Genomic DNA, 72,089 nt, shown 5'->3' on the forward strand with positions numbered 1-72,089 from the left:
TGAGGCTGGGCGACACTGCAGGTCTCATGGGGGAGGGGAAGAAATATTGTATATATTGAATATGAATACAATCTTGTGAATTACAGGGCAGGTAAGTCTTCACTGACAAGCTGCCCATGAAGATTGTTAGTAATTGGCCGGCCTGGAAAAAGGGTTAAGTTATTTTTCGGGGGGGGGGGGGGGGGGAGGTTGTCAAATTGTTATTATTTAGAAGTGTTAAAGCTGTGGCCAACTATTTGTCCAAAATTGTGTTAGTGGGAATTTGTTCAAGTGGGGTTGTGATATGATATGTTATGATTGCTGATTAGATTATTAAAACCATTTATTGATAATTAGCACTAATTCAGCCAATTAGTTTATGCACATATCTGATAAAATGTGGGCAAACTTGAGCACCTAACTTTGGGTCACCTTTACAGAATTTCAGGGCATATGTCTTTTGGGGAAGGGGGAAAGGCCTGCTATGACATTGTCTTTCCTATGGTGGTGTACCAGATACTGCAACCCTGCTTTCCAGTGTTCCAAGCATTTCAAGTCTGTTTAGGAGGATGAAATAAGGCATTTCAGCAATAAGTTCACTCACATATTGCAAAGATAGCTTTGGAAATGTTATTCTTTATATCCAACAGGTGGATATATGAGGTAACATTTGGACAATCAGCCTGGTTCTCTATTCGCGAAAAGGTATCATAAACTCGCTACATCTTCTATTAATGTGACACTAATTACTCAGTTCACAATCCTGTGTTGTCAGTTGACTATCTCCATAGTGGTGGATGTCTCGTATCCAAAATAAAACTGGAAGTTTGTTCAGCCTTAGGGCTCCTTTTACTAAGGTGTGCTAGTGTTTATCCACATGTCGTGGGAGTGTCCACAAATACAAACTTTTTGGAACCAAAAATTCATGCCATTTCTCATTTTGAAATAACATAGGAGTTTTAAAAAATGAATCTCTGTTAGATCACTTATTTAGATCTCATTAAATAATATTGTACTGTCGTTCATTCTTATGTCAGCTACAACAGATTGTGCAAGACTTGATTTCAACATTATTTTAGTCTTTAGTTTAAGCGCCTCTCTTTAAAGGGAGGAGGGGGATTAGTATGGTTCAAAAGTATGAGATATTGAAATTTTGTGGTTTTGGTAAAATTTAATCTGTGCGTTATATGTTGAAACGGAGATATGTTAAGACATATAAATATCCGGGTTTTATCCCGATCCGCATATGTGTACAGTACTAATTTGTTGAGACAAAGCTACCGTAATTCGCCAATAATTGTGCTAATAATTTTATGTCATGGCGTTTCTTTCTTTAATTAGAAATTCAATAAAGAATTCTGAGATTTAAAAAAGAAAGGGAATAAAAAAGCACTCTTCGCTTTATGCATACTTGCCTAAAATTGCATATACTGTGTACCTTAATCTTGCCCTGGAGTCGAGGGGAGCGGTGGATTTCATGTCAGAGGAAATAAATCAGCCCTTATGAGAGAATCATGTGCAAGAAATTTACAGAGTGTACATAATGGCTGCTCTCTATTAGCCTGCATTCATCTTTGTTTTGTTTTAATAAGCATTAGCTACGTGCATATCTCTCCGTTGCATTGTCTTACAAATAAAGTTATGCGAAGCTGAATCAGCTAGGTGATAAAGCGTTTGGCCAATCAGCCGAGCCAACCTGCTCACTCAAGTTACTATAAAAGCAGTATTCTGATTGGTTGAAAGATTAAATGTGTAGACTTGTATTATTGGTTGTGTCTGCAAGCCGGGGATGGGAGGTGTTATAGCACACAGGCGGGGGAGAATTGTAGAAGGGAAGGGAGAGTAGCTGCAGGAAGAGCCACACGTTGGATTTGGGAACTAGTTGTTCAGGTAGTATGGTGAGCTAGGTCTTATTTCATTCTAGTCTGTGTCCCCCTGGCGACGTGGCTTTTGTTGCATAATTATGGCTGATGATAATAAGGCTTCTGATGATTTTCCTATAATGAAGAGAGGCATGCCAATAATTCCCGAAGCTCTATATAATTAGTTGGCTTTTTGCTCGCTTTTAGAAGTAGCTCAAGGTGACTTACATTCAGGTACTCAAGGTATTTTCCTGTCCCCCAAGGGCTTGCAATCTAATTTTGTACCTGAGGCAGTGGAAGGTTAAGTGACTTGTCCAAGATCACAAGGAGAAGATTAAGGGCCCCTTTTACAAAGCCACGGCAGTGAGTCCCAGTGCTGCAAATTCAATGCAGGCCATAGGAATTGAGGGGCCCCTTTTACAAAGCTGTGGTTGCGATTCCTGTGTGGTAAATGTGATACAGCCCCATTCAGTTCCTGTGGGCTGTGTCATACTTGTCGTGTGGAGACTTGCTACTGTGGCTTTGTGAAAAGGGCTCTGAATGTGCTGTCACATTTGTCACAGGAGTTGCTATTGTGGCTTTGTAAAAGGGGTCTTAAATAACTTGCATGACTTGTAGTGCTGATCTTAATTAGCTGTTGGGAAACTGAATTGGTCTCGTTCATTTTTTGTGCAATAACTGCGATCTAGATGGACGGTGTCTTCTCATTGGCAGAGAGCTTAGTACTATTTATTCCTGTTAGAAATGAGGGCGCATTTAGCAACAACTAAAGTAGTATTTGTACATTATTTTTTGGCATTTATTGGGAGATTAATTACACTCCACTAGTGGTAGCATGCATAAAAAGGCAGAATTTGCACCCGTGCATAGGGTGATTATCTCCCTCCCACATGTATTTTAACTGTAATCTGTCAAACATGGGTTTTCCTTAGAAAAGTGGATATTTAAATTTATAAATGAAATTAATTGCTGAGCCTTCCCTTCCCTCTATACCTCCCCTGCATCCAGCAGATCAGTGAGAGTGCAGCAGAGAAAGCTGGACCCTTTCAGTTCCCATATAATAATTGGACTGTGGCATGCTTAATGATAAGTTTAATATGTGGTATTCAGTGAGCCCCTATACTGTCTTCTAAAATGTCTCGCTGTATGCACACTGAGGATCTGGAGGATCTGCATTTCACTCAGAACCGCACTCTTCCTCCCTCCCCCCCACCACACACACACACACACACACACACACACGCCTGACCTTTGCTAAAATTAGAGGCTGACTGAATTTTGGTTTTGGCTGTGGCACTGAAATAGGCCCCAAATCATTTTTCTGCATGGTTTCGGTTTTGGCTGAAAATGTATTTTAAATTTTAGGCAATGTTTTTGGTTTCAGTAAAAATTGTTTCAGTGAAAGATGAAAACATGTGTTTTGCCCATTTGTCTCCCTCCTTTTATCCCTTTCTGTCCCACCTGTAAACCACCCTGGGCCTATTTTACAATCTGTGGTCCTCTGGGGTGTAGTTTGGGCAGCAGCAGTCCCTATTTGATCCTGTCCATTCCTCTGCTGTCGAACTGGATGCCATGATTAGGACATTGCTCCTGCCCAGACTACAGCACTAGACTGCCAGGGATTATAAGGTGGGGGAGGAGAGGAGGCCTACTCTTTGCATTCTTTTTTTGTACTGTGATTGCATATAGTGCTGTTACAATTTTGTATAATAGTTTTTTGGGTAACTTGTGCTCCAGATGCTTTTTAAACCAAATTTTAGCAGGAATTTGTCTGTAAATTTGGGATGATAAACTTCTTAGGAATTAGCCTTTCTGTGGAGTTATGTTGGCTGACACTCCAGCGGCTGATTTTGTGCCACACTCGTAAAAGCACTATGGCTTTTAAGTTTTCATTAGCTGTGGACCGTGTGTGTAAAGACTATTTTGCGTAGAGATAAAATAGTCTTTCATTATTTAAAATGTGGGTTTAGCAGAGGGATGCAGACTGCAAACTCATAATCCCCAGCATCCCTCATTGGTTCACAGTCAAGCACTACTACTGGTATTATCATTTCTTTAGCGCTACTACTGTGTTTCTCCGAAAATAAGCCCTACCCCAAAATAAACCCTAGTCCTGGGATTCACCGGCAACTCTTCAACCCGGGCCCCCCCACTGTGCAGCCAAACCCCTGCAGACCCTCCATCCTTCCCTCCCCGCTGACTGCGAGCGAGCCCTACCTTCAACTGAAGCAGCGTTGGGCCGGCAGCACTCTAAACATGCTGCTTGGCCTTGTCCGTTGGGGATTTCACTCTGCCGCATTACTGATGATATTAGCAATAACACGGCAGATTGAATTCCCCAATGGACAAGGCCAAAGCAGCCTGTTTAGAGTGCTGCCAGCCTGACGCTGCTTCGGTTGAAGGTAGGGCTCGCTCTCGGTCGATGGGGAAAGAAGGATGGAGGGTCAGCAGGGGTTCGGCTGTGCAGTAGGGGGGGGGGGCTCAAGGGTTCTGCTGCCCAAGAGATGGGAGGGTGGGAAGGATAGAATCTGGTCAAACTTCTGCTGCACAGGGGGATGGATGGAAGGGAGAGAGGGGAGGAAAGATGCTGCACATGTGGGGGGAGAGAAAGGAAAGAGGAAGAATTGGGGTGATTGAGAGGAAGGGAGAGATGATCATATGCATACCCCGAAAATAAGACCTAGTGCCTTTTTTGGGCCCCAAATGAATGACAATGTCTTATTTTCAGGGAAACACAGTAGACACACAAAGGAAAGGCGGGAGAGGGGAGATATGATAGTCATGTAAATCTATATAATAAAACCCTAGCTGTGCATGCGCACTCTTAACTGCGTGCTTCCATGATCTATAGGTCTATGGCCACAGGAGTGCGCATGCGCGAGTCCCCAGCCTTCTTCCCAGCACCTACCTACACTGCCAACAGGACTGGCCGCCAGCGCTGGACTCTCCACAATATTCGGCTCCTCTCACCAGCCGTACCAGCGTCAGAGAAGGCTTCCGACGCTCGCGGGAAGGGATGGGAAGCTCCGAAAAACCACTCCAGCCGCTACGTTCTTCGCGGTTCCAACTCCAGCAGCGTGTGCAGCGCTCTACACACACTGCTTTGGGGCCTTCTACTGCCCTGATTTGCTCTGCCGCATCTCTGATGATGTCATCAGGGACATGCCAGAGTAAATCAGGGCAGTAGAAGGCCCCGAAGCAGCGTGTGTAGAGTGCTGCACATGCTACTGGAATCGGCAGATTTGTCGGGACCGCGGGAAGGGAAGGGGGGGTAAGGGAAATGCTACTGCTGCACAGGGAAGTGGTGTGGGAAGAGGGAATGCTGCTGCTGTACAGGGAAGTAATGTAGGGAAGCTGTCTGTCTTTCTTCCCCCCCCCCACTTCCCTGTGCAGCAGCCACAACAGCATTCCCTCCCCCTCCGTGTCCCTGTGCAGCAGGGGGAAATGCTGCTGCACAGGGACATGGAGGGGGAGGGAATGCTGTTGTGGCTGCTGCACAGGGAAGTGGGGAGGGGGAAAGAAAGACAGACAGCTAGCACCCGTTAATGTAACGGGCTAAAATACTAGTACCTACATAATATAAATGTGCATGAGTCGAGCCTTTCATTTGAAAGGAAACTGCAATGAGAGGCCTAGGATGACATTAAGAGGTGATAGGCTCCGGAGTAATCTTTTACGGAAAGTGTGATTGATGCGTAGAAGTCTCCCGGAAGAGATGGTGGAAACAGACTGTGTCTGAATTCAACAGGGCCTGGGATAGGCACTTGGGATCTCTCAGAGAGAGAAAGAGATAATGGTTACTGTGGAAGGGCAGACTAGATGGGCCATTTGTCCTTTATCTGCCGTCATGTTTCTATGTTTCTAGTGGGCTTAAAATGTAAATATTTTTATATCTGGGGCAGTAGAGGGTTAAGTGATTTGCCCAAGTTCACAATGAGATGCAGGGGGAATCAAACAGTTTGCGAGGATCAAAGCATGCTACACTAACCATTAGGCTATTCCTCTATCAAACTTGAGTTTTTTACGTGCTTATACTGTATTATGCAGCTTATTATCCATAAAGGTTTTCACCAGAGTAACATTATGGCAGATTCAGCCTGAAATGTACTTTCTGCTTGATATTTGTACTAACGCTAAGTTGTGCAAGAAATTGTGTATAAAAAACATTTTCTTTGTGTTTTTCTAGGAGAAAATGTGTGATCCTTGGCAAGAATGCATGGACTTTGCAGTTAAAATAGCAAGAAAGGCTGGAGAGGTATACCTATAAAAATTATTTTGTCGGTGATTTGTCAGATATTTAAAATTTGCAGCTGGTGGGAAGAAACAAATCAATTTATCCAACTTCATTAAAATTTAACTGGTTAAATAAGGGCAGAAGGTTTGCTGATGGTGTGGCATCACTAGTCTGTACTGTCCAGTTAACCTTGACTGGTTAGGTTTGTCCACAATATTGTCAATATTTTCAGAATGCCACCCTTAATTGCATATTTTTTTTGTATATTACAGTAAATCAATTTTTTTAAATTAAAAAATCATTCACTTTTATCCACCCTGGCCAGGATCCACACCCAGCTTTGGGCATGAGAATTTACAGAAATTGGTCTAAATCCTGGCGCATAAGTTAGCCCAGATCCTCCAAATTCTGTAATATTTCACGCATCTTTATAACACCCCCTGAACCACACCCTCTTTTCAGTTGCGCACATATTTATAGAACAGTGCTTAGAAAGATGCACACAAATAATCAGAGCCAATTAGCTGCAATAATTGTTAGTGCCCAATTAGTTATCGGTTCATTACTCAGTTAAAAGGCATGCACAGTTGGACATGTGCCCAAATTTGCATGTGCAATTTTGGGTGAAAAAGGAGGGGGGGAGTAAATGGCAACTGCTATTTGGATGCCCAGTCTCCCAATCTTGTAAGGTCCTCTTGCAATTTTTCACAATTCTCTTGCAATTTTCCTGTCCAGTTGTGTGATCTGGGCTCTTTCCAATTATACCGAAAACATTTGAAAACTTGGTTTTTCTCAAAATTGTCAACTTCGCTTCCCTCTATATTATTCCTAACTAGTCTTTAAGCCTGTTACATCAACAGGTGCTAGAATAGATGTGTCTGTCTGTCTGTGTTTCTTTATCTCTCTCTCTCCTTGGCCGCTGTCTGTGTCCTTCTGTCTTCCTCCCCCCCCAGCAAAGCTGTCTGCCCCAAAGTATCCCCCTTTCCCTCTCCCTATCTCTCCATGGCCATTTCTGTCTCCCCCCAGCACACCCCTCCCCCCAAAGCAGCCCCCTTTCCCTCTCCCAAGAGGATCATTTCTTACCCTCCCTCCATCCTGGCATCTTCTGGCCTGCTCTTCTTCAAAGCTCCCTGTGATCGTGGTGGCCAGCTTTAGCGAACCTCGCAGGCCGCTCTCCAACTCGGTAGCACGTTCCTCTAACGCGATCCTGTGCGTCAGAGGGAACATGCTACTGAGGTTGGAGAGTGGCCTGCGAGGTTCTTTAAAGCCAGCCACCATCGTAGGCTGCTCTGAAGAGGAGGAGCAGCGGCGGCAGCGGTGAGCGAGGGCAGGAGGCGTGTTCCCTGCCGAGGACGCAGGCAGGGAGAGAGCTTGCCTGCACTTCCAGTTGGTGAGTGAGGGCGGAAGGAGGGGAGTGGCCAAAATGTTCCCTGCCGCCGGGTTCTAAAATGGAACACGGCCACGGATCACACACCACAGCGGCAGGGATCATGCTGTTTTAACAGCGCATGTGTCGGTAAGCTTTTATTATATAGGATTCCTATTGTATTTATTTATTTTAATTTCTGTAAACCGTGCTGAGCTCTATTTTTATAGAGAAGATGCAATATATAATAATAATAATAACAGCTTATATACCGCAATACCGTGAAGTTCTATGCGATTTACAAAGATTAAGCAAAGGTACAAATTGATTGACTTTAAGAGGGGAGGAAGAAAGAGGGTTAATAGGACAGGAAATCCATTTTTGAGGAGAGAGTGATCAATAGAACAAGTTAATCGCTATAGAGGGGAGCGAGAAGAGAGGATCAGTTGTCTAGATACTTTAGGAACAGGTGTGTTTTCAGACGTTTCCTAAATTCCTCATAAGTAGTGGGCGAAAGCAATTGTTCTAGGTCTTTACCCTATGATGCTGCTTGGTGCGAGAGAAGATGTTCATGGTGTTTTTTCAGTTTACAACCTCTCACTGGGGGGGAAACGAAGTTGGAATGTGAGCTTCTCTTGTGTCTGTTGGCTGAGAAGACGAAAAGGTCAGTTATATATTTAGGGGCAAGTCCGTGTAGTGCTTTGAAGCAGAAGCAGGCAAATTTAAACTTTACGCGCGCCTCCATTGGCAGCCAATGCAGCTGCCGGTAGTAGGGTGTCACGTGGTCAAACTTCCTCAGCCCAAAGATCAGTTTGACCGCTGCATTTTGCATCAATTGTAAACGCTGCATGTTCTTTTGGGAAATTGCTAAATAGGTGATGTTACAGTAGTCAAGTAGACTCAGTACGAATGCCGCTGTATCGAAATAAGCTTTAATGGATCTGAGTTTCCAGAGAGTGAAAAATCCCTTTCTGATCAAGGAGTCCACCTGGTCTCTCATGGTTAGGCACTGATCCAAAGTTACACCTAGTATCTTTATGGTAGGTTGGATAGGGTAATTAAGATTATTGATACATGGTGGTGATTTGGTGTCAAGGGATGTGGCGAAGCAACGAAGAAAGTTGTCTTTTCTGAATTAAGTTTGAGCCTAAAGGTTGTCATCCAGTGTTCCATCACGTTTATGGCTTCTGAAGCTTTAGGAATAGTTTCAGAGATAGAATTAATGAATGGGATGATGATCGTAAAATCAGCTGCATAACTAACTAGTTTTATCCCTAACTGGGTTAGCTGCATGCCTAGTGAGGACATGTAGACGTTGAAGAGCAATGGAGATAGCGGAGACCCTTGTGGCACACCGGATGGATTGCTCCAGGTATCTGAAAGTTCATAATTAAAATGTACTTGATAAGTGCGGGACATAAGGAAGCCACGGAACCAATTCAGCACCTCGTCCCTGATACCAGTGGCATTTAGGCATTGCAGCAGTTTCCCGTGGTCTACTAGATCAAAGGCAGAACTCATATTGAATTGCATAACCAGGGCATTAAGGCCCTTACTAAACAGTAGGCGCAGATTGTCTAAAATAGCCGCAATTACTGTCTCAGTACTGAATAACAGTCTAAAACCGGATTGAGTTTCATGTAGGAGAGAGAACTGATCCAGATAATCCCATCAGTTGGGTGTGTACCAATATATAAGCCTAAGGTTTAGTTTAGTTTAGTCTAATCATTAGGCCATTCTTTCCTCCATTGCCTACGTGCCTGCTGTAAATGGAGATGTCTAAATATACAGGTCTATGGCAAGTATAAGTAGGAATTCTTAAATGCACACTAATATTTGCCACTCAGATGTTCCCCAATGTTCAATAAAGGCACTCCATGTTTCTGGGGCACTTAAATGGATGTTCCCTGATGAGGTAAGTAGCAATTCTACATTTCTGTAATAAAGGCTTCCTGGTCTCTTAAAAGATTTTAACAGGAATAGGGGTTCAAATGATTACATATAATTGGAAAAATCATGATAGGATTAATTTCAATTTTTGGCGGGCAACTGTGTGTACAACGTATAAATATGAAAGGATGATGGCAGAACATATAGGTACTAGCAAGTCCTTTAATGAGGTATGGGGTCCATTGACTAATTTTATTACGTTATAATTAAAATTATGATTCTCCTTTTTTCTCATTAGATTCCTTTACACATGGTGGGAGAGTGGGGGGTGGAATATTTATTTGGAAGAGTAAAATTAATTTTTTTATTATATTGATAGTATAATATATAATATTATTGTTTATAATTAGGATAAGAAGGGGATAAAAAATTGTTTAATGTAATATTTGTGATGATAACAAAGTATTTTCATACAGTTTTTCTGATTCTTCATTATAAAGTTTGAAATGTTAATAAAGATTTACAAAAAAAAAAAAAGTCTGGGGACAAAGAAAGGAAAATGACCCGCTGAAGCCCTCCAGTGAGGTCTCTGTCCTGTTTATAATTTCCTTTATTTCCCCCCCACCCTCCCCCACACACAAAAGTAACACAAAGTAACACAAAGTAACACAAAGTAACTCCACGTAAAGTTATGTAAAGTTATGTACGTAAAGTTATGTAAAGTTATGTACGAAAAGTTAAGTAAAGTTAGGCTTGCAAAGTTTGTAAAGTTATACAAATAATTGTATTGTCATCGCCTGGAAATGTCCAGCCATCTTCTAATGTAATCCGCTTAGAACCGCAAGGCACAAGCGGAATAGAAATCACTAATGTAATGTAATGTAATGAAAATTATTTTCTTTGCATTGCTTTTATAAGTTTCTTGCTTTAATTTTGCTGTATAATCTGCTTACCATCAAGTTCTAGGCAGAGAGCAGTTAAAATATAAACCACAATGTAAGAATACAGCAGTCAAACAGTATACTGTAGGTGATTATGGGGCTCATAATAATAAAAAAAAAAGTCTAAAAAGTGGCCTAAATAGGTACTTGGACGATCAAAAAGCCTGATTGTCTAAGTACCCATAACACCAGCCATTCGAGGCTTAGAACCCGTCCGTCCAGCCGATAAATTTTACAGTACGGGGAGGGCGATTGGGGGGGTCTAGGGTTCGGCGGGGAGGGGGGTCTCGCGGGTTGGTGGGTGGAGGGGCCGATCGGGGGTTCATGGAGGGCGATCGTGGGAGGGGTGTGTGTCAAGGGCAGGAGGGCCTGGGATCCCTCCTGCTCGTATCTTACTGGGAGTGGAGGATAGGGAGGTCACCTTGGCAGGAGGGGTTGGGCTCCCTCCTGCCCGGATCGAGTGTGTGGAGGGGTCGCCTTGGCAGGAGGAGTTGAGTTTCCTCCTGGCCTGATCGGATCGGCCGGGGTTTGGCCAAGCCAGGAGGGCTTGAACTCCCTCCTGGCCTGATCGCTGTCGGGCACCAGGGAGTCGCTGGGCCAGGAGGGCTTAGGCTCCCTCCTGGCCCGATTGCTGTTGGGCACCAGGGGGTTGCCGGGCCAAGAGGGCTTGGGCTCCCTCCTGGCCCAATTGTTGCTGGTGTGGGGGGGATTCTGTAACTGGTGTTCTTTTTGACAGACACCGGTTACAGAATCCAGCTTTTAGGCGAAGGACTGGCCCCTCCTTCGCCTAAAAGCCCTTGTTTTGGATGTTTGGGACTTAGGCTTTTTTTAGATTGATTATATGGTGTAAGTTTAGACGTAGTGGTGGTCTGGGCGTTTAAACATCTGAACGTAGAGGCAGGCCATTATAAAAAAAACCCCTCTTTTTGGATGTTTTTTTTGATAATGGACATTTTCCCTGCTTCTACTGTCAACGTTTATGGCCTTAAGCCAAAAGGGGGCTTAGACGTTTTTTTTTATTATGCCCCTCCACATGCATATGTAGACTTCAGAAACAAGAGCTGCCAACCGTTAAGAGAAATGCACTGACTGCACCATTTTAGATTAGTTTACTAAAAAGCCGTAATGTGAGTCAAGTCAGGGTTACAGGGAGTCTCAAATATTGCAAATTAGTTATTTGCTTATTAGGTATTGTCTTTGACTTACCCACTATTAATACAACTATTAAGTAAATTATGTTCATTTATGAAAATCATTTTTTTTAACTAAACATTGAAAAGGGAGATAATCTTACGTCAGTCTGATTTTTAAAGGAAGAGTTCCATGTTGAGGGATCTCATTTGTTTTCATGTCTGAAAAGCAAACTGTGTGGCTTAGTTAAGATGCTAGGGGATCCAAAATGGTATTTATCTGAGCGGACGAGTTCAGCTGTGCTTCAGACTCATCTGAGTAAAATATTTCTGCCTCAAATTTTTTTGCCGTTTTTTGACCTTGAAATGGCTCCTAAGAGGAAAGGCAAGGTTCGAAGCTATCCCTCGGAGCCTCCATCCAACATAAGAATTGCCATACTGGGATAAACCAAAAAGTCCATCAAGCCTAGTATCCTGTTTCCAACAGTGGCCAACCTATATCACAAGTACCTGGCAAGATCCCAATTAGTAAAACAGATCTTAAGCTGCTTATCTTAGGAATAAGCAGTGGATTTTCCCAAGCCATCTTAATAATGGCCAATGGACTTCTTCTCTTTTAGGAAATTATACAATCCTTTTTAAAACCCCACTAAGCTAACTTATTTCATCATATTCTCTGGCAATGAATTCCAGAGTTTAATTACATATTGTGTGAAGAAATATTTTCTCTGGTTTGTTTTAAATCTACTACTTAGTAGGCGCAGAAATTATCTAAGGAAATACTTTTTTACAGAAAGGGGGTAGATGCATGGAACAGTCTTCCAGTAGAGGTGGTGGAGACAGAAACTGTGTCTGATTTCAAGAAAGCCTGGGATAGGCACCAGTGAGATCTTAGAGAGAAGAAGAGATAATGGTTATTGCAGATGGGCAGACTGGTAGGGCCATTTGGCCTTTATGTTTCTATGATTCATCACATGCCCCCTAGTCCTAGTATTTTTGGAAAGAGTGAACTAGTGATTTGCATCTACCCTTTCCACTCCACTCAGTATTTTATAGACCTCTATCGTATCATTCCTGAGCTCTCTCTTCTCCAAGCTTAAGAGCTCTAGCTACTTTAGCCTCTACTCATAGGGAAGTCATCCCAAACCTTTGATCATTTTTGTCACCTTTCTCTGTACCTTTCTAATTCTGTTATCTTTTTTTGAGATACAGCAACCAGAACTGCATACAGCATTCAAGTTGTGGCGGTACCATAGAGCGATACAAGGGCATTATAACATTTTCATCTTTGTTTTCCATTCCTTTCCTGATAATTCTATTTGCTTTCTTAGCCACCACTGCATATTAAGCTGAGGGTTTCAACGTATCCTGAACAATGACACCTAGATCCTTTTCATGGGCAGTGACTCCTAACCTAGAACCCAGCATCACGTAGTTATAGTTCGGGATCCTCTTTCCCTCATTCATCACTTTGTACTTGCTCACATTAAATGTCATCTGCCATTTTCATACCCAATCTTCCAGTCTCACAAGGCCCTCTTTCAATTTTTCACAATCCTCTTGAAATTTAACAATTTTGTGTGATCAGCAAATTTAATTATGTCACTAATTATTCCCATCTCTAGATCATTGATAAATGTTAAAAAGCAGCGGTCCCAGCACAGACCCCTGGGGAACCCCACTGTTTACCCCCAATTATATTCTCTTCTAGTTATTGATTTTAAGAAAAATTCAAAATCAAGAGGACTGTAGTCCTCACTGTTTAAAAAAACTCACTCAATGCAATTAAGAAATTTTGTTAAAGGAAGAAAAAGCCTCATATCCCCATATGCTGAGGTACAAAACTCAAGAAGCATACTAGAAAGGGAAAATCACCTCATCGGCTAAAAACCTCCACCCTAACCTGAGCTGCTTGTTAGAGAATGACACGGGGAAAAAAATCTGTCCCCGTCACTGCACCGTCCCCGGCCCACCGTCCCCTTCACCGCCCCGTCACCGCCGCCCCATCACCGCCATCCCATTCAGCGCCCCGTCACCATCCCCGCAGCATCCATACAAACCTCAGTACTGCAATATTTAGCTTATTCCTTCCTTATAAATTAGGGTTTTGGATGCTGAACTGGAGAAAGAGATGTTCAGCTGGCAGGGCTTTGTTTATAAATTTTTATCAACACAACTAATATACTACTTTATCCTGAAGCAAAAAAAAGAAAAAGAAATATAATTTTTTTTTCTATCTTTGTCTGGTTTCCGCTTTCCTCATCTTATCATTCAATTCCTTCCATCCACTGTCTCTCTTCTCTCTGCGTCTTCCATTTGCTCTGTTACTGTGCCTCTCCCTTTCTCTCCCCTTCCAAATTGATCTGGCACCCTTCTTCCCTCTGCTCCCCCCATAGTCTGGCATCTCTGTCTTCTTCCCTGCCAGCATCTTCTCCCCACTCTCTCTTCCCCATTTCCCTTCAGCGTCCTTCTCCCCACTCTTTCTTCCCCATTTCCCTTCAGCGTCCGTCTCCCCACTCTCTCTTCCCCATTTCTCTTTAGCGTCTTTTCCTCTCCATCCCACATTTCCTCCTCTCTGCCCCTTACCTTCGTGGCACTTTCACCCCCCTGAGGAGTAGTGGCTCGTGGCCAGTAGGGGGTGATGTCTATGGGACGGTAATGGAATGGACGTCAGGACATGATAGTGCAGTATTTTATGGAATTTTTCTATAAAAGAGTCTGTTTTTCGTATGATTCTGGGTAACTCTAGTTAGATACAAGCATATGTGTTAGTTAAGGCCACACCCAATAGAAGCGTACGGAAAATTGGTGAATAAAAATCTGAATATGGATGTAACCAAGGCCATAAAAACACACTACAGATTAATATTAAGGAAAAGCATAATAATATTCTTTTTATGTACTTTGCTATTAAGCTAGATCATAGAGGAAGTCAGGATATACATGGACTCCATTTTGTTCTCTGTCTTTCTGTATCTTCTGCTTGGCTGTACTCCATTTTGTGTTAAGCCTATATCCCTAGTCTTTGTTTAGTTTTCCCTCTTCTAGCTTAGTGGTTCTAATTGATACCAGATGTGCCTTAGGCTGGTTCGGAAGAGCATATTAGATTACGTATCCCAAACTGAGATATAACATGTATTAAATATGAATGGCATATAGTGAATGAAATTGTGAATGTATGGAAGGGCCCCTGAATGTGTGGATGTGTATTGAACAAAATAATTGGTTTTTAAAAAAACATATTATATATATTTGCAACCTAAAGAAATTTAAAGGAAGCCTGAGCACAACATCTGGAAATAATTAGAATCAGAGATCTGTAGCAGTCTCTAGCATAGAAAGGAGGGAAACAGCCCCTCCTTTTCCTCTAAGGCTGACCAGCTTTCAGCACTGTTTTTAGGTGTAACATGAAACTGTTAGTTGTTCAAAGCAGGAGGAAGGAGTACCCCTCCTCCAGGATAAGGCTGAGAACATTTCAACAGCTTGCCTGATATTAAACAGGCTGTCTGAAATAAGTTTTGAGAAGGACAAAAAGAATATTGGATATGTAATAAAATGTTAATATATATTCAGAAATGAATGTAAACAAAACAAATATGATTTCTGAAACTTTTAAACATGTAGAGGAATTTTCTTTGTCTAACTTTGAAGACCACCTCTGTTAGTTTTGATTGGCCCAAATGGCCAATGATGTCATACTGGACTTAAAGTATATAATGGGGAGCTTTGAAGTATCGAGTTGAGCTCGTTATCAGAAGGCCAGCATTTTGGCAACTATAACGACCTCCCGCTAACGCACCTAATCTTTTGAGTTTCATGATGGAAAAATAAAAGCAATAAAAGTACTTTGGTAACCATGCGTTATGTGTTCATTTTCCATATTTTTGTTATTTTTCACACCTTGAGTGGAAGCTAGCAGATTAATTGGCAACTGCAGCTCTATGAGTGCGCTGGTGTCCAATACCCATGCTCACCCCCCCTCCCCTCCAGACAACAGGCCCGGTGCGACAAACCTCCCCTTAACAGTTAAAGGAAAGATTTATAAACTATAAAGAGTTTTACTTTATGCAAAATTGTCATTAACTATTTTTTCTGCGGCCCTCCAAGTACCCTATTTTTTCTGCAGCCCTCACATTTAAAAGTTTAATATCTTTCCTTTTTCAAAACTGACATATTTCAATCACTATATTGAAAATAAAATCATTTTCCCTACCTTTGTTGTCTGGTGACTTTATTTTTCTGTGCATTTAACTATGTTTCCAGGGTCTTCTTGTCCTTTGACTGGTTTTCTCTCCATCTTCACTTTCTGCCTTGCATCCATCTTTGGCATTAACTGCTTTCTTTTCAAAATCTACGTTTCCATGTCTTACCTTCCCTTTTGTCTCTCTCTTCTTCTGCCTATTTCCATGGTCTGACATCTTTCTTTCCTTTCTCTCCCTCCTTTCTTCCTTCCTTTCCCCTGGTCCCTTCCCCAACTTTTTATTTCTTTCACCCTTTCCCCATCTCCCTTCTTTCTTTCTGTCTCCCTGTCCCCCCTTTCTTTCTTTACTTCTCCCTGCCCTCCCCCAAGCCACTACCATCGTGAAACAGGCCTGCGCCCGAGGTCTTACTTCTCCCTGCCTTCCCCCAAGCCACTACCAACGAGGGAACAGGCCACCACCGCCGCAATTGGGGAACAGGCCAGCGCCCGAGGTCTTACTTCTCCCTGCCCTCCCCCAAGCCACTACCATTGGGGAACAGGCCACCACCACCGCAATCGGGGAACAGGCCAGCGCCCGAGGTCTTAACTCTCCCTGTTTATCTTCCCCAGCGCGGGGCTGACCAATACTCGCCATCTGACATCAATTCTAACGTCGGGGAGGGACTTCTGTGCCAGCCAGGCAGCGATTGGCTGGCCCGGAACGTACTCCCCGACGTTAGAATTGACCTCGGGCGCTGGCCTGTTCCCCGATTGCGATGGCTTGGGGGAGGGCAGTTGGAAGGGAAGTAGATTGGAGACCCCTGCTTTAGTTGAGGACAGATTGCGGGCCGCAAAATAGTCCCTGGGGGGGCCGCATGCGGCCCATGGGCCACGTGTTTGAGACCGCTGTTCTATAAGGTTACATTATTTGTATTTAAAGTCTTAAGACTAGCTTGTGCATGCTTGTTAGCTAAAATCAACGTGTGTCTTTTTTAGATTTCTTCTGGTTAGTGATCACAATCACATAATACGAGTCTTAAGTTAGTTTCACTTTTGGACAGCATGGCCATTCAGTCGTAGGTTTGCTTTATAATATATTACTTGATGGGAGGGGAGGGAAAGTCCAATTTCAGCTGGAATGCTGTAGTTAAATGTTCTCTGCTGCTTGCCAGTTGCTGTTTAAACATTGCTGATAACTTCTTTTCCAGGTAGTCTGTGATGCGCTGAAGATTGAAGCCCGTATTATGGTGAAGAGTTCTCCAGCAGACCTGGTGACAGAAACTGATCAAAAAGTAGAAGCCATGATTATTTCTTCAATAAGAGAGAAATTTCCTTCACATAGGTATTGTGTAATTCATGTTTGTACATCCATCACAGGAGATAAATCATCTTTCGGCCATTTGGAAGATACAGTATGACAAACTTCCAGTGTTCATGGATAGCTGACCCTTAAAACAAGTTCTAGCTATTGTGACTTCTTTATATTTCATCCTCCTTTAAAAAAAAAAAAATAACACTTTAAAATGACCTCATATTTCACCAGCCCAACTGTTAAATTTGTTTAGGAAGCTATGTCTTATAAGTCTTTGAGCATCATATGGAGACAGAATAAATAAGTGAAGTTTGACATGTGGGTTAGAGATTTATGAAAATATACATGATTGGTGACGGGCTCACAAAGTCTATTGGGGGAAAAAAGGCAACAAAATAGGGAATCTGGGAATGCATACAGAACAGACACTATGAAGGTAGTTCTATAAGAAGCCACCTAAAATTAGGTGTCATGTGCACTTAAGTGGTGGTATTCTAGCGAACATATAAGTGTGTAGTTGTGCACTATTCTGTTAGTACACACATCTTAACACATATGTTGCAGGTGGACATCCACATGGGTGGAGCAAAAGTAAGTTAACACTTATACATGTGGAGGGGCATAATCAAAACATATGTTTAAGTCCAATTGGGATGTATAGTGATAGAGGCCCAAAATCGGCAGTGGGAAAATGCCCATTCTCAAAAAATACATCTACAATAATTTTTTTTATTTTTTTTTTTAAATCGTCTATCTGGATGTCCAGGCTATTCTGTATTGCCTGGTAGACTGGTATAGTTCTTACAAATGAGTATTATACCTCACTTTGACCAGCATGTGGAGACTGAGACAAAAACTTGCTGTAGTATATTAGCTGAGGCTCCCTCTACCATTCCAGTCTCCAGCAGGTTGAGGTAGGAAAAAATCTGGCTTCCTTTGTAAGGTCTGTTAGAATTTGTTTTAGGACTCCTGGTTTCCTTTTTAGTGCTGGACGGAGCTTGGATGCTGGATCTGTCCGACCTCAGGTGTGTTAAACCCAGCGGGTTTCATGCTGGGTCCCTCCCCACCCCCTTTCTCCACTTCCCTGTTCTGACAAGGAAAAAAAACAATCCTGAGGCTGTGCCGGTCTAAAGGGCTCTTTCCCTTTAAAAGTACTGTATTTTACTGTTGGGTTTTTTTTTCTGTTAATCGGCACTTTTATTCTAGCTAGGTCGCGTCTAGAGCAATGAGCACTTTTGCAAGGGGAAAAGTGCTCATTGTAATCCACGCTGCGAGGCATTCCACGCTGTGGTTCTGGTTCCCTCTAAGGAGTGGGGCACAAATTGGTACTCTATTTACTTTGTGGCACCAAAGAAAGAAGGGTCCTTTCGGCCCATCTTAGATTTGAATGGGGTCAACAGTGCTCTCCACATTCCGTCCTTCTGCATGGCAACTCTGCGGTCTCATTCTGGCAGTTCAACTAGGGGAGTATCTGACTTCTCTCAATCTGACGGAGGCCTACTTGCACATTCCAATTCAGGCTACCCATCATCGTTTCCTGCGTTTTGCGATTTTGGGGCAACATTGTCAGTTCTGTGCTTTCAAGGAGGGCATTCTGGTTCATCCCTATCTGGACGATTGGTTGTTTCGAGCAAAGTCGTTCCAGGAGAGCACCCAGGTCACGGTTCGGTTGGTAAACTTTCTGCAGTCGCTGGGATGGGTTGTCAACCTTTCTAAGAGTCGGTTGTTCCCCTCTCAGCACCTGGAGTATCTTGGAGTTCTGTTCGACACCTCCTTGGAGAAGGTCTTCCTCCCAAAGGCTTGGGTAAGCAAATTGCAATCTCAGATTTGCCTGTTTATGGCATCCTGGTGCCCTCGGGTGCAGGATTTCCTCCAAGTCTTGGGGTCAATTGTGGCTTCCCTAGATGTAGTGAGGTGGGCTCGAGCCCATATGCGTCCTATTCAGTATGCTCTTCTTTGGAGGTGGTCACTTCAGGGGCACTGCCTGGGTCATCCTGTTCCTCTGAGGGGCTTGGCTCGCTGCAGACCTCCCATCTAGTGCTGGGGTGAATCTGGATCAGCCGCAGTGGACGGTGCTGCTCACAGATGCCGGTCTCCTCGGTTGGGGAGCACAGTGTCTAGGTCACTCAGCTCAGGGCACCTGGTCCACAGAGGAGGTGTCCTGGTTGATCTATGTTCTAGAGACCAGAGCCATTCATCTAGCGCTATTAGCCTTCTGGTCTTTTCTGATGGGCAAGTCAGTCCGGGGTCTTTTCAGACAATGCCACGGCAGTGGCCTATGTCAATCGTCAGGGGGCAGAAAGAGCACTCGGGTAGAGCTGGAGGCGGCTCTGATTATTATCTGGGCAGAGTATCATCAGGACATCTCGGCCTCCCACATTGCAGGTGTGGAGAATGTGTAGGCGGACTTTCTGAGTCGTTATGCCCTAGATCCTGGAGAGAGGTGTCTTAGCCATGCAGCTTTTCAGCTGATAGTGCAGTCTTGGGGGTCAGCCCCTCATGGTCCTGATGGCCACAAGCGTCAATGCCAAAACACTCTTGCTTCTTCAGTCCTCGCAGAGACGCTCGAGCTGAGGGGCTGGATGTTCTGGTTCAACCATGGTCAACGGAGGGTCTGTTGTATGTGTTCCCTCCGTGGCCATTAGTGGGCAGAGTTCTTCTCTGCATTGTTCGATATCTAGGTCTAATGATTCTGGTGGCTCCTGATTGGCCGAGGCGTCCGTGGTACGTGGACCTGAAGAGGCATCTGGTGGCGGATCCTCTCCCTCTGCCTCTCTTGACTGACCTGTCTCAGGGCCCCATTCCAATGTTCGATCCAGATCCCTTTTGTCTTATGGCTTGGCTCTTGAAAGAGACCACCTAGGTAAGAAGGCTATTCAGATAGTGATCTCAAACCTCTTGAGATCTCTGAGACTTTCCACTTTTCGGGCTTATGTGCGGGTTTGGTGTATATTTGAGGAGTGGTGTGCTGTGCACGGAGTGGTCTCTTTCACACTTCCCTGCCTAACATTCTTGCAGGATGGCCAGGACAGGGGCCTGGCTTGGTCTTCTCTCCGAGTTCATTTTGTGGCCTTATCAGCCTTTCGTGGGTTGTTACGAGGTCAGCATTTGACTGCCATTTCTGATGTTGTTCTTCGCTTTGTGCGGACGGCCAAGTTGTTCAAGCCTCCCGTACGATCGTCTGTTCCATCTTCGGATCTTAATCTGGTCTTGTCTGTGCTGGTGCGCCCTCCTCTTAAGCCTTTTAGTGCCTTTTGGTGCCTGTACATTGAAGGACCTTACTCTTATAGTGGCGTTCCTGAAGTTCTCTAGGGAGCTGTTTCTGTTGTGGCTTGTTCCTTCCTTTCTTCCAAAGGTAGTTTCTTCTTTTCATGTAGTCAGTGTTGGGTAGTCGGGAGGGATCTTCTGAGCAGAAACAGTTGCGCCAGTTGGATGTCAGTTGGGTCCTTTGCGTTTATGTGCAGCGGACCCAGGAGATCAGGAAATCGGATCAGCTTTGTCCTTTTGGCGGGTCCTCGTAAGGGTGATGATGGCGCTTCCAAGGCTATCATTGCGCGCTGGATCGAGGAGACTATTGCTTTCGCTTATCTTCTTCAGAAAAAGCCTGTTCCTGAATTTCTCAAGGCTCATTCCACTCAGGGTCAAGCAGCTTCTTGGGCTGAGTCTTCTTTAGTGCCTTCAGTGGATATTTGCAAGGCTGCATTTTGGTCTTCTCTGCATTCCTTTGTCAGACACTACTGTGTGGATGTTCAAGCACATCGGAACGCGGTGTTCAGTGAGCATAGTCTGGTGTTGGCCCTTTGGGTTTCCCACCCTTAATGGGTACTGCTTTGGTGCGTCCCATTTATAAGAACTATACTGTTCTTCCAAACTATACATAAGGAGAAATTAGGTTCTTACCTGCTAATTTTCTTTGTTAGCCTGTAGACCGGTATAGTTCTCCACCTTGTCTGTCTTTGTGCAGCGACTGCATGCCGATTTTAGATTTTTCTGTGGGATCTAGTATTTTTCTAGGGCTGGGGAGATATAAGAACAGCGGCTATGGCTCAGCTGGCTTAGCTGGTGAGCTGTGGAGACACTAACTGCAGGATTCCAGTTTTTATACGTGTTCCAAAAGTTGTTACCATGTGTTTGTTGTTTTTAACCTCCTGTTCAGAGTGTTTTTACTGTTCTCAGTTAGTATTTTCCTGGGTTCTGTTGGCTAAAAAAAATAGATTTGATATCGGCACTTGAATGACCTGTCTTTTAGGTCGTCCAAGTGCCGATTTGGGTGGTTTTTAGACGTGTAAGTTTAGATTGAGCCCCATAGTATTCTAAAAGTTATGGGCATATCTTCTTAATCTAGGTGCAACCATTTAAAGCAGCTCTATGACTGGCAAAAGTGATTGCGCATAAACATATACCCTCGGATTCTACAAAGGTCGTCCATATTTGGGTGCAATCCTTAGTTGCTTGTGTAACTAAATTAGTTAATGGACAATTAACCCAATAATTGGCTGCTATCAATTTATTGGTGTTAATTGGTACAAATCTGGAGTTGCATACACAGCTGCCTATATACAAGATAAAGCATCATACCTAAATTCTGTTATGTTTAAACCAGAAGGGGGCATGGCTATGGCAGGGTCATGTGCATTCCCAGCAGTTAAAAATCACTTAGAAAGCAATTGTTCTAGACTTGTTTCAGATAGGACTAACTGCATCTAATGTCCATCTGATTCTATATAATTGCTGCTTTATTTAAAAGAAGGTTGGCACAGAGCAATTATAAGTTATTTTACTGGATATCAAAATTAGACATCTGGCATGCAAGTTATAAAAATAGTTTAAAATTCTTCTAATGATTATTCACAAATATATTTCTAAAATACTAAAGTACCGTATTTTCACGCATATAACGCGCGCGTTATACATGATTTTACAAACCGTGCATAACCTTGCGCGTTATATGCGTGAGCGCGCTATATAAAATTTTTTTACATAGTTCCCACCCCGCCCGACGCCCGATTCATCATCCGGAAGGACCGCTCGCACCCCCACAGCCTCCCCCATGGAGAAGCTGTCTACCTTGTTTCCGGATGCCAGTGAGCCCAGCTGCTTCCTCTGCCGGCGGTCCTGCCCCTTCTCTGAGCCCTGCTGCGCTGCTTCCTCTTCCGGCGGTCCCGCCCTTTCTCTGACGTCCGAGAAAGGGCGGGACCGCCGGAAGAGGAAGCAGCGTAGCGCAGGGCTCAGAGAAGGGGCGGGACCGCCGGTAGAGGAAGCAGCTGGGCTCACTGGCATCCGGAAACAAGGTAGACAGCTTCTCCATGGGGGAGAGGGGGGAGGCTGTGGGGGTGCGAGCGGTTCTTCAGGTGGGAGTGCGAGCGGTCCATCGGGGTGGGGGTGCGAGCGGTCCTTCCGGATGATGAATCGGGTGTCGAGGGAGGGCATCAGGCTTTCAGGATGGGGACAGGACTTCAAGGGGGGACAGGCAGACCTTCAAAGGGGGACAGGACTTCAAGGGGGGGGCAGCCAGAGGAGAGTCGGGGCAGTGACGGAAAGTCGGGGCAGGTGAAAGGAGAGTCGGGGCAGCCAGAGGAGAGTCGGGGCAGCATGCGCGGTATACCCGTGAGCTTGGTATATAAAAATTTCTTTACATAAATGTGTGTTTCTCACGTGCTATACCCGTGTGCGCGTTTTACACGGGTGCGCGTTATCTACGTGAAAATACGGTAAATACTGTACAAGAAATATGTACAAAGCCTAACGTTATATGACAGAAAAAAATTATTGATAAGAACTATAAAACAGCCACTTTCTCTAGCTAAATTTAATACTTTTTCCAGAATTAATCAACCCTTAGCAAATAAAATGCCAGTGACTAACTAATCCTAGAACTGAAGGAGATTTCACATCCTCACCCTTTTTCCAGTTGTACAAGCAGCGTTACAAAGGTAAAAATCTTCTGACTTCAGACTTGATTGTGAGCCAATACTGAGACTAGATCGAGTCAATTCCAGGTTATTTCAGTGCACACAGCAGGTATCAGTCTGGTAACAGTCCAAAAGATACTCAGATGCAGAGTTCTTCCTTCCTTTGGCTTAGCACATAGATCAGTCCTTTAACATAACTGATAAATAGTCCTTTTTCTAGAGATGTGCTTCATCCCCCAACTCCTTTTTCTCACTTTTTGATTTTTCTTCACTTCATCCCTCAAATGCTCAGGTGACCACCTGACCAATCAGAATTTATCCCAATCAGGGACGGGTCCCAAGGAGAGTGAATAGGTTTCTTCATGTACCTTTTTCCAAGGTTAATACAGCATGTCCAGCCAAGATGATAAAGAAGCAGGAAAGATGTCATTATCATGCTTATAACTTGCTTCTACATACCTTTTCAAGCTTAACTGTGTAGCACAGCAAAATCCAAAGTATCTGTTTCAAAAGAGCTGATTCATTAGAGTTCCTTATGGCTCAACAAAGACTGATTCTGTAAAATGGTGTCAGGTCTATCTAGGCCTTAAGCCTTTGCAAGGACAATGATGTAACACTACTACAATATGCAGTGTTATAGAATTTGGGAGGTGGAGGGGTGCACGCCCAACTTGTGTGTCAGGATTTAAATCTAGTTTCCAGCACCTTATTTTTAGTCATGACAATTGTCACTACACACTGTTCTGTAAAGGGCATTCATCCCAGAATGCCTTTTATAGGATAGCGCTGAGCACTTATTTTTCCCAGCACCTTAATTTGAGCACTATTTAATGAATCTGGCCCATAATGTGCATGTTCACACTGGTGTTCTATAGGCCCCATCATAACATTGCACTCCAGAGCTAAGAAACAGACAAGTTGACTTTTTGAGAATGAAGCTAGGCCTTTTGTTTTAACTACCACAAGCTGTAGTGTTTAGACTAGGTTTCAGTAAATCCTATTGATCAGCAATTTTGTACATAGGCCTCGAATAACTACTAAAAGGATTTTCCCCCTTTTGGAATTTGTGCAAAAAGGCTTAGTATATCAGACCCTTAGAGTTTGGGAGGGGAGAAAGCATAGTAAGTTCCGAAGTGCCCAGCTCTTCCAGACGATTGCTTTTTCTGTTTCCCCTCTTGCTACAGATTTCTATCCTGGTTATTTTCTCTTTTCAAAACCCAGAGATTTCTCTGAATTTTTCTCATCTTCCCTCTGTTCTGGTTCAGCACGCAACATTCATTGGTTTCTCTCTTCCACCCTACAGCTCCCTCTTAAACCCATTCTGTAATGTTTCTGCCCAGTGAAGTGCTGTTCTGAATCAGGCACACAGATGTCTCTAGTGTACTTTTGAAAGTAATCAATCATCTGTTTGTCTTTCAGCTTCATTGGTGAAGAATCTGTAGCAGCTGGGGACAAGAGTACCTTATCGGATAATCCCACCTGGATAATTGACCCAATCGATGGAACGACCAACTTTGTCCACCGGTCTGTACCTCAAAACTGTATTCTGAAAATGGCACCTTCATGTCCATTCAATGTCAGGTTCCAGAAGCACCGACAGGGAAATTATGTATTTACTTAAGAATTGCTATACTGGAACATATCGAAGGTCCATCAAGCCCAGTATCCTATTTCCAATAGTGGCCAACCTAGGTCACAGATACCTGGCAAGATCCGAAGGAGTAAAACAGATTTTATGTTGCTTGTCCTAGGAATAAGCAGTGAATTTTCCTAAGCCATCACAATAATGGCCTATGGACTTCTCTTTTAGGAAATTATCCAAATTTGTAGCATTTGAGAGATTTATATGTGTATACAGTATTTTAGTTTTTACTACTACATAGGCTAAGTTTGACTTAGAGCTCTGTTCCTTGCCTTTATTAGATGTTAGCCTTCACCTTGAGATTCTTAACATTAATCTTGGACATTTCTCTAGTGATGTGTCCTCAACCTTGTAGAGGGCTACTCTTATAAAACAGAAGCCACTTCTTGCAGAGACCACAAATGCCACTTTTAGTTAGTTTTTTATTGGCGTTTTAATGAATTCAGATCTTAACAGCAATTGTTCTCACCGAGGATGTGCCTATGCTTGCTTTATGAATAAGCGGTAAGTGGTACTTTAATTGGCGTTCTTATAGGTAAACAGAATGAACTTTCTTTTAAATAACTGGATATATATTTGCATTGAAAGTTTTGTACCCATTTTTGCTCAATGTTACAGGCTATTTTTATAAAATTGAGTGTTATTAATGGATCAGAGGCTATTTGAATAGAACAAGCAGAAGGGCTAAATATTTTAGAAGCTCTCGGGGATTAACCATTTGGAAGGGTTTTAGTGCAGATTGCTTCTTATAAACTGTAAGAGGTGAAGAGGATGCTGGTCATGATTCTTTGCTTTTGAGTAGTGTGGCATGGAATATAGGCCAGGTGTTTACTGATCATATTGATTGTAAACAGCTCTGGTTTCTTGCTGGATGTGGTGTGTGTGTTTTTCACTCAGTAATAAATGTGCATAGAGATTTGAGGCCCCCTCGTGCTCTCAGACTCTCTCGTACATCACTAAATAGTGTTTGTTAATCTGAGAAAGGAAAGCTGAATGGGCCATAAAGGCTGTTGGAATTCTTTAGAACACACAGAGCAACATATGGCTGGGAACCTCCACAGTTAGAGCAGCACTGGTCTACTGCATAATGTCGCATCTTTGCCTTGCTCTTTTGTGGAGGGGATCTATGTAAAATCACTAGAATGTGAAATTTAGCAGACAGTTTGCTGCTAAATTTGGACTATTCAATGGGCACCTGATTATTTAAGAAAAAATATGGGGATAGTCTCCCATTAGAGGTGGTGGAGACAACTATGTCTGAATTCAAGAAAGCGTAATATAAGCACATGGGATGCTGTGGATGGGCAGACTGAATGGGCCATTTGGCCTTTATCTGCCATCATGTTTGTCTTACATTAATACCATTTATTGGACATACATATCTATATGATTACATTCTTCTCTGGCTCTGAATCTAATATAAGAGCCACTGTACTAAGTAAAGCATAGGGAAATTTGTAAATTGGTCAGGTTCATTACCCAAGGGGGTACACAGTTAGGAACACTTGAATGAATTTTTGGGGTCCAGGTGTTATGTTCCAAATTTATAACAGTAGTTTGTATCGATTAATCTGAATTGAGCTTTGGTTTACAGGCCAGAAGAAAACAGGCTGTACAGAATATTCTGATCATGGCCTTTCACTTGAAATCTTTGCTACAACTGTCAAGATAGGGAAAACACATTTCTCTTTCTTTTAAAGGTTTCCGTTTGTGGCAGTTTCAATTGGATTTGCAGTAAACAAAGAGGTATGCTGCTTATAGTACACAATTGCTTAGTGTTGTACTGCATGTTGTCAGTTTTATAGCAAATTAAACAGCCAACACCCAGACACATCCATATATGTTGTGGGAGCATTTTCTCTGGGTCCAGACATAGCACAGTGTAGCATCTGGAAACTCCCCTTCTGGATTCCATATGCTAGGTGTTCAATCCCAACCCGCAGTCCAGGTGTTGCAGAAATCTACATCTTTTCTGAACACATGCTGCACTCCCCCTAGTGTTAGAATCGGTTTCAATTTCTGTAAGCAGTCCGAGCAGAAGTCTTTTGTTGTTGCTCTGCTCCTGTTTCGCTTAAACTTCATTTCTTGGTGGCTTCAGTGCCTTGGGACCCTTCCCTGGTGGTCCACTGTTGGAGAAAAGGATGCAGTCCTGCGGTGCTGGACTGCAGCTTCACAGAGAAACTCTAGTGGGTCTGTGAAGCCAGCCTGCTGTGTGCCACCTTCTGGAAGTACCTGGGATCCCTTCCTGTGGAATTTGCTGACCGATGACCCTGTCGTAGGTTTCTAGCATAGGCTGTGTGCATCTGTACAGAAACCTACCCGGGTTTCAAGGCGTAGGCTGCCTTTCCTGCCCCTAACTGCGTGGCAGAGGATCCGTGGGGGTGGAGGGTGTAGTCGGTATCTGGCCGGCTGACAGTCCAAAAATCTTTAATTCCAATGAATTGGAGCTGTTTAGTCAAGGCTTTGGTATTTAATAATTGTCTGTTAGAAGAATTAAATTCTATTAAAATTTATACATGTAAAGTTTTTATAGCTGCTCATTCATGAAGTGACATTGCATGCTGTGCGAGCTTTTTTTCTTAGCAGAATTATAATGTCGATTATAACAGCCATAATGATACATTTAACAAAAGACAACAAATAATAAACAGGTACCCCGCAATTGCATAAAGATCTACATCATCAGTCCATTTTGTCCTTTGTGTCTCTTGTCAGGAGTGCTCATTCTAAGGGCAATAAATGCCACTGAAAATTTTAATATGTGATTTTTTTTTTTTTTCCCTCCCCCCTCCTTACTCTCACTCAATACAGGGTATCTTGTCTTTCCCAGATGAGTACATCTCCTAGAACTCTGACCTGCTGAGCAGAGCTAAGGCAGCCTGTTTGAAAAATTATAGATGCAGAGGCCCTGCATTATTCAGTCAGACTAATTTTACAAGCTTCTGCTGGTTTCTTGGGGATACTGTAAATTGACTATACCTTCTGTTACAGATTGAATTTGGTGTGGTCTACAGTTGTGTAGAAGACAAGATGTACACTGGCAGGAGGGGAAAAGGCGCATTTTGCAATGGGCAGAAATTGCATGTGTCTGGGCAGAAAGGTGAGATCTAATGCAGAGTCTTGGGCATTTGGGAGATGTTTTTTTTTTAATGTAATCTATCTATCGGGGTTACATAAGTATATTTCTTTTTTGACAGATATTACAAAATCCCTTGTTCTAACAGAATTAGGATCTAACCGCACCCCTGAGGTGATCAAAATTGTTCTATCAAACATAGAAAGACTTCTCTGTATTCCTATTCATGGGTAAGTTGCAAATAACATCAAACACTTATTTCAAAAGGCCTTTAGAATGAATGACTAAGGAGCCATGTTAGGATTTATGAATTTTTGGAGGGGTGTGTGTTTTAAAGAAATAAAATTATACTGAAACACTAAGGTGAAATTAGTGCAGAACTTCCCAATCACACTGGGTTGGGGTTCTGAAACCCTTGTTTGGGGGTCATGACCTGGGCAGATGTTACATAGGATGTTATTAGTCCATGCTGGACAGGAGTTGTGCACGTTCTGTAGCCAAGCAAATTAGGGTCATAGCTACAGAAAGCGAGTGTTGGTTTAATGTAATTGTCCTTCAAGTGATATGTCAGAATATCAAATAAAATCAAACAAAAAAGAGCTCTATCAAATTAAACAGAGGAGAAGAGGATAAATGCATTAAAAAAAAAAGTGAAATGTAAAACTATTAAAAAAAAAATCTTACAGAATTATAAAATTTAGATAAATGTCACTCAGTATATGGTATAATTAAAACAGAAAAACTGCATTCACAGTATGAAACTGCTATTCAGCAAGCTGGCAAGGGAAACTGATCTGGATGTTCAGTGGAACTTTTCTGGAGAAACTTTCCAATGAATATACCCAGAAAAAGTATTCTGCTCTGGCTAGCTGTGATCAGTCCATAAAAGATGCTTAAAGTTGCACATGTGCCCAATTTGCATGTGTAATTTTGAGAAACAACTTTGGTGCCAATAATTGGGTGCTAATTGGCAACAATTTGGATTTATGCACCCATCTTGCTAAGCACTCTTTTATAAAGATGTGCATGAGAAGGAGGTGTGTCCATGCGAGGGACATGGGTAGGTAAGGGACATTCACTAAAGAAGTGCTCACTATTATAGAATTGGGGGGACTTGCACCTACTGTAATTTTAAGTGTGGGGGTTTACACCAGGATTCAATTGGTGTACATCTTTTCACCTAAAAATTGGACACGGATTCCAGTGTTGTGTGCTATTCTATAAATGGCGCCTAACTTCATTTATAGAATAGCGCTCAATGCTTTTTTTTTTCTGGTGCCTAAATTTGGGTACCATTTACAGATAAGGTTGGGTTTAGAGACATTCCTGAGACTGAATTTAGTCCATAACATTAGATTAGAGTCGCATACGTGTTGTTTTTCCATTACCATTAATTGTTATGTACACGTTGCAGGATTCGAGCCGTTGGTACAGCCGCTGTAAACATGTGTCTAGTAGCAACAGGAGGAGCAGATGCATATTTTGAGATGGGAATTCACTGCTGGGACATGGCGGCAGCTTCAGTCATTATCACCGAGGCGGGTGGTGTGGTGCTGGATGCATCAGGTATCTTTACTAGCAGTGACATTTATTTACACACAAAGGCATGACAGCATTCAGAGTGATGTAAGCAAAGCACCTTATCAGCTTTTATTGAATTATTTCAAACAAGTACAATCCATCTGTAGAACACTCGATATCAGTTTCAGTGGACAGTAAATGTTGGTAATAATGGATTTTGGTAATAAATGTTGGTTATAATGGATTTTTAGAATGGTGGCCACTGCCTTCCTCTACCCAGTCAGTTGATAAAGCACAAGCTCATAGTACTAAGATCTTGCCACTTTTACTCTCCACTTTAAAAACCAGTGGTTGGTGATTGGTATCAGATAAAATCCATACAGCCATCTGAGTATACATTCACCTGGCTTTTGAGACTACTTTTTGTGTAATCTTTATTTTTCTCCACAGTAGCCATCAACTTGTTCCTATTTATTCCTTAGGCAGCAACACCAACGGCCTCTTTAACAAAGCCGCACGGCAACAGACTCGAAGCCCTTTAAATCTCTATGGGCTTCGGGGCCTTTTAGCGCAGCGCAGCCACTAGCGCGGCTTTGTAAAAGAGGCCAACTAGAAACATCTACTAATCTGTTGCAAAGGAATGCAGTGTACCACAAACAGAGCAGCTTCATAACATCAGATATTTTACAGTTTTCTGAACCTCAGAATTTGTTGAAAGCAGCTGTGTACTCATGACTTAGGCTCTCTTATCAAGCCATGGTAGAGCGTTTTAGCACGGGCCAGCAAGGTAAATGCTCCAACACTCATAGGAATTGAATGAGCATCAGAGTATTTACCTCGCCGGTCTGTGCTAAAACGCTCTTCTGCAGCTTGATAAAAGGGGCCCTTAATGCATTAAGAAGAAATCAGAGCGACTGCCCTTGATTAAACTACTCATTAAACAGTTGGGTCCTCTTTTTCTTTACACTAGATATGCCTCCTGTTCACATCAAAAACAGATGTAGGTGCAGCCCCTTACTAGTGAACTCCTTGGCCTTTTTTTAAACCTAAACTTAAACCCACCTATTTTAGGAATAATGCTTTCTCTTGGACTGGAAGTCTCTTGATTTTGTGTTTAGGTAATTTTTTTATGACATCTTAGTGATGTTTCTGAACATGGTAAGAGAAAAGGAAGCTGCCTTCTGGCTGCACTCTGGATTGTCATTAAAATTAGAGGAATTATTTCTGATAGAAAAAAAAAATACTTGGAAAGAGGGCCTCCTTCTCCCACCACTTTTTAAAAATATTCTACTTTTAAAACAAAGGGAAAGTTTACTGACAATGGAATTATATGTAGGAGCTTAGGGTAGTGCTTATTATTTGTGTCTGACACCCCCCCCATCCCCTCCGCCACCAATGATTGAGGCCAAATAAAGAGCTCATCTTACAAGGTCACGCTAGTGATTCCCCTGCTGCAAATGTACCGAAGCTCATTCAATTTCTACGGACTTCAGTGCATTTGCCATCACTACCATGTCTTTGTAAAAGGGGCATTGATAAACCCCCACCAGTGGTGCAGTATAATTATGCATCTATGAAGAGGTCTCTTAGGATATGACCCCAAATGTAGGATTTTTGGTTGACCACATTTTGGGAAACTTTGGAGTAGACGATCTTATTTGGCTAAATCACCCTTCAAGCTGATGGCATCCTATGCCTCCATATTCAATGTCCCAGGGTCCCCCCCCCACCCCACCCCTGCCCCTTCATCTTAGCTCAGCTTTTGCTTTGGTATAACAATGTTGTGTTTTTGCAAAGGCTCACAGAACTTGATAATGTGCCATTTGAGTCTGAACTCTAGTGGCTGAAACTTCTCTGCTGTTCCATATTATAGCCAAAAATTATTGGTAAAGATGTCCAGAAGCACAGACCAAGAAAAGCCACCACCACAACAAAAAAAAACCTGTGCATTTTTCTTTAAGATCTAATCCCTAATTTCTGTCTTGACTTGAACCTGTGCGAAATTGCATGTGATGGCCATATGCAAACCAGAAATGTGCTTACCCATCTTCTGCATGAAGGTTTATAAAAAAACCCCAAACAAATGACTTATAAGATTGGCACTGATGGTGATCGCATAACTCCCGGTACATTAACACTCACCGCTTTGGTGGCAAACCATGGTTAACTAGCATGGTATAGCAAGTCCTTGTTCTCTACCCGAGCTGATGTAGCAAAGCTCACATTAAGATATACACGGGCCAGTGATACAGACAGATGTCATCACCTTATTTACTAGCGGGTGAATGTGGCGAGTTCCACGTGCAGTGGCTGCCCATGAATGAAGCTATACACATGTGCTAGTATATCAGGAGACCTCTGATGTTGCTGGCCTGTGCATGTGTCAGGGTCAAACTTGCGGCATCAACCCAGGCAGAGAACAAGTGCAGCTGCACAGAATTATTGAAGGGAGGAGGCGGTGGCACTTAGATGTCTTGGAGGATCCTGGGTTGGTAGTTGGTCACTGTGAGGGATAGAAAGATTCTGCAGAGGGAAGGCCCAGCCCTGGGAATTTTTTTAAAAATTAGGAAGGAGCCGGGGATTGTCAGGGACATTCGGGGGGAGGGGGGTGCTGTGGAGTTGATCTTAACTAGGGCTTATATTAGGAGCATCTTTTAAAAATCATGCTAGGGCTTATTTTTGGGAAAATACAATACTAGGTTTACACTTCTCCAAATTAGTTAAATCAGGAATTCTTTAACAGCTTAATGTACTTGTTCTGCCCTCATTTTATGAGGGCATTTTCTCAGTTCTTCTATAAATCAAGTAAATGAGTGTTAATCCTAAGATGTATAAGTAAAAGAGCTTAAGCCCGCCCTTCTTTAGCTTCTGTGAGAGAACAGTATCCATTTTGTAAGACCGCATGGCTGCATGAAAACCTGGGTCTAACATTGTCCTCTCAACAGGTTTCCTTCCTTTATTTCTGCTAGCCCAGGGGTAGGCAATTCCTGTCCTCGAGAGCCGGAGCCAGGTCAGGTTTTCAGGATATCCACAATGAATATGTATGAGATGGATTTGCATGCACTGCCTCCTTGAGATGCAAATCTATCTCATGCATATTTATTGTGGATATCCTGAAAACTTGACCTGGCTCCGGCTCTCGAGGACCAGAATTGCCTACCCCTGGGCTAGCCTAATACAGCTTAGGTTCAATATCAAAGTCTGGAGCTCAGTGTTGTTCCCCACAAGATGTGTGGACACAATCCTGCTTCCCCTTGGATAGGATGTGCTGGTACAGTGTGAAAAGATTCTGTATATAAAGTTGGACTGCCTTGAAGTCATAAAATGTGAGTGTTTTAATGTTCGTTATTGAAGAAAGTTGCTCAAAAAGAACAGAGTTACAGATGTAAGGGTTAATTGAAGGGGATCCTCAGAGAAGTACCAGCCCCATGATGAGTCCCTGCTTTTCAGTACAAAATCTGAGGAGGTTTCAGTGAAAATCTGTGGTAAAGACTGTTCAGTAAAGCTGTTACCAGCACAGTGAAAATCTGATCCCAGCATAGTACTGCAGGTAACAAAATGGATAAGTCTGATTGTACAAGGTCTCGTTTTCTTAACTACAGTGAAGCCATGGCTTTGAGCATAACTCAGGGGCCTAGAAACCCGTCAGTGACTCATAGATGTCTAGGGATTCTTTACTACCAATTTGTGGTAGCACTGCTCTTTCAGTACTGACTTTTGTTCACTGCTATTTAAAATGAACATCTGTTTTGCAAATGCTGAGGATGCAAAATTTCTCTATTTTATTGTAGGGGGGAAATTTGATCTGATGTCACGGAGAATTATAGCAGCTAGCAGCAGAGAACTTGGAGAACAAATAAGCAAAGAGCTTCAGATAATTCCTCTGGAAAGAGACTGATTTTGAAAGACCACCTTCTGTTAATTGTTAGCTGTCGATCTGGAACAATTTAATCATCTGTTACTGTAACACACATTAGCCTGGTAGAGTGTAATTTAATAATATCACCTGGTTTAATAGGCCATGTAGAAGCCTACTGATGCACTATTTTATAAAGACACAGAGGGGCCTATGGTTTTTTTAATAAAATACTAGCATAAGTGAGAGAAATCGCACCTGCCTTGTGGCCATGAACACTTAACACCTGCTGAAGAGCTAGTGTCAGTCTGTATCTAGATTATTTAAGTATGTGTGTAAATTTAACATATTTTGTAATCTACATGTATATGCAAGAGCTCTGCCTATGCTACTCTTGACCTCTACCCACATATGTGAAAATGACTACAAAATTAACTTTTAGAGAGGGTATCATTTATTTATAAGGATCTTTATAGAAGGTCAGGCAAAAGAGAAACCTGGGGAGCACAGAATTAAATCTGATTTTATACCCAGTTTTTTCACAGAAACCTAGACATAATGAAGGCAGATGAAGACCATATACCCAGCCTAGTCTGTCCATCCATTCCATCTACTATCCCTTAGAGATCCTATGTACTTGTCCCAAGCTCCCTTGTATTCAGAAGCAATCTTATTTCCTCCACTGGGAGACCATTCTGCATATTCGCCACTCTTTTTTTTTCTGTGAAGAAGTATTTCTTCAGGTTACTTCTGAATCTGTCCCCTTTACTCCGTCATCCTATACACCCTCATTCCAAAGCTTCCTTTTGTGCATTTATGCCACAGAGGTATTTAATGTGTCTCTCCTATCTCTTTTACCTGCTTTTCTTCCAAAGTATATATATTGAGATCTTTAAGTCTGTTCCTGGATGTTGACCATTTGTGTCATAATCTAAGAAAAGGGGCCAAGGCTTCGAATTTGAGTTATTCAGCTGGCCAAGTAATAAAAAAGATGCTGATTGAATGCAACAAACCACATCTTTTATCATTTCATTTGCCAGAGATATACAATTTCAATTAACAAAATTTTTAGTTATAAATAGAACCCAACTGGCATTGTTGCGTTTCTCAAGTAAACGTGTATTAAGATTCGGTACCTTTTCTTACATTGTGACATTTTAGTAGCTGCCCTCTGGACTGACTCCATCCTGTTTGTATCTTTCTGAAGGTGTGGTATCCAGAATTATACACAGTACTCTAAATGAGGTCTCGCTCAAGAGATTTTTTACATTTATCACCTCATTTTTCCAGCTGGCTGTTCTTCTGTATGCATCCAAAAGCATCCTTCTAGATCTTCCAGTCACCTTTTCTACCTGTCTAACCACCTTAAGTTCATTTCTAGCTGTTAATAGTGTGGTAGGGGGCCCCAAGATCTCAAGTAGCTGGCTCCCATTTGTGGGAAGGAGAAGAGATTGTTGTATCTGGGATATAATCACAGTTTAACTGTAAGTAGATGTACATATGACATCTTACGCTGTTAGAAACATAGAAAATGACGGCAGAAAAGGGCTATAGCCCACCAAGTCTGCCCATTGCAATTTGCCTCCCCCCAGAGTTCATTCCCTTAGAGATCCCACATGAGTATCCCATTTCTTCTTAAAATCAGTCACGCTGCTGGCCTCAATCACCTGCAGTGGGAGTCCATTCCAACGCTCCACCACTCTCTCGGTGAAAAAGTACTTCCTGGAGTCGCTATGAAATTTCCCTCCTCTGATTTTCAGCGGATGCCCTCTGGTTGTTGAGGGTCCCATGAGACAGAAGATATTATCTTCTGACTCGATACGTCCCGTGATGTATTTGTACGTTTCAATCATGTCTCCCCGTTCTCTTCTTTCTTCAAGTGAGTACAGCCACAATTTTTTTAGTCTTTCTTCGTACGTGAGATCCTTGAGCCCCAGGACCATCCTGGTCGCCATTCGCTGAACTGACTCGATCCTCAGTATGTCTTTACGGTAGTGTGGTCTCCAGAACTGAACACAGTACTCCAAGTGAGGCCTCACCATGGATCTGTACAACGGCATCATGACTTCAGGTCTCCTGCTGACAAATCCTCTACGGATACAACCTATCATCTGTCTTGCCCTGGAGGAAGCCTTCTCCACTTGATTGGCAGCCTTCATGTCCTCACTAATAATCACCCCTAGATCGCGTTCTGTCTTGGTCTCAACTAAGGTCTCACCATTCAGTACATAATTTTTGTGCGGATTTTTCTTTCCCAGGTGCATCACCTTGCATTTTTTAGCATTGAAACTTAGTTGCCAAGTAGTTGACCATCTTTCCAGCAGTCGTAGATCGTGTGTCATATTATCAGGTAATAAGCTTTTGCCTATTATGTTGCAAAGTTTGGCGTCGTCAGCGAATAGTGCTACCCTTCCTTTAAGTCCTTGTGTCATATCTCTTATGAATAAATTGAATAGAATTGGGCCCAGAACCGAGCCCTGCGGCACCCCACTGGCCACTCTTGACGCCTTGGATGGGGTACCATTCACCACCACCCTCTGAAGTCTACCGCTTAGCTAATCTTCAATCCATGCAGTTAGAGTGCTTCCTAATCCTATCGCTTTCAATTTGTTCAATAGCCTTCTGTGTGGGACGCTATCAAATGCTTTACTGAAGTCCAAATATACCACGTCCAGTGACTCTCCTGCATCCAGTTGTCTAGTAACCCAGTCGAAAAAGCTAATCAGATTAGATTGGCAGGATCTACCCTGGGTGAACCCGTGCTGGTGGGGGTCTCGTAAGTTTTCTTCGTCCAGGATTATGTCAAGGTTCCGTTTGATCAGTGTTTCCATGAGTTTACACACTATAGACGTGAGACTCACCGGTCTGTAGTTTGCCGTCTCTGTCCTGCAGCCCTTTTTGTGGAGTGGGATTACGTTGGCAGTTTTCCAGTCCAAGGGGACCCTTCCTGTGCTAAGGGAAAGATTGAAAAGCTCAGATAATGGTTCGGCCAGGACTCCACATAGCTCCCTGAGCACCCTGGGGTGCAGGTTGTCCGGTCCCATGGCTTTGTTTACTTTGAGTTTCGATAGTTCGTTGTAGACGTTACTGGGCGTAAACTCGAAATCTTGAAACGGGTCTTTCTGGGGATCTCCCGTCTGAAGCTGCGGACCAGCTCCCGGTGATTCGCAGGTGAAGACTGAACAGAAGTATTCGTTCAGTAGTTCTGCCTTGGCAGAATCTGATTCTGCAAAATTACCATCTGATTGCTTCAGCCGTTCTATACCATCTTTGTTTCTTTTCCTGTCACTAATATAGCTAAAGAAAGATTTATCCCCTTTCTTGATATTCCGTGCTAGTTTTTCCTCCATTCGGAGTTTGGCCTCTCTGACTTTCTTTTTAACGGCTTTAGCTCCGTGTAGATAGTCTTCTTTCGCCCCCTGGTTTCCTAAATGTTTGTAGGTGATGAATGCCTCTTTTTTCTTTTTAACTAGGTCTGAAATTTATTTAGTGAACCATTGGGGTCTTTTGGTTCTCCTGCATTTACTTACTGTTCTTATGTATCGGTTTGTTGCTTCATGTAGGATGGACTTCAGAGACAACCACATATCCTCTAAATTTTCAGATTTTGTTTGTTTATATAGCTCCTGATGGACAAAATCTCTCATGCGGTTGAAGTCTGTGCCTTTAAAGTTGAGAACCCTTGTTGCTGTGCTTGACTTAGAGAAGCCTTTCTTAAGGTTGAGCCATACCATATTATGGTCGCTGGAGGCCAGTGTATCGCCTACTGAGACGTCCGAGACGCTATCTCCGTTGGTGAGTACCAGGTCTAGAATCGCCTTGTCCCTGGTGGGTTCCAGTACCATTTGCTTGAGACGTGCGCCTTTTATGGAGGTTAATATTCTTTTACTGCTACCTGTAGTCGCTGAGAGTGTGTTCCAATCTGCGTCTGGCATGTTGAAGTCTCCTAGCATTACTGTGTCACCGCGTAGTGTGATGTTCTCTATGTCCTCGATTAATTCCATATCTTTGTTTTCCTGTTGTCTGGGTGGTCTGTATATCACACCAAGGTATAGGCATTTTTCATTCCCTCTGGCCAGGTTAACCCAAAGGGATTCCCCGGTGTATCTTACATCTGTAATTCTGGTAGTTTTGATGCTTTCCTTAGTGTACAGCGCTACACCCCCCTCCCAATTTACCTTCCCTGTCGCAACAAAGTAGGTTATAGCCTGGTATGACCATATCCCACCTATGCGAGTCCGTGAACCAGGTTTCGGATATGGCTATCACATCAAGATCGGCATTTGTTATTTCAGTCTCCAATTCTAAGATTTTATTGCCCAAGCTGTGTGCATTAACATACATAGCCCTCCATATCTGTGGGGAGATTCCCTTATGAGTTAGTGTGGCTCCTAAAATATTATTCATAACTCTCCCTGAATTACCGTGGATATCATTGGCACCTACCTTAGGCTCATTCGTGCGACTTGCCTCCTCAGGGTTGTTTCTTACTGCTCTGGGATATAAGTATGTACCCTCCCCCAACTTACCTAGTTTAAAGCCCTGTGGAGTAGGCGGGCCAGTCGATGTCCGAATATGCTCTTACCTCTTCTGGTCAGGTGGAGTCCGTCTGGTCCTTGTAGTCCCTGGAGCGTCTCGCCGTGGTCTAGGAATCCAAAGTTCATTTCTGCACACCATTCGTGTAGCCATTCATTAGTCCATTGGATGCGCTCTTCTCTAGCTCTGCCCTTGTTCCTCACTGGAAGAATTGATGAAAATACCACCTGCGCTCCCATCTGCCTCAATTTCTTTCCCATTGCTCCAAAGTCTCTGGGAATACTCTCCGCGTTACTCCTAGCAGTGTCGTTTGTGCCTACATGGATGAGAAACATGGGAAAATGATCATTAGGTTTAAGAAGTCTGTCAAGGCTGGCGGTAACATCCTGGATCTTTGCTCCAGGGAGACAGCAGACCTCTCTTGACTGTGGATTAGGCCTGCAGATTGGTCCCTCGGTGCCCCTCAGCATGGAGTCCCCAATGACCACCACTCTACGTTCCCTCCGGGGGGGCCGGACTGTGAGCCCTGGATTCGAAGCTGAGATCTGGGCCTCCTCCTGAACCCCCTCTGCTATTTCCTCGGTGGTTCCTTCTTGTAAGATCTGAAATCTGTTCCTGAGAGTGAGTTGTGGTGTTGATGTAGAACTATCCTGTTGGAGAGAAAAAGAAGAAGAACATGAGAATGAGGTGGGTTTTCTTCGCTTGCCTGTAGAGGAGGTTACCAGTTACTTTAGCTTTAAAACCTATCTTTTTCTAGATACTCCCTACCCTGGTAATTTATGCCCATGTAAAAAAAGCTTACAGTAAAAAAGAGAAGACTACTGGAAGCTTTTCTATAATCAGAAGTCTTATGCTATTAGAAGTTCAGCTGTAAGCAATCCCTCATAACTATAAATAACAAAAGGGCTTTTTATGTGTTGTGGCAATAGCTCCAATGAATGTTAATGAATCTTTCTTTGTGATCTAATTATGTAAACCAAATCGAGCTATTTTTAGGAGATGATTCAGCATATAAGTCTAAGAATTAGATTTTCAAAGCACTTGGATACACAAAGTACTATAGATTTCTGTAGTATTTTGTGTTAAGTTCTTGGAAAATAAGCCCTTCTATGGCCTATCTAGTCAGCTTTGTCATGCCTTCATTACCTTCAGAGATCCTGTGTTATCTCCATGCTTTCAGTCCTCACCTCTATCTCCATCGTGTGTTCTGTGTATTCACCACCCCTTCTAAAATGAAATATTTTCTTACATTACTCCTGAGTCTAACTCTTGTCACCTAATTATTTCACTCATGACTGTTTGCACTAGTAATTAAACCATCATTTCCCAAACTGCAGGACCCAGGAACTGCGTAAAGGAGGCCTACAAAGAAGCTTAAAACATTCAACTCTGCAACAGGGGTAAAGAATAGCATGTGTAGTGGGCCTACTTGATTCTGTTCTGTACTATAAAAGCTTGGTTAGTAAGGAGCAGGAAGTGAATTGCTTTCTGGTCAGTGTTAAACTTACTGGGTCCAGTGCAGAAATTTGGAAAGGGGCCTCAGCCCACTAGCAGTTTGCATTTCCTTCAGCTTCAGACAGGGTTGGAGCCACCTGTTGCATTGTGGGGCTAAGGGCCACTGCCTTCTTGGCACCTCTCTATTAGTGGTCCTGTGTCCAATGTTGATCTGGATGTGCTAGGTTACCGTAATTCATTTAAGCTGAAGCAGCAGCAGTCAGTGGAGCAGAACCCTGGACAGTTTTGAAGAAGGGCCTTTTCAGACCAGCAACTCCCATGGCAAAGATCACAGGCAGAGTCTCCACTTGCATATGACAAGTTAGGAGTAAATTATGCAACAAATTTGTATGGATTTTAATAAAACAAATATGTGAAATTATTACACACTGTAAAACCTAGTGGTCTTCTACCCTTATTGTGTTTGACTATTTTATTCTTTCATCCATTTTGGTTTTCTCTCCCTGCAACCTGTCTTTTTTCTCTCCTAAAGATTTTTCTCTCTTTCCTATCTCCTCTACTATTTCCACTCTTCATTCTCATGTATTTTGATACCTGCTCTAGCCTCTGAATCATCTATTTTCCATCTTTCATTCAGGCTTTCATACCTTTTGGCATTCTTCATTTGCCCTTTTTCACACCTCTTTCTTTACTTTTTTTTTTCAGTAGCATAATCATAAACAGTTTTTTTGGGGAAAGAAAAAAGTTAAGATGAAGAGGCACTAAGCCTCTGAGCTATACTAGTTCTATTCTTATTAATAAATAATGCCTTGGAGTTGGTATCAGATTGGGGGTGGGGCAACCAGGTCACTATGGCCCTAGACGTTGGACCCTAGAGCCCTTATTTTTTCCAACCCTGGCCACCTCTTCCACAGAACCAGCTATTCTTGTTATCTACTACTATTGCTTATCATTTCTATAAGGCTGCCAGACAGACACAGCACTACATTAAATATTCAAGAGACAGTTCCTAGCTCGTGAGATAAGTGGGGCAGAAACAGCCTGCTGGTTTCATCGGCTAATGAAGCCAAGAGGCAGACATTTGGAGTCCAATGCTAATTGGTTGTATGCAGAGGTGGGAGGAGAGGCTGCTGGTTTCTGCCATTGTTCTGCAGTGGCACATGAAGGGTAGAAATCTGAGGAAACCATATGTGCTGGGAGGTGAGAGGCTAATATGCACAGACAGGGAGAGGGACCCTGGGGTGATAGAGTCTGAGGATCTGAAAACATTGAAACTGTGTGATAAGGCGGTGACTGCAGCCAGAAGGATGCTAGGCTGTATAGAAAGAGGAGTAACCAGCAGAAGAAGGGGGAGGTGTTGATGCCCCTGAATAGGTCTTTGGTGAGACCATGCTTGGAGTATTGTGTTCAGGCTGTATCTGGCAAAAGATATAAAAAGACTTGAAGAGGTCCAGAGGAAGGTGACAAAAATGGTATGAGAAGACTGGAATTAAATATGTGTACGCTGGAGGAAAAGAAGGACAAGGGAGATATGATTAAAACATTTAAATACTTGAAATGTATTTAATATAGAACCAAATCTTTTCCAGAGAAGGGAACATGGTAAAACTAAAGGACATAAAGTTGCGAGGAGGAAGATGTCGGAGTAATGTTAGGAAATTCTTTTTTGCGGAGAGGGTGGCGGATGCCTGGAATGCCTGCCCGAGGGAAGGGGTTAGGAGAGGAAAATGATGACATCTACAAAGATGTTCTTTCAAATTGCGATTCCTACAGTAAGCCAAAATATATTTATTATTTTGAAAACTGGTGCGCCTGTACTGATCAGAATAATATATTTCCCTGTTGTGATGTTTTTTAATTATTTCCCTTTGATTTTTATCTATTGTTAACCGCTTTGATTTGACTTTTTTTTGTAAATATTGGCAGTATATCAAATAAAATAACAACTGAAAGATAGTCTCCCATTATCTCAATTTTTGAGGTATCGTCAGATTTACTATTTTGTTCAGGAATTTCATGAGAGTTGATGTTTTTAAGAAGGGCTTTATTGAGCGGGGGTTCCCTAATAAAGTGTTGAAACAAGCTAAGAAATTGACTTTTTTTTTAACCCATATGAACAACTGTTACAATATTGAACAAAGAAAATAGACACCTCAGTGATTCCATGTGCTCTGAGATTTTCTACATTATCTCCTCATTGGGAAAAGCATTAAGAACTATTGGCAGATACTACTTTCAAATGTATTTTGGCTTACAGCAGGAATCACAATTTGAAAGAACATCTTTGTAGATGTGATGTGTGGATTTGTTTTGATGTTAAGGACCTGGACACTTTAAATGTGGGTGTTGCACTGCATGTTCCAACATGGTGGAGAGACCAGCTGTTCAGGCTCCCAATAAAAGGACTATGATATTGAAGGTCCCATACTACGTGTGTTTGCACTCATGTGGTTTATCTATTGAGTTCCTCTTGCCAGCTTTGGTCATACCACCCACCCATTGAAGACCAGTATGTTTGAACATTGATATAATATTGAACATGGAAGGACAGTGAGTGGATCGGTTATGTGAGCATTGCAAAGAGGTGGGATATTGTTTCAATGATTTGAGATGTGCTCTTATCTATGTTATGTTTATGCAATGTTGGGGAAAATTGAAGCAAAGATTGCATCAAAAGGAACAACACTTAATATATTCTTTTAATTCAGTTTGGTTGGCGGGTTTAAATCAACATAGAGTAGAGCGCATTCTTTTGAGGGGTTGTTTTTTGTTTTTTTTTAGTTTTTTGAAGTCCAAGGAGCTCAGAAGTGATATTAGTAACCAAGGTGAATTTAAGTTCCAGTTTTGTCTGCTGTTGCAAGCCACAATGTAATTTTGTGTTCGAGCACAGCAAGATATCATTTTCCCCTGAAGCAGCCATAAGTTATGGCAAAACAAGGGTCCTTGAGAGTTTTGGATGCTTGTTAAGAGCATTTGAAATAAGTGAAGAGTTTCCAGCAGTCTCTACCATCTTGGGTAAGTGTCCTGCTTGTACGTATGGGCGGCTGTCTATTTTTTGCTTTGTGACCTTTAGAGACATGGTTGTGGAGTTTTGTTTTTGCCTGTGATAATATAGCAGCTTTGTACTATTTAATATAAAGTGCTGCTGATATTTTTGAGGCTTTTTTTCTTCATGTATATGTTGTGCTATAGTGTTACTAGTAATGGGCCATCCATGAGACACATTACTAATTTGGTTTTGTTATACATATATTTTTTTGTTGACTGCTCAACAGTTACAACGGGTCCTGAAGAACATTCAGAAGGTGTCACCCAATATTACTCATTGGGAAATGCAATTGAAAATTGTTCTTAGACTTTACATTCCACCGGAACGTGCAGCCCGGATGGGGATTACTGTGTCACATTCTTGCCCGAAATTCAATCAGGCTCACGCATCTTTGAGTCGCATATTTTGGGCCTGCCCCGCAATCCAACAGTTTTGGAGACATCTTGGCCTATATACCACATCGCTTTGGGGAAGGCGATGGCTTCCGCAACCGAGGGCGTTATTTGGATTTTATAATATAGCCTCGCCCAAACCCAGGGGAATGTCAGAATTTATCTCCAGAGCCCTTTTGATGGGAAAAAAAGCCATCCTCACCAACTGGCTCTCCCTTGATCCCCGTCATATGCACAATGGAGATCCCTAATGATAGTGCACACAACACTGGAGAGGCGCATGGTGGGAGACTTGACTCTTGGCCCAGGTCGCAAATTTTGTCAGGTGTGGGAGCACTTCTGGCAGGACCTCACACCACGTGCTCGCAGTAGACTTTTGAATCTTTAAGATTTTATTCCCACTCTCAGCTGTTGGACTGGCCATGGATTCTTGGGGAGGGGGGATGGGAGGGGAACTGATTATATTGTTGAAAATGTTATTTCCTGAATGGTACTACTGTTTGTACTGTACATATATTTTTTGCCGTATTCCTATGGGATTTGAGGCTTTTTTTCATGTGTTCTTGTTAGTATTGGTGTATAGCCATATATAAAAATTGCCACATGAGTACTTATTGCCACCTATTTTATAGGCAGTCAGGTTTTATGCAGTAATGTGCCTGCACTAACTGGTTAATAATAATTTTTATTCTTATATACCGCCAAAGCCATATAAGTTTGAGGCGGTTTACAGCAAGAGGCGCTGGACAATCAACTGGGATACCCCTCTGACACACCTCCTCCCCCCAATAGAAAAGTTTTGTAGTGCATGGATTAGTTCATAATAAAATAGCACCACAGGACGCCTGAGCATATCCTGCATTATGCCATGTAAAGCCGGGTTAATTGTGTGTTAGTAGAAAGGCCACCTACTCTTTATGCTCCTAATATTCTTTATTCATTTTTAAAACTTACAATAAGTGCAACAGCATATAACCTCAATATATATTTAAATACATCACTTAATATCCTATTAAAATTGAATTCAGATCCCATAACCCTCCTACCCCCATATTCAATGACTTATATCAAACATAAGACATATAATAACCCCCCTCTTCACATTATTTGCACTCATAAGAAAACCAAAATACCCCTCACCCTTCTCCCCCCACCTTGGATGTGCATATTTAAGGGGGGAAATTATATTCATTCATTACAATATTTTAATGGTCCCCAAATATCCTGAAATTTCCTAAAATTCCCCTGCTGCATGGCAATTACTCTTTCCATTTTAAATATATGACATAGGGAGTTCCACCAAAAGCTATAATTCAATCGATCCCAATTTTTCCAATTTCTCATGATCTGTTGTATGGCAACCCCTGTCACAATAAGTAGAAGCCTGTTATTCTTAGATGATATTTGGCTCTTAGCCCTCATTGACATGCCAAACAGCACAGTATCATACGATAATGCCACTGGATTTTCCAATATACAATTTATTTGACCTCATATTGATTTCCAAAAAGCAAGAATCAATGGATAATAGAATAATAAATGATCTAATGTCCCAGCTTCAAGATGACTTAGAGCTATTTCACTTTTGTAAACGAACAGGTCCAAAATGCTCTATGTAACAGAAAAAAAGAAGTTTGTCTCATAGATGCATCTCATCCTCCAAGACCAAATTCGTGGCCATTGAGACGCGGTAATTTGATGCTTAATCTCAATGCTCCAGATGTCCCGAAGACCAGTCTTTGGTTTCTTATTCATAAATCCAGATATTAATTTGTACCACTGAGCAGCCTGGTGTCCCAGAAAATCCACCTGAAAACACAAGAATGGCAAACTATACTGATTACTAAGATTTCCCCTCTCTTCCTCTTCCACACCAATGTGAGTAGATGTCTGTCTGTCTGGGGTTTTTTTTCTTTGTCCCATCCTATGTCCTTAGTGCCGCCTTCCATGTCCTTAGTGTCCCATTCTATGTCCTTAGTGTCCTCAGTGTCTCCTATGTCCTTAGTGCTCCCAGTGCCTCCTTCCCGTGTCCCCAGTGCCTCTGTGCTGTCCTTAGTGCCCCCAGTGCCTCCTTCCCGTGTCCTTAGTGCCTCTGTCCTGTGTCCTTAGTGCCCTCAGTGCCCCTTCCTATGTCCTTAGTGCCCCCAGTGGCTATTTCCAGTGCCCCCCTCAATGCCTTTTAGACTTTGTTCCACCCACACCCTCCCCCCGAAGCCAGCCTGCCTGCCTCCCATCCCCCTGTGCAGTAGAACCTTTCATTTCTACCCCCCCCCCCCTCCACGCCACTACCGGTGCCATGCAGCCGACCCCCCCATTGCGAGACAAACACAAACCTCCGGGCTGAAGCAGCTCCCCAGCACTCTAAACATTCTGCTTTGCGGCCTTCTACTGTCCTGATTTCCTCTGCTGTGTCTCTGATGATGTCATTAGGGACGCAGCAGAGAAAATCAAGATAGTAGAAGGCTGCGATGCAGAATGTTTAGAGTGTTGTGGAGCTGCTGCAGCCCGGAGGTTTGTGTTTGTCTCACAGTGGGAGGGTTGGATGGTAGGCTCAATGGGGGTTTGGGTGCGCCGGGGTGGGGGGGGACGACGAACTGGCTTAGAGTGAGTAAGGGGGGAGTTGCCGGCGTGTTGCCTGCCGCCGGTTTCTAAATTAGAATTCGGCCACCTTAGCTCGTGAAAGGCCATTAAGGCCCGTCTCCCATTTTCCTTGCCCCCGAGCGCCAATTCGTTGCACGTGACGGCCGCTGTCAGCACCTACCCGCTTCCCAACGACCTCGCGGTGCAATGCAGCCAGCCATAGTGACGTTTCTCTGGCAATGGAGGAGTAGCGGCGTGTTTCCTGCCTCCGTCAATGGGCCACCGCCACAGCTAAGCCACTCCTGCCTGCCACGGACATACGGAACATGCAGATAGGAGTGCACATGCGCCGCTTTGGGTTTTATTATATAGATATAGATATATATATTTTTTAAAAAGGTTTGTTTTTGCTGGGTCCTCTGTCCCCAGCAGCAGTCCACTCCCTCCCTCTCCGCGGTCCGTGCATCTCCCTCCCTCACCCTTTCCTTCACTGGCGACTTTTCTCTTAACAAGCAGCTGGAGCATTTCCTGAAGTTGTGTGCAGCTAGCTGCTTGAAACTTCTCTGCTCTGAAGCAACTTCCAGTTTCTGGTTGCGATAGAGGAGTAGTTTCAGCCAGTCAGCCGCACGCGGCTTCAGGAAATGCTCCGGCTGCTTGTTAAGAGAAAAATCGCCAGTGAAGGTGAAAGGGAAATGCTTGGACCGTGCAATCGTATTAAGTATTTTGCGCGTGTTCCCTCAATTAACTGTGAGGACAAGGTCATTCACCGCTCCATGGGGCGGTGAATGGCCTTGATCCCATACCCACGGTGACAGGTTTTTTTTTTCCCCCATTTCGGCGGGTTACCTGCAGATAACAGTCACCGTGTCATTCTCTACTTACTACTGTGGCTTTGCAAAGTTAAGAGCACAAATTCTTTGAATATTGGGCCCTCTCTTTTTATCCTTGTTTTTATTAATCTTTCTATTTATGTGTACATCCACTAGAGGGATTCATTCTCTTTGTTTAAATGAGCATGAAAGGATTTCTGTGACAGTTGGGTTATATTACTTAAGGCACAGCCATGCATTCCTTTGTGAGCCACCTTGGGAAAGGCGGGTTATAAATAAAACTAAAAACAAACACTAGCAACCAGCCTATACAACCATACACCACCACACGCCCTGCAATTGAGCCAGGGATACCTACTGGAAATACTCTCCTTCAGAGACATCAAATACAAAAGCATCAGGACAAGAATGTTCTCAGTGATGGCTCTAATGTGGTGGAACTCCCTTCCAAAGGAAAAGGGCACCAGAAAGTTCAAGAAAAGAATAAAGACCATCCTTTTCACAGACCACTTTAGCTAATAAAGAAACATTCAGGGAAGTAGCAACAAAGAGGACATAACGAGCTAATCCCCACTTGGCACATAGCATGCGAACATAGGAAACTACACAGAAAGTTGAGTATATGATAAATAAAACACAGAAATTGTGTGGCATCGTTATATATTTCCCTCAGCCTTCAATATGGTAGATCCCAAGATCCTGTTGAATTAAAATTGCAGAAAAGTGTTATAAGAGATATAGTTATAAAGTGGTTTCAATCACTGTTAACAGATCGCAGGTTTGTAGTGAAGAATGGTAAGAGCATGTCCTCAACATTTCTAGCAAAGAGGTGTGCTGCAGGGTTCATCATTCTCAGCTCTGCTGTTTAACGTGTACTGTATATTGCATCATTGGGAAAAGTTTTGAAGGAGCTGGAAGTTCAATATCGTATCTTTGCAGATGATATTTGCTTTTTTTATGCTGTTGAATCGGGGATTATGTGCGGAAAAAAATTGATGGACTGCATGGATAAAATGGATGGATGGATGAGTGCGTTGAAATTAAATATTCAGAAAACAGAAGTGATGTTTATAGGGAGTGAAAATTTATTGAGGGTAAAGGAAGTTGAATTACAAGATCCAAAATTGATTGTTACAACAGATATGAGACTACTTGGTGTTCATCTTGATAGCCATCTGTCAATGGAGAATCATATAATACATGTGATTAAAGAAGAGTTAGACCGATGATATCAATGCTAGACTTTCAAATTCTGGTCCAAAATCTTGTTATCACCAAGCTTGACTTATGTAATGCTCTATTTTTGGGCATTACAAGAGGGAGGTTGCATGCCCTGCAGGTAATACAAAATACAGCTTCTAGACTGAGTACCAGGACATCAAAATATGGCCACATTATTCTGGTGTTAAAAAAACTTACATTGGTAGCCAATTGAAGCTTGAATCGAGTACAAAGTTTTAATTATAATACACCATGTGCTTTATGGTGTGGTACTATGGTACTTGATTCAAAATTTTGAGAAGATATATCCCAAATTGAAATTTACGGTTGGATTCAACTATGAGATTAATTGAGGAAAAGAATCAGGAAGTACATTATAAAATAAACCCCCCAGTATAGTTGCTGTATCAGTGGTGGGCCCAAGACTTTGGAACTCACTAAGAGTATGTAAAGATGTTAAATCTTTCAAGAAATTGTTAAAGAGCTCCATATTTGTGAGATTCTTCCTTACTTGATTGTCTGGATAGTAGTAGCTAACAGAGCACTCCTATGTGATTTGAAGATAAGATGGTGGTTTTAATAAGTGCTTTATTTGATAACTAGTGGTTAAGAGCCCATTAAATGAATGGGGGCTAGAATAGATGTGTAGACTTAACAGGTAATAAAATGTACTGGAAACTTACCATGTGAGCTTTAATATCCTTTGTACGGTTGATATCCAGGCTTTAAATAGTGTTCTGAAATTTTAAGTTTTTATTTTTTTATTATTTATTATTTATGTATTTGTTATTTGTCTCTATTCTTGGCCGCTGTCTGTCTGTACTGTATGTCTTTCTTTTCTTAGAAACATAGAAAGTGACGGCAGAAAAGGGCCAAGGCCCATCGAGTCTGCCCACTCCAATGACCCACCCCCCTAGTTAATTGCTCTCTGATGACCTTTTCCCTCGAAGAGATCCGACATGAGCATCCCAAATGATCTTAAAAATTTGCACACTGCTGGCCTCAACCACCTGTACTGGGAGTCTATTCCAGCTGTCCACCACTCTTTCAGTGAAGAAGTACTTCCTGGTGTCGCCATGAAACTTCCCGCCCTTTATTTTCAGCGGGTGTCCTCTTGTGGCTGAGGGTCCCCTAAGAAGGAAAACATTATCTTCTACCTTGATGCGACCAGTGATATACTTAAACGTCTCAATCATGTCCCCTCTCTCTCTACGTTCCTCGAGAGAGTATAGCCGCAATTCGTTCAGCCTTTCTTTGTATGATAGATCTTTGAGCCCCGAGACTATCTTGGTGGCCATTCGCTGTACCGACTCGATTCTCAGCACATCTTTGCGGTAATGTGGCCTCCAGAATTGTACGCAGTACTCCAGATGAGGTCTCACCATGGTTCTGTACAAAGGCATTAGGACGTCGGGCTTCCGACTAACAAAACTTCTCCGGATACAACCCAGCATTTGCCTAGCCTTAGATGGAAGCCTTCTCCACTTTTTTTTTTTTAATTATTTATTTATTCAATTTTCAAAATACAAATCAAGATATACTTGTACAGAAAGCTTTAAGTCAAGAAAATAAAAACCACAACATTATAAAATTCGGGGATACCAATTAACTTAAATCAGCTCAAGTCCACAAAAGATCCAAAATGTAATTTATAAACGGAGAAAAGCAAAGAAATATTATTAAAGAAAACAATGCAAGTCAGCTGGTAAGGACATCTTAAATATTCTATACACCTCCATTCATTCCCTCTCTAGCCGAGAAAGAGAAAGGAAAGTTGGTCATTGGTAAGGCTCAAAGAAAACATATTTTGGGAATTATATTGTATAACGCATTTACATGGATATCGCAGGAAAAAAAGTTGCTCCAAGAGCTATAATTCCCGGTTTTGACATAAGAAACTCTTTTCTTCGCCGTTGTGTGTCCCTGGCTATATCTGGGAACATTTGTATTTTGAGTCCCATAATTCTTTTGCTTTATTTTTAAAGAAATAGTCTCAAAATCCAATTCTTATCCATTGTTAAAGCTAAAGTTGCCACTAATGTTGCAGGAGTAGCCATTTTCTTTTTCTGATAATTCCAGTAATGCCGATACATCTATTGGTCCATGGCCTATCTTCCTGTTGCTGAATTTGATTTTTCCTGGGAATGTAGTACACCTGTGTAAATGGAGGTAATGAACCCTCAGGAACTTCTAATATTTCCGTCAGGTATCGTTTTAACATCTCTCGCGGAGTAATTGTTGTAATTCGTGGAAATTGATCAGTCTGATATTGTTGACTCTTGAAAAATTTTCAAATGTTTCAATCTTCCTTCTTAAGTTTACATTGTCCTTAATTAAAGTCTCTTGAAAGCTGTTTGGAGGATTTTAATTCCATTTTTGATACTGTCCAAAGATGTATTTGAGTCAGCAATATCTTGTATTTATTAAGGAAATTTCTTTTCTTGGTCTTTCATTTTCCCCTCCACTTGCACATTGTTGGACATAATTTGGTTTTCGCCATATTTGCCACCAGGTCCCACAAGGCATCTAAGGTACGTCTTGGGGGCTTAACTATGGTAGGAATTTGTAAATGAGTATTCAAAAGTTTGTGCTCAACCATTCGACGCGTCTCCTCCACTTCCCTCTGCTTGATGTAGGGTCCAGTTTCAGTTGTTACAGCACTCCCAACCATATTCAGGCTCTCCTGCAGAACCTGTGTGCCTGAATCGGCTCCCTCAACACAGCTCCCGCGCAGCCTTCTAGGGAGAGCTCATCCCGACTTCGGTAAGCTCTCAACCCCTGGGGAGCTGGTTGCACGGGGGTGCAGAGGAGGGGGTCTTACGGCGGGGCTCAGAGTGGTCTCAAGACTTCGGTGAGACACCTCCGTTCCGTTCCACGGGGTGTCTCTAACTGCAGGCCCGACGTCATCATGTGCCCCTGGTAATCGCCGAAACAGCGCTTCTATGTTGCCGGAGGTAGGTGTTCCGGAGCGCTGGGAGGCCCCACCAGAGCTCTTTCCCCTTCTTTTCGGCATTTTGAGGGAAGGAAAAACTAAACAAAACAGCTCAAAAGAGCTCAGAATCTTTAACAGTAGCGTCTGTTCGGCGACCTGCTTCAGCGGCTTGCATCCGCGGCCATCTTGGATCGTATAAGGACGATTTTAACGATGTTCGGAAGCCTTCTCCACTTTGTCTCTCTCTCTCTCCTTGGCTACTGTCTTTATTTCTTTCTTTCTTTCTCTTTTTCTCTCTCCTTGCCCACTGGCTGGCTGTCTCTTTGTCCCCATATCTATCTGTCATTCTTTCTGTCTATCTCTCTCCCTGGCCCCTGTCTGTATGGTTTTCTTGCTTTCTGTCTCTCTTCCTGCCCGATGTCTTTATGTGTGTCGTTCTTTCATTCTCATGCGTTGCCTGACTATCTTTGTCTCTCTCTTTGGCCCCCTGCCTGCCTGTCTCTCTGTGGTGCCATGCCTTTCTTTCTTTGTGTCTCTGTCCATTGGCTACTTTTATCTCGCCCTCCCCCATAGCAAACCAAGATTGCTGCCTGCCCCCAGCACACCCCTTGCCCCAAAAGCATAGCAAATTTGCTTCTTATTCCCCTTTCCCTCTCCCCTCCACTTCCCCCCCCCCCCCAATTCCCTGTGCAGCAGCAGTTCCCTTACACCCTTCTCTGTTCAGCATAAGCAAGTTTCCCTCACCTTCCACTTTTCATATGCAGTATTTGTATTCATACCGAAGTATTTTTTGATTTGAAAGTAGTGGCGTTGGCTCCTCTCACGATCCGCGCTTGTGGTGGAAGATTTATCTGAGAGGCACTGCACACCAAACCACCACAGGTTCCACCGCATTGTCAAGCTCTGTTTTCAAACAGTTCTGGCAGGGTCAGAGTCAGGGAAAGTGCGGTACACAAATCGCCACAGGCTCCAGGTGGAATAAGTGTGAGAAAAGCGCCACATATGCCGCAAACCACCACAGCCTCCATGTACTGCGCATGACTGACACGGAAGCAGATCTCATGGATGCAGGGATCATGGATTTTCTACTGCACATGTGCGGTAAGGGTTTTATTATATTAGATGTATTAATAGATATGTAATGTTTGTTACTTTTGTGTATGTACTGACTGTTACCTGCTTAGTTGATAAGTGGTATAGAAATTTTTTAAATAACTAGTATATGCATAGAATGAATGTACCATGGTATAAATATGTTAGATGAATGTACGTATAGGGTAAATATAGTATTACTAAAATGCAATATTTAGGGTTAAGATAGTGTTAAGATAGTAAAGGATGTACCAAAACCAAAGAACAGCATATAAAGCTAATGTATGGATAATCATCATAGAAACACTCTAACTTGATATCACCCTTACTAAAACTCATATAGCGTAGCTCATGTATTGTAACATCATTATGAAAGCTCATGTACTGCTCAGCAGTACAGAAGCTTTCAATAAATATATGCAATGACAGGACATTAAAACAAGGGCTAAAAATATGTATCCACAGGATAAATTTTAATTGACCTCAGAATATAGTGTCAAATGCAGTATACTAATACTGTCTTTATTAGATAACTCCATCGATTCAACGTCCAAAATGTTTCTGCAAATGTCTTACTTTAAAAAATAATTGCTTATCTTAATCAAGATTTTAAAATCAAACTATCTTAATCAAAATTCAAAGACCAATGCCAGCATCAGACTCTTCATGCTGTCCAGTGCCCAACTCAAGTTTTCTCAATTCAGACTGCTTCAGTGACCGTCAATTCCAAAGGGGGAAAGGGATTGGGACTTGTATACCACCTTTTTGTAGTTATACAACCACACTCGAAAGCAGTTTACATACAGGTACTTCAATCATTTTCCTATCTGTCCCTATTGTAACCCAAGGTTATAATATAAATTAAATACCTGGTCCGTTTTCCAGTCCGGGTTGTTAGGCTGTGCCGGGTGCAGGTGATGACCTGCGGTTGGTCGCGTTTAGTCTGGGGAGTGTCAGGAATGGCTCTGGAGGCACATGGCTTGTGTTGTATCAGATATTCTGGAGTATTTATGCTAATGTTGTGCTGTAAAATATTAAACCTGCATTCAGCAGAGGTGCTCTTGGTAGTTTCCTAATGCAGTGCTATTTGAGTAAAGATATTCCAAGTTTCCAAGTTTATTATAAAATTTGATTTATCGCCTATTCAAAATTCTAAGCGATGTACAATTAAAAGTTACAGAGTTGAGGGAAACAGACATAACTAACAAAAACTCATATTACTAAACATATTAAAATTCCATAAATACATACAAGGTCAAACATAAGGAAAGTTAGAGAAGAAATACAATTTAGTTAAAAAAGAAACAATTAAGGTAAGAAACACATTGGGGAAAGGGAAAGACAACTCATTATAATATTATGGATGAATTAAAGGCATAGACAATTCATTTAATCCTTGAATGCATCTTTAAAAAGAAAACCCTTAAGTTTGCTCTTAAATTTTTCCAAAACCTTTTCTTCTCTTAAATAATGATTGGAATGTTACTATTCCTTCAAGATGACACATACGACAGGAAAGTGGGGATATAGTTCCTGCAGGTTTGATGTTGAAATGTTTTCACAGAACATTGTTTATGGGAATGCTTTTGGTTGAATTCAGTGATTTTGTTTTAAAGCTGAATACTGTAGGTGTTAAAGCAGATTCTAAACTGTAATTAGAATGTGTTGAGGGTCCATGCTGATGTAAGAATGCTTTGATTGCCTGCACAAGTTTGCAGGGACATGAACTGGCTTGAGACAGTTACAGACTGAGTTGGCTTTTGTCTATGTGTAAATGAGAGTAAGTGAGGTATATGAAATGAAACTTTTTAATAAAAATTGTGTGTATGACCAACAGATTTTGGAACAGATTTAAGGCAAATTGTTACGTGAGAAAGGTATGTGTGTTTTAACGTCTGCCTAAGAAAATGGGAAGAATGAAGTGAAGAAAACTCAGTTTGCTACAATAGTTAGTTTAAGGAAAAATAAATGAAATAGTTTAGATAGAATTCTAGTTATAGAAACTATTTTTTGTTTTTTTTTAAACTTAGTTACTGGAACAGTTCTTAGGTATCAGGTATCCTGAGCTGACAGGCAAACTTAAGATACTTACATATAAGGATGTGAGGGTATTTTTCCTCTTATTTTATTTGACTTAGGTGTAGGGAGAACAGCAAATGAAGGAAAGAGGCCTGAAGATTGAAGAATGAAGAACAAACGATAAGTAAAACTCACCAAAGACAGAAGTCTACTAAGAAAAAACTTTTGCCTACCTGAAGTTAGACTCTATGATTTTAAATGACATGACCTGAGGACTGTGAAATAGAAAGAATAGGTTTCTGTACTGTAAAGAAAAACACTGTTGTTCAGTCATCATATGTAATTGTGATAATATAGTGAATGCTGAAAACCACATTAGAGTCAGTGGCGTACCTAGGGGGGGGCGGGGGGGGGCGGGCCGCCCCGGGTACCAGCCCTAAGGGGGTGTTCCCGGCCTTGCCGTTCAGTCCCCCGCCACCCCCGAAGGACCGCTCGGCCCCCCTGGCCTCCCCGCACCACCTATGAACAGCCCGCAGCAGGATCGCGAAGTCAGCGTCAGCATCCCTGCGCTGCTTCCTACGACGCGATCCCGCCCCTCCTCTGACGTCAGAGGAGGGGCGGGACCGTGGCGCAGGAAGCAGCAGGGATCGCTGACGCTGACTTCGCGATCCTGCTGCGGCTGTTCATAGGTGGTGCGGGGAGGCCAGGGGGGCGAGCGGTCCTTCGGGGTGGCGGGGGACTGAACGGCAAGGCCGGGAACACCCCCTTAGGGCTGGTACCCGACGCTGACTTCGCGATCCTGCTGCGGCTGTTCATAGGTGGTGCGGGGAGGCCAGGGGGGCGAGCGGTCCTTCGGGGTGGGTCGGGGCATCAGGCCTTCAGGGTGGGGCGGGCGGGCAGGCAAGCAGGCTTTCAAGGGGGAGGGGGTGACAGGCAGGCAGGCAGGCAGGCCTTCAAGGGGGGACAGGCCTTCGGGGGGGGGGTGCAGACATTCAAGGGGTGCAGGCCTTCAAGGGGGGCAGGCAGGCCTTCAGGGGGGTGCAGACCTTCGGGGGGGGGGGGTGTAGGCCTTTGGGGGGTGCAGACCTTCAAGGGGGTGCAGGCCTTCAAGGGGGGAAAGGCAGGCAGGCCTTCAAGGGGGGGTGCAGGCCTTCAAGGGGGGGTGCAGGCCTTCAAGGGGGGTGCAGGCCTTCAAGGGGGGAAAGGCAGGCAGGCCTTCAAGGGGGGGGTGCAGGCCTTCAAGGGGGGGGTGCAGGCCTACAAGGGGGGGGGACAGGCCTACAAGGGGGGGGACAGGCCTTCAAGGGGGGGTGCAGGCCTTCAAGGGGGGTGCAGGCCTTCAAGGGGGAGACAGGCCTTCAAGGGGGGGAAAGGCAGGCAGGCAGGCCTTAAAGGGGGGACAGGCCTACAAGGGGGTGGGACAGGCCTTCAAGGGGGGGACAGGCCTTCGGGGGGGGGGTGCAGTCCTTCAGGGGTGGGGTTTAGGCCTTCAGAGGGGGACAGACCTTCGGGTGGGAGGTAAAGTCCTTCGGGGGGTGCAGGTCTTCAGGGGTGGGGTGTAGCCCTTCGGAGGGGGGACAGACCTTCGGGGGAGGGGGGTCCTGGTGTAAAAGTACACAGAGGGAGAGAGGGAAGGGGGGGTTCAAAGATACATGCATATGCCAGACTTTGGGGGTTAGAAATAATGGGTCTAAAAACAGAGGAGTGGGAGAGAGATGGTGCATAATGGGATTTAGGGAGGGAAGGAACAGAAAGGGAGAGAACTTGGAAACAGGGGATGGTGTGGAGGGGGGATAGAGATACGGGATAGGAGGGATAGTTGGGGAACAGAAAGGGAGAGATGGTGGATCCTGGGGTGGTGGGGAGTTGAGAAAAGGGTTCATCTTGTGGATGGAGACTAAAAAAAAGGAAAGATGCCAGATCTCCGGGAGAGGGAAGGGAAACGGAAAGGGGAGAACAGAGATGGCAGACGGATGGTTAGCACGGAGAAAGGAGACCCTGGCAAGCAGAGACAACAAGAGCCTGGGACCAACAAGATTTGAATATTGATCAGAGAACAAAATGTAGAAAAAATAATTTTATTTCTGTTTTGTGATTACAATATGTTAGATTTGAAAAAGTGTACATGAGACAGCTTGAAATGGGAACTTTTCTATTTTTCGTGAATGCAAGGCTGAGTTCAGTTAAAATATATGCTTATAAGAAAATATAATAATGTGTTTTATAAAGTTTATAAGCATTGCTTGCATACTCGGTGAGGTGTCCTAGTGTTGGTGGTTGGTGGTAGCATGTCAGTGTGTTGAGAGGAAGAGGTAGTCTGGGGAAATTCTGCATGAGGCAAAACTCTGGGCCCATTTCCACCCCCAGTTTAGTCCACTCCACTCAACTGGTTCACACACTGAGTGGGTCTTGGGTGTTATTTCTGGGTAGTTGTTTTAGAATCTCTTCCAGTGGTTTGTCAGTATCTCCTTCTGGTCCAAGGAAGGAAATCTTTGTCAAACTTAGCATTGACCTTCAGAATATGTTTGTAACAGCGCTGCTTTGTGTGGCAGTTAGGCTATGTAGTGATCGAAAGAAAAAAACAGACCTTTGCACATTTTTGCACTATATGGTGGGTGTATGAGGAGATTCATTTCCTGCACAGTTAAGTCCTTTTTTTCTACTGAATAATAGTATAGGTACAATGAAAAGTAAATAGCAAAAATGTTTGAGTAGATAATTAAGGAAATCTTTTTCATATTTGCTTGCTATGGACTGGGAAAAAAGACGTTCAAGCAAATGTCTCCAGAACTGCTTTAATGGAAAAATGTGATTTTTTTTTTTTTAAGTACTTTGTGAAATTTATTGTTGTTGTGAAATTTATTGTATACCTTTGTTAAACTTAAAAAGCGTGTGTCCATTAACAGTGAATCTAATCGAAAAAATCGATTCAACAGGGTGAATCGGATCGAATGAAATATTTTTCTACTGAATCGGGCAGCACCTATTGGCTACCATGAGAATGGGCTACTGGGCATGATGGACCATTGGTGTGTGACCCAGTTAGGCTATTCTTATGTTATGTTCTCATCTGTAGGGGCCTTGTTTTCACTTCTTATTTTAATGTATTTTTTTCCTGGGAACTTATCAGTGTTTTTTTATAATGGGAACAAAAATGGAAGAGAATTAATGTGTGTGGAATGGGGGGGGGGTAACTAATTTCTTCAGCTAAATAATTCAATCCACTTCAAACAGACATAGGAGAACTCACGCACATTCACACACCCTCAACCAAAAACGTCAAAGAAAAAAACAGTTCGACAACCTCCTAGCCATTCGAGCTGCAACACTTGACCCCCAACTCTACAACCTATTGACCTCGACCACAAACTACAAAACCTTAAAAAAAGAAATAAAAACCCTTCTATTAAAAAAACACATAAAACCAAACTAACATAATCAGAACTGTCCCAAGCATCACCTGCAACTACTCCATATGTACTTCTGATGTCATGACAATTCAGACATAATTTATGTTATGTTATGTTTGGAATAATGGTTACATAAATGAGGTTCAATAAAAGAAAATTTTCTGTGGGAGCATTTGTTGGAACTTCTGTTATCCTGATTTCTTCTATCTGTGGGCTTTCTTTAGCTAACCTACTTATCTGGGGCTTTTCCACTTCTGCAGCTGCCCTTTTCACGGTCCACTTTGCGCTTGCACTCTCTGGGGGGGGGGGGGTTGGGTCTGGGCTTGGTGGGGTAGGTGTGTCTGGTAGTTTTGTCTGGGTGGTGGCTGGGTGTTTCTTGGGTGCTTGTTGTGCGGATTGGTGTGTCTGGTGAGCGGTCTGGGTGTTGTTGCTTGTGGGGGTTTTTTTCATTATAAAATATGGCTGAGGGTCTAGTCCGGCTTATTATTCTTGTGGGTTCTGGGGTGGGATTTGTTTGCTTGCCCCAAGTTTTGGCCTTTTGTTGTGTATTGCTATGCCTCTCATTGGCAATTTTCTCTTGGGAGAGGCTTGTTCATGCTTGTTGTTGCTGTTACTCTCATTCTGTGTTCTTTTTGATAATGTTTAAGTTTCTGTACAGACCATGGTTGCTTGTCTGGACCTTTTGCCATTCTCAATAAAAATACTTTGGAAAAAAAAAAAAAAAAAAAAAGAAAATTTTCACTGCCTGTTTCTATTCTGACCATTTATTCCATTTCATGGTTATTGCAAAAAAAAAAAAAAAAAAAAATTTTACATGAGGGGGGGGGGGGGGTGTCAAAAAATGATGGGCCCCGGGTGCCACATACCCTAGGTACGCCACTGATTAGAGTATTAGAATACTGGATCCAGTTAGGCATATGTTATTAAATTATAATGATGTAAGCACTTTATAACTTATTAAAAGATTTTATTTGCTCTTAAACTTGTTTTTAACCATTTAAAGAAAAAACATTATTGAATAGGTGTCAATAACATTTGTTTTTGCACCTTGCATCTAGTCTGGCCTCCTCCTTATAATGTATTATAACCTTGTATATTTTATCTGATTTCAAACCATTTAGTCCTAGCCAGTTCTCTTAAAATCCAAATTAAGAGTGGCTCGTGTTCATTTTCTTTTGACTTTCCTCCTTTTCTGCTAGGTGTTGAGCTTGGGACCATGACTACAGTTAGGATCCTCAGCGCTTGGCTCAGAAAAGGAGGGGGGTTAGACTATCTAATGTACCTGGGACAATGGATAATTGACTTGCTCAGGGTCACAGGGAGCAGTATGGGGTTTGAACTGAGAACCTCAAGGTGCTGAGGCTGTAGCTCAAACCAAGGAAATCCTTTTCAGAATGATGGCGGCCGTATACTGGTGCACAAACATCAGCGCCATGTTTATCATTTAAATATGGACAGGCTCAACAAGAAACAGAAACATCAAACTAAGGGGGTCCTCTTAGTATGCTGCAGTAAACAGTGGTGCCTTAGTGACCCCTCATGTAGGATTTTTTTCAGCATTCTAATGTATTTTACCACGCAGTAGCAAAATGGCTGACTTTTCCATTTATTAGTCATGTGCTAATAATGTTACCATAGCGTATGGCCAATTAAAACAAATTTAAAAAAATTATACATGCGTGAATGGTAGGCATGTAACAGGATCAAGTGGTAATCCTGTGCTAATCCAGTGTTTCCCAACTTCAAGCCAAGTATCCTCCAAGTCAAACAAATATCAACCAGGTACATCCAACCACCAATCAGCAGAGATTTTAAGAACATAAGAATTGCTATACTGGGACAGACCAAAGGTCGATAAAGCCCAGTATCCTGTCACTAACAGTGGCCAACCCAGATCTCAAATAGTAAAACAGATTTTATGCTTCTTATCCTTTGAATAAGCAGTGTGGATTTCCCCAAGCCAACTAAATGACCTAAGAATTTCTCTTTTAGGAAATTATCCAAGCCTTTGGAGATTAAGAAATAATCCAGCTTCATGGATGAGGTGTGAGGAGCAGAGTAAAATATATAATCCAGCTCATCTGGGTGTAACAGTCTCCATATATCATGCAGACCAGGGGTCTCAAAGTCCCTCCTTGAGGGCCGCAATCCAGTCGGGTTTTCAGGATTTCCCCAATGAATATGCATGAGATCTATGTGCATGCACTGCTTTCAGTGCATATTCATTGGGGAAATCCTGAAAACCTGACTGGATTGCGGCCCTCAAGGAATGACTTTGAGATCCCTGATGCAGACCCAATGTAAAAATCATATCTAACAAAAGTTTGTGTCATAGGAGGCCTATACTGAACAGAGGATCTACAGTCTAGGACAGTGGTTCCCAACCCTGTCCTCGAGGACCACCAGGCCAGTTGGATTTTCAGAATAGCCCTAATGAATATGCATGAGAGAGATCTGCATATAATGGATTTGTCAGGCATGCAAATCTGCTCCATGCCTAGTCATATAGGGCTATCCTGAAACTCGGACGGGGCCTAGTGGTCCTCCAGGACAGGGTTGAGAACCCACTGGTCTAGGAGACTATAACACAGATCCAGTTCCCATCCACAAACATCTAGCGAAGATGGACGAGAGGCTAATGTATTAGCTCATGATAAAAAGGACATATCAGAAGTACTAGGGCTGTAAACATTTAGGAAAGAATAGTTTTAGCAGTGGAATCTTGATGGTGATAACTACCCAACAACCCTGCCAGGATCTGTAACCAGCACCCCCGCCCTCCCCTGTCAGGCTCTGCACCCAGCCCCATTCCTGCCAGGCACTGCAAACAGCCTACTTCCCTCCTTCCCAGGCTCTTCATCCTGTTCCCACTCCCTGCCCTGTCCATCCAACTTCCTCTGCTGCTGGAATCCAGGTAGTCCAGAGGTAGGTAGCGTGCAGGAGTTAAGCTTCAGCACTCCTGCCCTGCTGCTAACCCAGTCTGGTCACTGCAACGAGTTCCGGCTTCATGCCACTGAAATGGTACTGAGCAGGAGCGCACTTATGGGCGCTGGTTGCTTGGTGCTAAAGTTGGCTTCTGAATTGGCTTCCCGTGAATTATTGTGTGGAATTACTCACTCCTGCTGCCGTAGTTATCACCTCTGGACCAACCGAGGGGATTCCAGCGGCAGAGGAGGTATGTGAACAGTGTAGGGAAGAAGGGACAGGGTGATCAGTAGTCTGGTACGTTCTGGCGGAGGGGATGCCTTGACCCGAATATAGAACCTGGAACTGGAACCCCCATTTAATGTGGCCCCAAAATCCCAATTTATATTCGAGTATATACGTTAACACTCTTTTCAGCTACAATGACAAAATAACAGTCAGAATTTATGAAGTTGGTTGGACTGAGAACTTTTAAGCACTCCTGTAGCATAAGAAAGCATAGGCACTAAAAAAGGTCAGATGCGGAACATCAGACTCCTCCCAAGTCCATTCCATATAGATTCCCACTGCAGCTCCTTGTGACTCTGGGCAAGTCACACTTCCATTTTCCCAGGTGCTAAATAAGTACCACTATATAATATGTAAATCACTTTGATTGTAACCACAGAAAGACAGTATGTCAAATCATCTCCTTTCCCTTTCTTTTAATTCTAAGCTCCCCAGGATATAGGTATGCCTGCAACCTTCACAATACCCATGCCAGCAGAGGCCAGGTTAAACTCTGAGCCGCAAAGCATAATTAATCCAGAAAGTAGTAGGGTGTATTTCTTACTCCCCCTTACACAAACATATACCCATTCACACAAATAGGCACAGTGCCAGTATTGTTCCAACCACAGGAAAAGTCTCTTCCACAGATGATCTAATCTTTTAGTTTCCTTTGCTAATGTATGCAGTTCATGCTGCCAGAACTGATTACAGCAAGAGATTAACTCAAACTGACGGCTTCCAACTAAGATAAAGTTACCATGTAGCATGAAATGATTTTATAATTTTGCTTAAAGTTAAAATATGTAGCCTGATATAGTTAATGTTACTGAAATTATGAATTTTGAATTTGAATTATTGCCTGACCCAATAGATCATTTATTCTGAGGGACTTAAAGTAAAAATGATATGATTTTATAATTCTGCTTGGAGTTAAAGTATATTAATTTGATGAAGTTAAAAGTGAATTTCTGATGTGTTTTTTGAGCCAGTACAGCCATCTGTTCTGAAAGGTGTTAAATACCCCATTCAATAGAACACAAAAGGAAGGACTGAGCCATCTGCCTTCAGAAAGTGTTAAGTACCTGGCCAGGGTGGATAATAGGATGTAGGCCAGAAGACCAAAGTCATCTATGAACTACCCCAGTCTGAACAACAGAAGCTCATTTTATGTCTTAAATGCACCCATTCAATGGAATACAAAAGAAAGGACTGAGCCATTCGCCTTCAGAAAGTGTTAAGTACACCTATCAAAGACATGGTCTGGGTGGATACCAGAGCTAAACATTAGTGGAACATGATCAATAGAAGCCTCAACACCAAAGTCAACACCAAGTTCAAACAAGAGCTCTTCACACCAAATTCATTTCTGGGTTACTCCAATCAGCAAGAACAATAGAAGCGCTCATCATTCCATTTTAAACCAGTCAAACATAGATTCACACCTCATCCAGCAAGGACAGTAACAATACTCTGTATTGGGACACCATGTTAAGCCATTGTAATTCAATCATCATCCACCTAGGAACAGAAAATGGATTCTATTTTTAGAACAGGTCTCAACTCTATAAAAATGAAGCAAAATCCTTTCTCAGAAGGGAAGATGCTCACTCTCCCTCTGGAACCAGTCTGGATCAAGCTACAATTCTTCTCCCTGGATCACCATGCTTCTTTACTAGGCCTTGCAGACTCTGCTCCAGTTTAAAGACTATTCACATTGAGTAACTTTTTGAATCCAGATAAATTATTCTTTCTGCTTTAGCAACATTTGTCTTGTGCAATTTTATTGTCTTTACTCAAAAGGTCCCATCTGTAACAACTGCCTACCTGCTTGAATAAACTTTCAGCTTGCTTATAAATGCTTGTGGCATGCCTCCTCCAAAAATATACAATATATATTTTTTAAAAATTGGTAATATGCAGATTAGTGTGCGCAAACAGGAAAAATATTGCAAAATACTTCATGTTTCTGTGGTAATCTGCACACTCTAATTGCATGTTATGAGTTTAACACTCTCTAATAAGAGGGTCCTTTATTGAAAAAATGTTTTATAAGAAAGAATAGATGACGATAGGAATGACATTTTTAATCCTTAAAAATAAAGACAAATGAGCAATTTCAGAAAATTGCTGGCCTCTAATTTGTTTGCCTACAACATTCAAACTGTGTGTTTACTGGAGTTTTAACTGAATCAATTCACAATAACTAGTAAACAAACTCTGTCTTGTCAATTCAGCAAAAGAGAAATTGCAAAAAAAAAAAAAATTGAGAGGAACATAGCACCAGCTATTTACTGATAAAGGATCACTTTTGATAGAATGTAAGTCTAACATTGTAGGTTTCCTGCATGACAAATATTGGGCAGAAAAAATAGCCATTTTCAAACCTGAAAAATATTTAACTTTTTTTTCTGAAAATGACCTGCTAGATATCTTAGCCTAGCAAGATGTCCAGATGAAACACCTCCAAAATCAGCTATTTGCATGTAGGAGGAGCCAGCATTTTAAATAGACTGGCCACACAGATATGGGAAACAAAGGAGAACATCCAACAAAAACTGAAGTGGAAATGTACAAGATGCAGGCTATGTTTGTTATATCAAATATCAATGCGGTTAAATATTACCACCCTTCCAACAAACCTAAGGATCCAACACAGTCCTTGTTTCGGTAAACACGCCTTCCTCAGGGGTCCAGGGTTGTTAAGGTTTGACTTAAACAGCAAATGTAAAAATGATGATAAACATAGGCCTGTTAAAGCTCTGAAAATAATGCACACCAACGAACTCTGCATAAAAACTTCCACCGTAGTGGCCACACAGATATGCCAGCAAAGCAGTGGTGGGCACCTTAGAGGGCACTGCTGTAAACTTCATATAAAGGAAGCCAGGTATACTTCTCACCATAACTCTCTTATAATGTACGGTGAGCCCTGCCATACTCCCCCCAAAACCACTATACCCACCTATCTACCACCGCAATAGCCCTTATGCCTGAGGGTGGCACCTTATGCAGTAACAGTAGAATTTTGGTGAGATCACACTTTCCACTATAATTCTAGTGGTTAGTGTGGGATATGGGCCTGGGTCCTCCTCTCTATTGTTCACTATACTACCCACTTGGCTACTCCAGACTAAGAGCTGCACGGGAACGAGGACGATGGGAATCCCACGGGACCCAATGGAGATTCCGCGGGTTCCCCCTTCGGGTTGCAGGGATCCCGTGGGGATGCTCCCTTGGGTCACGGGGATCCTGTGGGGATGCCCCTCGGGTTGTGGGGACCCCCCTCGTGGTCTTGGGGATCCCACGGGGTTTCAATGCAACTTGAGCCACGAAACTCGTCTTCTTTCCTACTTGCCCTGATATCTTCTATTTTCTGCCTGCCTGCAGCACCTAGCCAACCGGAAAACTTCCCCAATATCAGCGGTGACGTTGGAGGGAGGGCTTTGCGTCAGTTACGTGCCAGCATGTAGGGCAACGAGCCCTGCACGCATTCACGTGACTGACGCAAAGCCTTCCATCCGACATCAGCGCTGACCATGTGGGGAAGACTTCCGGTCAGCTACGTGCTGCAGGGCAGGCAGGAAATAGAAGACACAGGGCAGATAGGAAAAGAAGATGAGCCTCGCGGCTCGAGCTACCTCAGAGAAAGTTGCTGAAAGGAAATTCCTGGAAGATGAGGGCTGGACATGAACGTGGAGGCAAAACGCGTGACAGAAGGGGGTCGAACATAGGAGTCAAACGCGGGACACAAAAGGGGGAGGGAATGCGATTTTGGATACAAAACATGAACTTGGGAGAGAGGAAGGGAGGGAAAGAGATGCTGAGGTGGGGGAGGGAATGCGTTTTTGGACACAGAAGGCATGAACTTGGGAAAGAGATGGAAGAAAGAAAGAATAATTTTTAGTCATAGGGAGGGAGTGAGGTATAGATGAGAGGGAAGAAAAAGATGAGAGGGAGAAACAGTGGCGTACCTAGGGTATGTGGCACCCGGGGCCCATCATTTTTTGACACCCCCCCATGTAAAAAAATATTTTTTTATTGAACCTCATATATTACATTACATTACAGGCAGCGCTGTTACAAACATATTCTGAAGGTCAATGCTAAGGTTAACAAAGTTTCCTTCCTTGGACCAGAAGGAGATACTGACAAACCACTGGAAGAGATCCCAAAACAACTACCCAGGAACAACACCCAAAGACCCACTCAGTGTGTGAACCAGTTGAGTGGAGTGGACTAATTAGGGGGTGGAAATGGGCCCGAAGATTGCTCAGCAGAATTTCCCAGACCACCTCTTCCTCTCAACACATTGACATGCTGCCTCCACCACTAGGAACACCTCACCGGGTAGACCAGCAATGCTTATAAATTTTATAAAACACATTATTATATTTTCTTATAAAGCACATATTTTAACTGAACTCTGACATCCTCAGCCTTTCCATTCACAAAAATAGAAGGAAGAAGAATTCCCATTTCCTGCTGTCTCATGTCTCTGGCCTATACAATATTTTTCTTCTGCAGACCCTTCAAAAGTCTGACCAAATCCTCGTTTCACTTGCATTATAAAGTACTGAGGATGCCATCTCTCCCCAATCCCAGGTCCTAAAGTCTACGACAGTATCACAAACTAGTGCTGCCAGATGCAGGAAAAAAATTTTCGATATTGAATTGGTTTATCGATTCGATTTTAATGCTCAATTGGGTGTTTTTTTCAAACATCCTGGTGAGTTTATTTTATAGCTTTTTCACCCCCCTTTGGCTTCTCCTAACCACACTGGTGCTGTGGTGTAAATAAAATAAAGAAACAAAAAGGACTTTTCCTCTCTCTGTTAAATCATAGCTTACGTTTGCGGTCTAAACACCAGCTCTGGCAGGACACACATTTCAAATCTAACATATTGTAATCAACAAAACAGAAATTAAAATTGTTTTTCTACCTTTTGTTGTCTGGTTATTTTTCAAATATTGTTGGTCCAGGCTCTGGTTGTTTTCTGATAACTTGCTTGCCAGGGTCTCGTTCTTCCTTCTTCTGTATGCTAACCATCCAATCTGCCATCTCTGTCCCTCCCCGTTTCCCTTCCACTCCCGGATGTCTGGCATCTTTCCTTTTTTTGCGCTCCTCCACAGATCCACCTTTTCTTAACTACCCTTTCATCCAACATCTCTCCCTCCTTCCCCACCACCCCAGGGTCCACCATCTCTCTCTTTCTTTTCCCAACTACCCTCCAACCAGTATCTCTATTCCCCCCCTCCACAACATCCCTTGTGGTCCAACTCTCTCCCTTTCTGTTCCTACCCTTCCCTAAAACCCTTGGTCCCATTCATCTCTCTCCCTCTCCTCTATTTCATACCCATTATTTCTTCCCACCCAAATGTCCGGCATATGCAACGTCTCTTTGAAACCTCTCCCCCCTTCCCTCCGTGTACTTCTGCACCAGGGCCCCCTCCCACTGAAGGCCTGTCCCCCCCCTTAAAGGTCTGCATCTCACCCCTGAAGGCCTCTCCCCCCCCTTTAAGGCCTGCACTCACCCCTGAAGGCCTCTCCCCCCCCTTTAAGGCCTGCACCCCCCCGAATGCCTGACCCCCCTTGAAGGCCTGCACCCCCCCTCAAAGGCCTGTCCCCCCCTTGATGGCCTGCATCCCCTCTCGAAGGCCTGTCCCCCCCTCAAAGGCCTGTCCCCCCTCGAAGGCCTGCACCCCCCATTGAAGGCCTGCACCCCCCCATTGAAGGCCTGCACCCCATCTTGAAGGCCTGCACCCCCCTCGAAGGCCTGTCCCCCCCTTGAAGGCCTGCACCTCCCCTTGAGGGCCTGCACCCCCCCTCGAAGGTCTGTCCCCCCATTGAAGGCCTGCACCCCCCTTGAAGGCCTGTCCCACCCCTTGAGGCCTGCACCCCCCCTTGAAGGCCTGCACCTCCCCTTGAAAGCCTGCACCCCCCCTCGAAGGTCTGTCCCCCCATTGAAGGCCTGAACCCCCTCTTGAAGGCCTGAACCCCCTCTTGAAGGCCTGCACCCCCCTCTTGAAGGCCTGTCCCCCCCCTTGAAGGCCTGTCACCCCCTTGAAGGCCTGCACCCCCCTTGAAGGCCTGCACCGCCTCTCGAAGGCCTGCACCCACCCCTCGAAGGCATGCACCCCCCACGAAGGCCTGCACCCCCCCTTGAAGGCCTGCACCCTCCTCTTGAAGGCCTGCACCCCCCTCTTGAAGGCCTGCACCCCCCCTCTTGAAGGCCTGTCCCCCCTCTTGAAGGCTTGTCCCACCCTTGAAGGCCTGCACCCCCCTTCAAAGGCCTGCACCCCCCTCAAAGGCCTGTCCCCCCTCAAAGGCCTGTCCCCCCCCTCGAAGGCCTGCACCCCCCCTTGAAGGCCTGCACCCCCCCTCGAGGGCCTGTCCCCCCCCCTTGAAGGCCTGCACCCTCCCCCGAAGGCCTGCCTGTCCCCCCCCTTGAAGGCCTGCCTGCCTGTCCCTTCCTTGAAGGCCTGTCCCCCTGAAGGCCTGTCTCCTTCCCTCCCCCCAAGGCCGGCCTGCCTGCCCGCCCGCCCGCCCCACCCTGAAGACCTGCACCCCCCCCCCTCCGCAGGACCACTCACCCTCCCACCACCTTGAAGGACCGCTCATCCGCCCAGCTTGCCTGCACCATTTGCCTGAAGCAGCCTGCAGCAAGATCGCGATCCCAGCGATCTTTGTGCTGCTTTGGCTCTGTTTCCTCTGCCGTGGTCCCGCCCCTCCTCTGATGCCAGAGGAGGGCGGGACCGTGGCGAAGGAAACAGCCAAAGCAGTGCAAAGATCGCTGGGATCACGATCTTCCTGCAGGCTGCTTCAGGTAAATGGTGCGGGGAGGAATCCAGATGCGAGACGTCAGGGCTGAACCGGACGCAGGGGGGGGTAGGAACCGGACCGGGAGCACCCCCTTAGGGCTTGGCACCCGGGGCGGACTGCCCCCCAAACCCCCCCCTTGGTACGCCACTGGGGAGAAATATTGTGGTGGAAAGGGAACAGTGGGACAGATTGAAATGGATGCAAGAGGGACTTATGTTGAACATAGTGGTGAAGGGAATGGAGGGAGAGATGTGGCATGGTGCTGGAGAGGGGTGAAAGAAGGAGAAATGTTAGGCATGGGGCTGGTGGGCAGGGGCAATAGATGAGAAAGGGATAAATGCTAGACCATGGTAGGAGGAACCAATGGACAGCAACAGAAGAATTTACAGAAGATGGGAAAGCAGAAAAAAGAAACTGGGACCAACTTTATGGAAAAATAAGTCTCCAGACAACAAAGGTAAAAAACTGAATTTATTGACTAAAATTTGTTAGCTTTGGGAAATGTATTTAGCAGATGTCTTTGTATTGTGTTCAAAAGAAAAGGAAACACATTTCTGGTTTATTTCTACAGTGTTGAAGTACATGCTGTCCCTTGCTGTGACTGGTGGGGATCCCCAAGCACCGCCGCAGAGGACCTCTTCTAGTGACGGCCAGAACTCCCCTCCACCAAGCGCGCAGTTGCTGGCAGTATCCATGAGCCACTGAAGTGCCTGCATTTGTGACTAATGGACGCTACTGCTGTATACAAAACTTGGCAAAAGGGACCTCCGGCCAACTGAAAAGGAAGTCCTCAGCTGATAACTTGGGGATTCTCATCAGCTGAGTATTTATATTTTATATTTACATTAGAGGCTCTGGTAGAAACCCGTTTACAAAGTATGTATTCTTCCCAATTAATATTTCCAAATTAATAAAATGTCTTTGCTTATTTGTAAATGGGTCTCTATCAGAGCCTTTAATTCAGTAGCATAATTAAATGAAATAACTTTTTCTGAAGTTTATAGGGATGGGCGGGGACAGAGGGGATTTCTCAAGGGGACGGGTGGGGATGGAGGGATTCCTCGCGGGGGCGGGTGGGATATTGGCAGGGACAGGTGGGATTTCTGTCCCCCGCAATTCTCTATTCCAGACACATGCTTACTGATCTACTAGGATTTCCCATACTTTGTTCTGCTGTTATAGAGACATGTATGTACTGTTTCATTCAGATTTTTGTGGGGTGGGAGGTGGTCGCTGACCACTGGGGAGAGTGTGGGGGCCATATTTTCTTCCTTTCCTACCTGTCTCCAGAACATCAACACCTGGTATAGGAAAGCCTAGAAGAGCTGCATACAGGTGTCAAATAGCCTGGGAGCTGGGCTAGTGAACCATAGAGAGGAGATCCCAGGCCCAAGCCACTCTAACTACTACATTTATGGTTGAACATGTGCACCCACCAAAACTCCCCTAAACCCTACTCTATTGCTATATAGGTGCACCTAAAACCATAAGGGCTGTTGGAGTTGTAGACAGGTGGGTATAATGGGTTTTGGGGTGTCCTGGGGAGCTTAGCACGACCTATAAGGGAGTTCTGGTGAGATGTTTATGTGGCACCATTTTTGTGAAGATCACAGCAGTGCCCTGTAAGGTACCCCTCTGCTCTGTTGCCATCTCTGGGTGGCCAGTCCATCACAATGCTGGTCCCTCCTACACCCAAATGGTCTTGTTCTGGGCATTGGGACTCGGACAAAATTTTGGTTGAAAATGTGGTATAAAGATAGATATACTAGCAGTCTGGACGATCAAACGTCTGGAAGTACAGAGAGGCGATTTTTTGGAAAAAAAGAAAAAATTAGACATACTTTTTGAGAATGGACATTTTGCCACTGCTGACTTTGGGTGACTAGCGCCCTACATCCAAATTGGACTTAGATGTTTCTTTGGATTATGGCCCTCAATTGGGTTTTTGTAATTGGGGTGATTATAATCTTGCTGAGCTCCTTTAGGAATTGGCCCTGAGTGAACAGTGATTGTATCCATTGCATGAATTGCGTTTGGAATTTTGGAGTGGCAGTTTTTAAGAGGTAGGGGGAGGGGGGCAATTGTTAACGTTGCATGCTGCATGGCTGTTGATGTTGAAAGTGTACTTATAGTGGTCTGACCAGAGGGAGTGGAGCCAGGTCCCATTTGAGATATGAATCTCTGGTGAGATGGTTTGTATATCAAATTGGTGACCTTTCTGGCCTGCGGGTCTAGTATCTGGTAGGATAGAGCATCAAGAAATGAAAGAAGGTTATCTACTTGTTTTGAGAAGTGGTTTCTGTGTTTGTAGCATTTCCTGACTGTCTGTTGGCTGTTAGAGTTACTTTTCTAATAAGAATACTATAATGCCTCTGTATTGCTCCATGGTGCAACCTCTCCTTGAGTATTGCATTCAATTCTGATCACCGTACCTCAAAAAAGATTTAGTGGAATTAGAAAAGGTTCAAAGAAAAGTGACCAAGATGATAAAAAGGATGGAACTCCCTCTCGTATGAGAAAAGATTAAAGAGGCTAGGACTCTTCAGCTTGGAAGAAAAGAGATGGCTGAGGGGAGATATGATTGAAATTTACAAAATTATAAATGGTATAGAACGGGTACAAATAAATTAATTCTTTACTCCATCAATAATTGCAAAGACTAGGGGACACTTGATGAAGTTAAAGGGAAATACTTTTAAAACCAATTTCACTCAGAGAATAGTTAAGCTCTGGAACTCATTGCAAGGAGATATGGTAATAGAAGCTAAGGTAGATGGATTTAAAAAAAAGATTTGGACAAGTTCCTGGAGGAAAAGTCCATAGTCTGTTATTGAGACAGACATGGGGGAAGACATGGGCTTGCCTTGGGATCGGAGGCATGGAATGTTGCTACTGTTTGGTTTTTTGCCAAGTACTTGTGACCTGGATTGGCCACTGTAGACACAGGATGCTAGATGCTGGCTGACCCAGTATGGCTATTCTTATGTTCTTTTACTGTTGTAGAGATAGTTCTCAGGGGAATATATGCTCTAAACATACAAACATCATAGAAAACAGGCAATATGCTACAGTACCTAAAAAGGAATTTTTAGCTGTCATGGGAACAAGAGATTAACTCTTTCTACAAAGTTAAAAGTATTCTGAATTGTAATACATCTTGGATAATTCTTTTGTAATCCGCCTTGAACTGCAAGGTAATGGCGGAATAGAACTCCCTAATGTAATGTAATGTAATTCATGTAATTTCCATAATATGTTCAGCCAGAAAATGTACTGCTGAATCTTCTAGAAACTTCAGGCAGCCATCATTTTTTCTTTCTGACCTTTTCTCCCACCCATCTCCTTATCTGTCTGGATGTTCATCTTTTATCTAAATCCCAGCTCAACATTCTTTTCTCTCCTAACCAGAGAACTCGCAGTTAATATTCTCTACTCAGTTTAATTTATTGCTTTCTCTTGTTTATAACTGGGAAATTACATTTCTGTGTTCTATCACCATCTGTATTTCACTAATATGATGCCCTGCCTTCACCAGGTATGCATCTGTTTACATTTTTTCCTTCTATAAGTTTTCCTGAACAGTGCATATAACACATTCGGTTCTATTTCCTATTCAATCGTAAGGTACTTAATACTCCCACCAGAGGGCTCTTAACCATCCTTTACAATAAATTTTCCCTCCCTGCAATACTTTTCAATGTACTTAGATAACAAATCCTGTTTTGCAGATACCCTGTATAAAATGCACAGATGGTTTCAATTAAAACCAGTAAGAATTTACTTACTAAATCTTAATTTAAACTTCATACATATACACACTGCAACCTATACAATGTAATTAAAAATAAATGGACAACATATATTCAAAATGAAATATCAGTTGGCACACTAATTCCCCCCCCCTTTTTTTTTTTTTTTTTTACAAAACCGTTGTGCGGTTTTTAGCACCAGCCACGGCAATAACAGCTGCAACGCTCATAGAATTTCTCTGAGTGTCGGAGCCCATTACTGATGAGGCCAGCACTAAAAACCACACTACAATTTTGAAAAAAAAAAAAAAAAGGTTGGGGGGGGGGGGGAGTTATTGCCGCCATCTTTCCTAGCTAAAGATATGAAGATTAATGTTAAAATTTTTACACAGGTGAATATTCAGCATAAGATATATTTAAAGCAAAAATTATCTAAGGATCTTTTCTGGACACTCACTAACCCAGTATGTTTCTGCATTTCAAACCATATCAATTCAGTATAGAAAAGAGGTATATACAGTACCTCTTCTAAGATGGCTGCAGTGGTACTTCTGGCCCCTATAGAAAGCTTTCTGTATACTGATGACATCATCAGTAACACGGCACATAGAAGGCCCCAGCAAGTAGGCCGCGAAGCAGCCTGTGAGTGCTGCTGGCCTGACACTCCTCTACCAGAAGGTATTTATGGTCGAGGTCAACGGGGATCGGTTGGGAGGGAAGGATGGAGGGTCAGTGGGGGTTCGGCTGCATTGCAGGGGCGGCAGTGGTTGCACAAGAGATAGGAGGGAGGAAGGATGGAAGCTGGGCAAGGGTTCTGCTGCACAGGGGGATGGGAGGGATGGAGGGATAGAAAGATGCTGCAGAGAAGGCACAAGGAGATGGATGAGAGGGGAGGAAAGATGTACATGTGGGGGAAAGAAAAGAGGAAGAATTGGAGTGAAGGAGAGAAAAGGAGAGATGATCATGTACATGAAAAAATAAGCCGGGGAAGTATGTTCCTGACCCGGAGGGATATTTTGACATGTCCCAGGTCTCCTGCAGCAGCGGTTCTTTCTCTCCTTCGTCCTGGCTGGCAGGCAGGCACTGATAGAGACGGACCCCCTGACGTCATCGGGTCCGTCTCCAACTTGTTAAAGAGCAGTCGCTGCTGCGGCTGCCTTGGGGAGTTTGTTCCTGACCCGGAGGGATATTGGAGGGGACTTTTTGGCGTGTCCCAGGTCTCCTGCAGCAGCGGTTCTTTCTCTCCTTCTTCGTCCTGGCTGGCAAGCAAGCACTGATAGAGACAGACTCCCTGACGTCATTGGGTCCATCTCCAACTTGTTAAAGAGCAACCGCTGCCGCAGTTGCGGCCGCAGGGCGTGACCAAAGGAGCACGCCAGGCCCCTTGGGAGCCCCTTGGAGCCACGAGGAGTCAGAGCGTTGGATCTCAAGTTGGTATTAATTACTTTTATATTAGTGGCTTTAGATTAGAATATGGGGAAAAGAAAAATTAAGCCGAAAAGTTCAACACCTGCGGTATCTGGACCTATGGATAGACATTTAACATCAATATCTGGAAAACCATTAGAAGTACCATTAAATATGGACTCCTCCTTCTCAGGAGCTTCAATGAGCCCCCTCGAACGGACTCCTCCCCTTCACCCAGTATCTAGTGATAGTAGGAATATAAACCCTACTATTTCCAATGGACAAGCGGTATCCTCCATCCATACTAATAAGTTAGTTTATACTGAAATACCTAAACCATTGAATTTTTCAGGTGGAGTGGAGGAAAATCCATTAACGGAGGAAACACAGGATATTACCCTTAAAGATTTATGGTTAGGCATTTCTAGAGTTGAAGGGTTTCTCAGGACAACGATGAAACAAATGGGGGATTTTTCTCAGTTAGTTTCACATAAATTAGAA

At 43.3% G+C, this 72,089-nt stretch overlaps 1 protein-coding gene across 2 annotated transcripts; it reads left to right on the forward strand.

Annotated features, from left to right (window-relative positions):
* Window positions 1-1,742: 1,742 nt before the first annotated feature.
* Window positions 1,743-34,540, forward strand: IMPA1 (inositol monophosphatase 1). 2 transcript variants are annotated; one of them, XM_033935177.1, is made up of 9 exons: window positions 1,743-1,869; window positions 6,028-6,096; window positions 16,791-16,924; window positions 24,226-24,330; window positions 26,149-26,194; window positions 27,440-27,548; window positions 27,646-27,754; window positions 28,939-29,090; window positions 32,837-34,540. In XM_033935177.1, exons 2-9 carry the CDS (start codon window positions 6,034-6,036, stop codon window positions 32,941-32,943), a joined length of 825 nt encoding a protein of 274 aa, XP_033791068.1. In that variant the 5' UTR covers window positions 1,743-1,869; window positions 6,028-6,033; the 3' UTR covers window positions 32,944-34,540. The 2 variants fall into 2 exon arrangements, with proteins under 2 accessions (XP_033791068.1, XP_033791067.1); XM_033935176.1 differs by having other exon boundaries at window positions 1,758-1,877.
* The last annotated feature ends 37,549 nt before the right edge of the window (window positions 34,541-72,089 follow it).

Source organism: Geotrypetes seraphini, chromosome 2, assembly GCF_902459505.1.
Source record: "Geotrypetes seraphini chromosome 2, aGeoSer1.1, whole genome shotgun sequence".
Lineage (NCBI taxonomy): Eukaryota > Metazoa > Chordata > Amphibia > Gymnophiona > Dermophiidae > Geotrypetes > Geotrypetes seraphini.

Excerpts from the sequence above, each read along its gene's own strand:
- IMPA1 (XM_033935176.1), top strand. Across the intron at positions 6,097-16,790 it reads TAGCAAGAAAGGCTGGAGAG|GTAGTCTGTGATGCGCTGAA; the intron begins GTATACCTATAA and ends CTTCTTTTCCAG. Across the intron at positions 27,755-28,938 it reads CTCTGTATTCCTATTCATGG|GATTCGAGCCGTTGGTACAG; the intron begins GTAAGTTGCAAA and ends TACACGTTGCAG.